At 38.8% G+C, this 72,089-nt stretch overlaps 1 protein-coding gene across 3 annotated transcripts; it reads left to right on the forward strand.

Moving 5' to 3' along the window:
• Positions 1–590: 590 nt before the first annotated feature.
• On the forward strand, positions 591–45,805 carry IL17REL (interleukin 17 receptor E like). 3 transcript variants are annotated; one of them, XM_071423823.1, is made up of 16 exons: positions 591–954; positions 18,837–18,864; positions 24,649–24,798; positions 25,546–25,655; positions 27,460–27,574; positions 29,167–29,211; positions 30,031–30,170; positions 30,445–30,516; positions 33,195–33,249; positions 33,928–34,091; positions 36,368–36,415; positions 37,072–37,129; positions 37,493–37,638; positions 40,131–40,190; positions 41,233–41,290; positions 44,859–45,805. In XM_071423823.1, the coding sequence occupies exons 1-16, from the start codon at positions 853–855 to the stop codon at positions 44,861–44,863; spliced, it is 1,356 nt and encodes a 451-aa protein (XP_071279924.1). In that variant the 5' UTR covers positions 591–852; the 3' UTR covers positions 44,864–45,805. The 3 variants fall into 3 exon arrangements, with proteins under 3 accessions (XP_071279924.1, XP_071279923.1, XP_071279925.1); XM_071423822.1 differs by lacking the exon at positions 44,859–45,805 and having other exon boundaries at positions 41,233–44,818; XM_071423824.1 differs by lacking the exon at positions 44,859–45,805 and having other exon boundaries at positions 36,371–36,415; positions 41,233–44,818.
• Positions 45,806–72,089: the final 26,284 nt, after the last annotated feature.

Genomic DNA, 72,089 nt, shown 5'->3' on the forward strand with positions numbered 1-72,089 from the left:
CTCAGTGGTGAGCAAGCCCTCTCTGTGGAGGAAAACTCCCTGTTCCCCTTAGGCATGTCACATGTAGTCTCCATACCAACCAGAGGGTGTGTTTTTGACATACTTGTTCCTTACAAAGGGTAGTGGGACTGTGTGAAACATTGCACCCAGAGAGGCATTCCTGGGCATTCTGTTATGCTAACAGGTATTGAGGTGTTGTGACTCACTCCTACCCTGCTCTCAGAGCTGGTGGTGTTGAGCTTTGAAAAAACATGCATATTTCCAGAGCTGGAGACAGGCTATAGGACAAGATGCTCCTATTGATACAATTAGATAATAGTGGAAAAAATTTAAAGGCTCAGATTTCTAGGATGAAAGAATCTGGTATTCCTGCTGATGAAAAAGAGGAAACTGGTCTTCCAAGACCACCCATCTTGGCAAAGCTGGTTTTCTTCTCATTGAAGGCACTAGAAAACCAGAAAAATAAGACTGCATTTGAATACCCATGAACTTGTCTGGTACATCTCTCTAGAAACAAAATTCCCATTTATATATGGAATTTACAGAAAAGAAATCTGTTGAAACTGATCTAATACTGATGTGATGAAATCCAGAAGGAAGAGGCTTTTACTGTGATTGTCAGAAAACACTGTTTCCTATTTTTCAGTTTGGAACATATGAAATGAGTTGAGCATGCTTTATATTTCCCAGAACTAGCAACTTTCTGTCTTTGGAAAGTGTTAGAGGGAGGAGCTCAGAGGTGCTGTGGGAGGGACTAAAATTCATATTAAAGTTTTGGCACGAGAGGGAGAATTGTCAGAGTTGAAGATTTCTTCTGAGGTTTTGCTTTTTGTATTTTTTTTTCAATTTAGGATGATAAGGACTTATGTTCAGATTCTTCTAATAATTCTATTTTGGAATGCTGATTGTCAGATTATTCCCAGGATTGAAGAATGTGGACTTTCATGTTCTCAGGTAATCTCTTACTTGTTCCAATTTGCTGTCTATTAATATAGTAGTTATATGCTACCAAAGTAATTGTAGGAAAAGCAAGAAAGCAAAAAGGGAAAAATGTTTCAGCTGTTCTGAACATTCACTTTATATTCCTGTCATTCTGAATTAAGTGTCCAAAGTGGCAAAAATTACTCTGAAAAGGGTAGGAAAATGCATCTTTATGCTGTTTGCAACTGCTGCTGTTAGTTTCAAATCTGTCTTTTGTATTTGAAAAATAGATTTTGTTAATATTCATTACTTTTCCAGAGTCAGTTTTTACAACAGCAGTGGTGCCAAAGAGATGTGAGAGGGAGGAATGAGAGGTTTCAGAAACTGCTAATTATGTTAGGAACATATGAAACACTGAATTTGCTGTGAATAAATGAATTAAGCATGAGAAAGAGTAAAACATGTTCTTCATTTTGTGGTTTGAATGTAACCAGTATTAAATTTAATGACTTCTGTATGTGCATGAAAGGGGTGTGAACCATACCGTCTTTAGTAGCTTTGGGTTCGTACGATTCCAAATATCCCCGCAAAGGGGCAGTATGGAGATAGTCTGCTCTTGGCATTCTGAATTTGTGAACATAGATAGAGCACATTGAAAGATAAATTAAAAAAAAGGGGGGATTAAATAATAGGCAATCTCACTTTCAGTCTTAGTGGAGGATGATAACTGTGTACTACCTACAGAGAAGTGAAGTTAATTAATATTATGAAAGAATTTGGCTGTCTGTATAAACTGCTTGAAGATTTCAGTACTTAGGACAACCAGTGAGACATTCTAACTATTGTTTAAATGTGGTGGTACTCCCAGATATTCAGTTAGTTCATGTTAAAGTAATTTATTTTGTATTTAATATATGTATCCTAGAAAAACAGTAGGAATAAAGATCCTTATAAAATACTAGATTGAGCAAAAAAAGCCCTCTCTATATTTAAATATTCATGTACTATAGTTTATGTTCCTGTATTCAAGTTCTGTAGTCTCTATCTACTTAGATGTTTTTAGAATAATAAAATATAGCCATAAGAGATTAATCTCTAGATGTACCCAAATGCTTTTCAAGAATTTTTATGAACTTATATTCATGAATGCAAATACACATGTATTTTAAATAATTTATGCTCCTTGGTCTGCTGCAATGAGAGTTTAAAATAGAAATGATTTGTCATTCTAATTTATTCCTCCAAAGAGTGTAGGACTATCAGACTCAGCATGTAAAAATCAATATCAACCTTTTTTGATGGGTTTCAGTCTAGGGGACAGGATTTACCTCTGGGGCCCCTAAAGGGTACCTTTGTCAAACCTTAGGTATGTGTGTTATGAAGACTGATTCACTAATTGCCTCTAGACATAGCCCTAAGGTTTGGCAAACTGGATCCCTTTCTCTACCTTCAAGAGTGTGTCTTACACTTTTCCAATACTGAAGATTGATTAACTGAGAAAGGTGTGTTTTATTTTTCTTATTTACAGGGGAAATACATTGTTTCCAGTATAGCAGAATCAATCAATCAATCATTTGTGATATTAGGGACAGGATTCAGTTCATGTTCTATGTGTGATGTTTCTTGCTAGTTGTATTCAGTAGAATCTTGAATGCATTAATGACTTTTTAAGACAAAAATGTTTTCTCTGAGGGAACAACAATGATCTCATCAGGATAAATTACTGCCAGCATAGCATTTTCAATCTAGTGCAAAGCACTTTAGCTACATGAACTTTAGAATCTCATGACTAACTTATTAGAGGAAGCTTCTTTCTCCTTATCCTTTGAAATTAATTTCAATTTCTCTGCATCATTGACCATGACTTGTGGGCTCAATCCATCTCATGAGTTATTCTAAAAGGGAGCAGTCAGTCTTCTCCATGATGTGTTCTTCCTAGGGACACTAGTCAGGAGTTACAGTTTGCCTTTGTCTGTGTGAAATATGTGTGTGCTCCCTTCTGCTATAGTATATCAGATCAAAAAGTAGAGAATCAATGACTTCTTTCTAGCAATTTCCCTAATGTGATAATGAGATATTGTCATTTTAAAACTATCAGAGATTTCTGCAGCTGCTGTTGTTACAAGTGAATATTATAAATTTTTTTTTCTTATGAAGTTTTCCCAGAAGTTTTTACAGTAAATTCCCCTTTTGCATACAGTAAATTTCTCTTTTGCATTCAAACTTGAAGCTGTGTGGTTCTTTATAAGGCAAGGGATATGAAAAGCAATAATTTGCATTTTTCTGCGTTTTTCAAACTATGGGTATTGTCAGCAGTTTTTAGCAGGTTTAATAACTGAAACTATTGAGTCTGACCAGTAGACTAGATTTTAGTATGGCTGTGTCCACTAGATATTTGTGAGCAGTTTTGACCTCCATGGGTACTTCTTATCAGAGTAAAGCACTGGTTGCTACTTAGGAGGCAAATAGTGACATAACTATTTTGAGGCATATGACTTGCAAAACATCTGCACTGAACTGTTATCTCAACTTCATGAATAATTCTTAGTTTACCATGGGTATCCAGCAAGATATCCTTACATTACCTTGTGTAAGGCAATATTTGGTTTTCATTACTGTAACACAAACTGTGCATCTGTTCAGTACAGGAAAAGAAAAAAAAAGAACACTGGATGTTTATGCCAGTATTACGTAAAATTTTAAACCGTATGAAAACCATACAGCTGTGGGTTGAATGATGGCAAATGAACAACTAAGCTTTTATTAGTGTGATGATTTATTTCTTCTTCTTTATTTTAATAGCTTGGCTTTAGAGCTCACGTGATATTCTAGTATTCAAAGATTAAGTGCTATGGGCATGGTCTCCACGCCCCACCCAATAGGAAACACAGTTATCAACCAAGTTTCCCTGTAAAAGCATAGGGGAATCCCAGCCTGCAATTGAAATTGGGTTTGTGCCCTACTCATTTTACAATCCACATTGTTTGCAGGCTGTACACAAAGAAATAGGCTTATGCCAAAGTTGATTCAACAACTGGTAAAGATCAAGAGCACTACATTTAAAAAACACTCCCCAGAACACTATGAAATGTTATTTGTATTGTCTGCCATTTAATGCAGTAATGTTTCCAAAGGCTATGGATAAAGAAGGAAACACTAAACTGAATCTGGGATTTCCCTCTAATTCTAAAGGTTATTGGCAGCAAATCCTTGTTGTTCCTGCTATTCATAATCAAATACGTGGTGTTTCTTTACTGGATATGGATCAGTCCATTTTTGCTCAATACTACACACTGCAAAATCAGTGATATAGTATAGCCCTTAGTTCACAAAGTTAGCTGACATAAATTGCTATTCTTTGTTCATTGTTAAGCAATTCATATTTTAAAAGTGATCCCAAGACTCTAGAAACTGGACATGACAATGTGAGTGACATAATTCAGTTGTCCTCTAAAATCTGATTGAAAACATAATTTTAGACATGGCAAATGTCTAAAGAGACTGATCAGAGACCTGACTTCCTCAGGGTGAGTGAGAGAGATACATGAAATCTCATCATAGGAGTACAATTCAACACAGACTTTTTTGTAAATGCATTGATATATCTGATGACTGAAGGAGATGCATAAAATTATAAACATATCCTTTGCTAATATTTGCTGAGGTGCAGTACAAGCCATGAGAGCATGCCCTAGACAGAAAGCCTGGAGTCTACTTCACTGCCTGTCATCGAATCACTTGTGTGGCTCTCTTCAAGTTATTTCATTTCTCTGGTTTTCACAAGTATAAAAGAGTTCTGACCTTCCTGTGTGGTGTGTCTTAATTATATGTTTTCATTAACTGCTTTGAATATTATAATTATGAGTTAAGTACTCATTAGTTAAAACTTCAGGGGCTCAATCACATTGAGTCATTGTATTAGTGTGATATTAACCCATTTGCTTAGGTACCTTTGCTTGTCTTCTCTGCTGGTGCTAAGAAGAGCTGCAATTTAGCACATTTGGGTGGCTTTTCTCTTAGACTGTGCTTCACATTTGCTCTTTGGGTCAAAAATATCTTTGCAATGATATAGGACAGTTTCATGTTGTGTCCTTTCCCACTGGTTTGGTGCTGTCACATTTCCTCTCCCCCTGAGAAGGAAACACCCAGTGACAGGTACAAACAGGGACTTACTGCAGTGTTCCTCAGTGTTACAGCATGTACCTCCAGCTCCTATAAGAGAGGTGGAGATGGAGAAAGCTCTGCAATTCAGAACTGGCAAAAAAATGCAATGGTAGCTTTTGGACTTTTTCCCTTCTCTCTTCCTCAGGAACTCCAGAAGAAGGTTGCAAGGTCTGTAAAGAGAATAGGCACTGGAATAGCAAGCACAGAATACAAGAAGTCATGAAGCTGAGGGCATAGACTTAAAAGGTGTTGGAAAAAGTGGACAAAGTGTCTTGGAACTGAAACACAAGGCAGTGCTAGAAGCTTCACCATGAGACATCAGCATCACTTATGTGCAATCAGTATATTATCTCTTGCAAATAGCAGGAGACACATATTTGATAAATCCAAAAAGGGATATGTAAGCAAGCTAAGCAGAAGATGGGAGCAGCTGGCCTTTATTATTGGCAGTGAATTTTAGCTCACAAATTTTCTCATCCCTAATCTTAGGGATCTCATCTGTCCTTCAGCTCCATTTGGACACAAAACTAAGTAGTGGGTATTGAGATTTGGAAGTAGGTGCTTTCCACAGCCATCTGACTGCTTTGCAGTTGGAAAACTACCTGTAATTTGATCAAATCTGGGTGGGACAGGTTTTCTAGGAGTGGTAATAACTTTAATGAGACCATGTGGTGTGACTTAGCTGGAATTCTTGCAGTAAGGTCTAGGAATAGTTTAATTTGCACTTTTGTGGAGCTGGCAGTGCTGTACCTATTACATTGTCATGTCTATTTATACTACTCCATTCTTCCTCTCCTGCCAGGATACCTGCACATAGGAGAGAACCAGGGATGATCAAAAATGAGAAGGACCAAAAGAGGTTTAAAAGACTTCTTTCTAAGGACAGGTTTGGATGCTCTCCAGGCTTTTTGGCTCAGCATTGAAATGCTAGGCTTTGCGGATGGATGGATGGATGGATGGATGGATGGATGGATGGATGGATGGATAAATTTGGACCTAAGAAAGGAGTTTCCTTCTATCTCTGCCTAAAGATAATTTGATTTCCGAGAGCCACAAGTTTCCCTGTGCTGTGTTTTTGGCTTGGTGGTTATTCAAACCAGGATCCCACATTTGAAGTTCTATGAGTTTTGTTACCATTATTCCCAAGAAAGATCCCTAGGTTTTATATACCAACCTGTTACAGATGTTTTCGTAGTATTCATACTGTCAGAAAAATATATTTCCTTATAATTTTTTCCTGATTTTGTTAACATTTATTGGCTAATTTTTAAAAACCAGGAAATTATTTGTCATCTTAAAAATACAAACCAGAAAGTATGCCCCAAACTGCCGTGTCTTGCTGAGGAAATTTCAGACCAACTCTGAAATACTTGTCTGGGAATGATCACAGAACCAATAAATTAATGTATACTCAGTAGTGATACAGATAATCACAGCATTCACAACCATAGGAATTCAGTGGGTCAAAATTTTCTAAGGTCATGAACAGACTGGAAAATCACAGTAACCAGTGATGCTGAGCACTGGGATGGATAGCCTGTGGAGCTTATGGAGATTTCCACGCACACACTAAGAAAATATAGCTGAGATATGTCTAATGTAGCTCACATATGTCTCAGATAAAGGTCTCTCTTCCTAAGGCAGAAATGTAGAGTAGATGACATATTGAGATTTTTCTAAGACAAGTATCTCTGCTTTCATTCATTCATCCTCTTTTGTGGGATCTACAGATGGTCCTTCAAATAATATTTGACTTAATCCTTTGGAACAGCAGAGCCAAAGACCTGTTTTGCTCTATGGCATGTCTTGTTCTTCCGGCATGCAAAATATAGGACTCACCATGAAAACTGTATGGGATATGCAATCTCATTCAGGAAGTGTCTAAGCAAAAATGAAGAGAGCTTAAGTTTTAATTTGCAAATTACCTGTGGGTCTTCCTCCTGCAAGGAAATGTTTCAACATAGTTGCTTTGAATAAGTGTGGTAAATTTCAATAATTTCTGGAAAACTCTTTGTCTTGCTATTGCCTCTACTTGTCTGCATATTTTCAGAGAGTATGAATCACATAAACAGCACTGTACAGTACTAGATGTACATTCATTGTCTTTTCTTGGAAAAACTTTGAGGAATTAGAATTTATTGCAGTTAAGATTTTTCACTGTACCCAGTTTTATTTTTCCCTTTTATCCCAACATATGCAAACTTCTTTCATCTTTTTCCCACTTCCTCATCTCCCTGACATGCTGTTCTTTTTTCTATGACTGTAGTGATTTTTCTCCATTGCTTTTTGTATTTTGATGTCTTTGTGACAATTTTTCATAATTGCAGTTACCATTATAGTGTGATGCTTCATGCTCAGTTTTGATAAGTAATATCTGTTCTTTGGGGTTTCCCCCCTAATTTTCAACATATTATATTTATATGTGATACAATAGAATAATTTTTAGAGCATGGTCAGATCTGTGTTACCATTCAGTCTGCCTACCATTTTCTTTTCCACTTAGAGGTTAAAAATCACATACAATTTTCAAGCAAATGTATGGCATAGGTGGTTTTCAGTAAGTGCTATCATTAAAAATGAGGCAGAGTGTAAAGCAGCATATGAAAGTAGTGAACACTGATGGGTTTATTTAGCTTTTGTAAAATTAGTAGGATTCTGCTTCTTTAGAAGCCCTCATCTTGGACCTCTGCCTCCTTTAATTGCCCTGTGTTAAGTTTAGCAACTACAGAACAAGGAGGATTATTTACACATTATAAAAAGGTAAACTATGTGATAATTACAGAGTTTTTTCCCCCTTCCCCATACCCCCGCAAAATTATGATTAACCCCAGTAAATTATGATTAGTAAAAATTTTGAGAAATAGACATATGTAATGACATTTCAAATAATTAATTTGTGTTGGATATGATTTATTTTTCTTTAAATTTTCCAAAATTATATATTACTAGCTTCTCTATCAATTATCTCAAACCGCAAATGTTTCAGCTACAATACACATTAGATATTTTCAGTAGAGTTTCTCTACACAGTAAATCTTGAATGTTTTAAATTTCTCATGTACTCACACAGCTAATTCTTTCAGGGAAAGGTGTTTTTGGCTTTTCTTGCTTTTGATAGGAGAGCAGAGGCATGCATTTAGGGATGCTGGTATAGGGTTTCTGATGCAGGATTCAGACTTTCAGACAACATAATAATACAAATATGAATAACTAGGAAAAAGTTTTCTCTCAAAAATTTTAAAGAATACAGCTGAAAAAAATTTCATGTACTAAGATTTCCCTCATTTTGTTGTGGCTAGAATGTTTCTGTAACTAAAGCAAGCACTTTTAGAGCCAATCAGGCTTGTTTAGCAGTGTCTTTAATAGTGGAAGTTCCTTAACTGATGCTGTGGCACAGGCAGGAATGCAGAAGCCTCCCAGGACAGTCATCAGAGACTACCATGGCTTCTACCATGTCCTGTGGGATCATTTGTATGGCCTTACATCCTTACACAACATAACAAGCTAAGGCTAGAATAAAACCAAAGTCAGCATTAAAAATGACTTCTCATCTGGAAGAGATATGATCAGGGATAGTTCCATGATTATTTAAATTTCAAATTTTCTTTTGTTTAAGGAGAAGAGGGAGAAACATCATTTTAATCAGAGCTGCAAAACCCAGAAACATGTGCTCCTGCTTTGAAGGGAGTTTCAACCCTGAAATGTGGCCTCCAAAATCTTGGAATTGTTATAGGAAATTTTTGTCAAGTGTGCTATGTTATTCTAAATTATACTATGAGTTTGTGATCCATGATGGCAGGGCTAGAAAATTCTTTTTTGTTTCCAAGTTCCTGCACATTTCAGGGTAGTGCCTACAACATTCACCCATTTTGTGATGCTGCTGTGTTCCTGTGGTTTTAGGTTATTAAATACAGATGCAGTGGAGATGATGAGAAAGCATTAGAGTCTTGGAAAAGCAAGGGAAAGAGCTAAGCACCCAGTTAGTCTGATCTCTACTCTGTAGAACCCACAAACCTGAGTTATGAGTGAAATTTTCTTCGTGGAAACTCTCTTCCACAAAGATGTTCTCTTGTGGAGCAGCTGCTGAGAGCTACTCTTTCAAAGTTTCAGTTTCTGGTTTGTTTTCTGGTCACTGCTTAGGATAAAATGTAAGTAGGAAACAGATCTCCTATGTGAATGTTGAAAGCACTCAAAAAACTCAGCTTAAAATTTTCACTGTGTCTTCCCTGTCCTCTCAGACCAGCATTCTTCTGTTTCCCCTCTGTACACTCTGACTGCTTTGACAGGAGGCCTGGGAAACCCTCTCATTTACCAGGCTGTGTGGCAAACAGGCAGCTCAGAACTGCTTCAGTTTAAGGAGGATGTTGAACCTGGTGGTCCCTTGAGATAAGAACTTGAAAGCTGGAGTATAAAAGGTGGAAAATGCCCATATTCTGCTTTCCTCTTCTAATATTTACAGTTTGAAGGAAACTTGAGCTGTGCTAGTTTTACCCTGTTACTATTAAATCTCCAGCCACGTGCTATGCTGGGTGATGTGGATGTATCTCACTATGAGTGTCTGCTATCCCTGACATGAGCTAGAGGTCATTGCAGTGTTGTTCTGGTCACAAACTAAACACCAAATTGCATGCATTCAGGGCTACTTCAGATCAGAAAAGGAGGTTAAGTGCCCCAGTGTTGTGTGGCAATTCATTGGGTATTATAGATCATGGTTCTGAGCTGAGGTTACCACAGTTTGCTTAAATTATATTTCAGGTACCTAAGACCTCCTCTAGATTTAGCTGACTTAATCCTTTTGAAAGTGGCTGAAAACTTTTGCTTTATTTCACTACCCACAGAGAAATTGCCTTACTTCGGACTTATGTGACCCTTTTCTCATTGGCAAAGCTGATGTTTGCATAGGTGTGTTGGCTTTGTGAAGTTTTGGTAGCTGGGCTGGGGTGGCTTCTGTAAGAAGCTGCCAACCAGCTCCAAGACAGACCCACCACTGGTCTCGACCCCCAGTGATGATGGTATCCTCTGGGATATCAGCCTTCTTTATCCCCTGATGGAGCAGGTGGATGCCTTAAGGAGATTGGGACCCTGTGGGAAGCTGATACTGGAGCAGGCTCCTGGCAGGACCAGTGGCCTGTGGATAGAGGAGCCACACTGCAGCAGGTTTGCTGGCAGGACTTGTCACCCTGTGTGGGACCTGCACTGGAGCAGTCTGTTCCTGAAGGACTGGATCTTGTGGAAGGGATCCACTCTGGAAAAGTTCATGAAGAACAGAAGCCCATGGGAAGGATAAATTTTGGAGAAGTTTGTGAAGGTCTGTCTCCCATGGGAGGGACCCCTTGCTGGAGCAGGGGAAGGAGGAATAGCATAAGGAGTCTTCTCCCTGAGAAGGAAGGAGTGGCAGAGACAATGATGTGGTGTGTGATGAACTGACGGCAGCCCCCCTTCCTTGTTCCCCTGAACTGCTGAGGGGGAGGAGGTGGACAAATCAGGAGTGAAGTTGAGAAGAAGGGAGGGGTGGGAGGAAGGTGCTTTAAGGTTTGTTCCTTATTTTCTCATTAAATTACTCTGATTTTAATTTGGAATAAATTAAACTACTTTCCCCAAGCTGAATGTATTTTGCCTGTGATGGCAACTGCTGGATGATCTCTCCTTATCTTTATCTCAAACCAGTAGCCTTTTGTTGCAGTCTTTATTCCCTGTCCAGTTGTGGAAGGGAGTGACAAAGGCACTGTCACTATGGTGGGCACCTGGCATCCAGCGAGGGGCAACCCACCACAGTAGGCAAATAATGCATCCCCATTTGCATCAGATTCAAAGTTCATTCAAATCAGTGGAATGTGTCTCACCCAACCAAAGTCTGCCACAATTTCTGGATGTGAGCAGTGTGGCATTTTTTATGTATAAATTTCACAATGTACAGCTGAGCACTGAGTGCTGCTCTTGGGACTGACTCTAGGCATATATTAAAAGAATAGTTGCCTAGAGCAAAACAGTGAGGGCTTTGCTGTGTATGCCAGAACACTGGAAAACAAGGCCTGCAGTATGTCTCCTCTTTTTGCTGAGCAATAGTGTCAGGATAGATGAGAAGACAGTAACTGGAATAGAAAAGTATCTTCAGGCAAAAATAAAAATACTTATTTCCAAATGAAAGAATTATTACTGTCTCCAGCAGCAGGAGGAGCAATTCTATACTGGAGAGTATCTTCTCATAATCTTCACTTGAATTCTTGCTATCTTTTTTCTTCCTTCTCTGTTCTTTTCTATGGCAATCTTACAGCCCACTCAATCTAGTCACCTCTGAGACTGCTAGTCTCAGCTCTGTCAGTGTTGCTGAGGGAGCTTTTTTCTTGTAGCCTGTTTTGTGCTGCAAAGATCATTATAACATCCTAACCTCAAAGCAACCCTCAAGGTTGTCTGGAGGGCATGTGGAATCTGTGTCCTCTAGTTTTTCAAGAAATGACCAAAATAATTGCTGACTTGATCTGGTGGTGGTGACAGTACTGCTTCTAGCAGGAGGCCGGACTTGGTGACCTTCACAAACCCCTTCCACCCTACATTTCTTTGATTCGATTGATCTCATCCCTGTATGAGATCTCCAGAAAGTAATTGAAATAATTAATGCTGTGTCAGAGTGTCCCTGTCTCATTGTTATACTAGAAGTGCTGATTTGGTAGATTAGTTCTCCTTTCATGTAGCTGAGTGGTCTGAAATTTTTGACAGTCTGTGTATGGGATGGTGCTGATTTATACCAGCTGACGGTATGGCAGTCAGAGAACATTTTAATTTTACTGTGTCTATTGTACGCTATTCTGTTTTGTTAACAACTTGTGCTAACAGTGTAGGAAACGTGACATCAAAATGCTTGACAAATTTTTGTTTGTTTGTTTGTTTGGTTCTTTTAATTTCTAAAAGAAAGAAGTTAACGCATACTGTTGCTTCAAGCAAATTCTGCTTCTAGTCCTGGAGCTGAAGCATACAATAGAACAGGCAGCTTTTATTTCAGACAGTCATAGCTCCCTTTGGTCCAATAAATTTAAAAGCCAGTGGTTTATATATAGGTCCTTTTTTGTATCTCAACATTACTTTTAAATAAAATTAATTTTAAAAAAATTAGAAGCAAGGAATATTTTTCCCAGTTGAGAGACCTCAAAGCAATATTGTTTTGTCTGGCTATTCACTTATAGGATAAATGCATGTCACTGCCAAGAGTTCTAACTGCTTCTAAGTCTTCCAGTTGTTCTGCTCTGTGAAAAGGGTTCAGCCATGTGGCCCCTGCTAGGGCCAGAAGATATTATATGTCACAATGCAGTACTGATAACATACAGAACAGTGCAGTTAAAATGTAGGAACAAGATTCCTCTGCATGAGCCAGTGCAGGAGGAAATGCATACTGCCTGGAAAACAGGAATCTCTGTTATACCTGACTAATGGCAGGTAAACAGAAGGATGAAAATCTAAGAGGGCTGAAGGTCTAAGTCATGTGCTCCTGCACTCCTGAAGTGCTGCTGAGGTGTTGCCTTGTGACAAGGAGCAGGTTGTGGAAGACAGGCTCTGTACCTTTGCATTTACAGGTGAAATGGAAGATGGTACAATGACAATTGGTAACAGTCTCTGCTAGAGATCCCTGTGAAGTCTTACTGGAGAGTGTCCAATAATCTTCAGTAAACACAATCATGTCTTCCCTGTTTGTTCATGGCTGTTTCACTGAGGAGCTCAGAGCCCATCAACAGAGCGGTAACAGCCCGATGTTACCTTGCTCTGCCAGACTCAGGCCAGCTCTCATCCAAAAAGTGCATGACCTTGTTAGCACTGTACTGAGCCTGAGCTTGATATCCCACTTCTCAGTAGCAATTATTCTTTCAGATTCAGCACTGCACTAATGTGATGGGATGTTTTCCATTCCACTTGGAACACACAGAGAAAAGACCTGGAGCTGGATAATGTGTAGACGTGACTCAGATGTTTTGTTTAAAGCATTCTGTAAAACAATCCAGCAGCATCCAGGTGTTTTTGTAGTTTAAAATAGTCCAAAATAATGCTTTGCCATAAGTTTGGGTGCCTATTTCTTTTCTGCATGGATAACAGTCCAAATGTTTCCCTCTATGCCTGCTTTGCTAATCCCCCTGCACGCTGCTCACACGTATCAGATCACCACATTGTCAGTAAAAGCTGAAGAACAACCTCGTGGTTTGCCAAAAATTGAAAACTGTCTTTAGTAACATAGTTTTACCTTGGCAATGAGAATAATTACACTTGATGTCAAAACAAATACAAATGCTCCTTTAGAGAAAAGGTCTTTTGAGGGAACTGTATCAGCAGTACTAACTATGAATTTTTAATAGTTCTAAATTTTCATATTAAGACTATTAATCATTGCAGTTTCTCTGGTTCTTGGTAAATGTGACCACAATTTAATTCACTTGCCAAGTGTGTTTTGGAGGTCTATTATTTTTCCTTTTCACCCACTTCCAATTTTTGACCATGATATAGTTAAGTCTTCTTTCAGTAGGACAGGAATCATTATGTTATCACTGTGCTTTCTTTTACTGTCAAGAATTCTGTTTCCATACATTTTGAAAGATACATTTGGTATTCCATACATTTGGTAAGATAAATACAGCAGTGAGCTTTCTAAGAACATAATGAGAAAAATTCTGTGCAGTTCCAGTCCCCATCAGCATCAATGATGTGTAAATTGCAAAGGCATTATGGCCTTTATCTATGAAAATAGCTCTGGAAAAAGCTGAAGCATACTCTGTTATTTCTCTCCATTAAGTAATCCTTAGATAATTTCTGGGGCTGAATGTCTCTGAAAGGAATTTCAGTGATTTGTTGATGGTCTATGGAGCTTTTGATACAGCTAGAGCTCTGAATCTTCTCTGTTTCCATCCAATGTTCTAGAATGGTGGAGATGCATGTAACTTTGACTGTGGCTGTCCTCTGCTCAATGAACTTTTCCTTATGGAGATGATTGAGATCACAGTGGCATGCCAGGTTTTTTACTAGGGGCCATGAGAAATCATTGAGGACTCTCATGGGCCAGCCTCTGCGGGCTCCTCCCTGTGTGAACTGAATGGGTGAGCAGCTGAAGAAAGGAAAGCTTCTGCTGGATTGTTTACACAGCAGGGGTAAGCAGCTTCCCCTCTATGGTGGAGGATATGACATGGTTGTGGTGTTCCCAACTGAGATAAAGATCAATAAGACTTTACAAGGCACAACATGAACCCCAATGTTTTCACAGCTGTGGATGGTTCTGGTCACTCCATTTGGACAGATGCATTAAAGTAGAAAAAGCTGCTGAGAAGGGTGATGGTAAGAAGGAAAATCTAGTTTATTAGAGAGGAGTAAAAGAGCTTGGCTTTTACAGTCTCACAAAAAAGCTGAGAAAAGGTATATTACTGGTTGCAGTAATACAGTAAATTCCAGGGTGGAAAAGTAAATTCTGGGGTGGAAAGTGTTTATTTAAGTGAAAAGATAGTGAGTGCAATCAGAAGTCAGTAGAAGCCAACCACTATTGTGGTTATGTAAGAAATTAAAAGCTTTGGTGCTAGCAGACAACAGGTCTTCTGGAATAGCCTTGGCTCTCACAGCAGTGCACATGAAAGCCTGACTGATTTTAAAATGATGCTTTGCCAGTTTTTGAAAGGGATTAGATTATATGGTACTTGTGGTTATCAGAGGACTATACCCAGTGATCTGGGACATACTTTATATTTGTGTGCAGAATAAGATGGATTTTTGCAGAGCATCTCCTCTCAATTGGAAATCAAAAATTAGCATGTTCAGATTAGTCATCTTTACTGGCCTTTTGGCTACACTATGAACATCAATTATTGCAAACCCACCCTTTCCCTGTGTTGTAAAAGTATGTAGAATCCCATGCTTGCTTTTAATGGTGGTTAAAGAATATAGATTGTTGGGAAACAACAATAGATAGAGGGAAATATCAGAATATGGTCATGTTCCTTTGTCTCTGCCTTCTCTGACAACAGAACCTGAAGAAGAAATGTAGCTAATAGCTTTGCCAGTGAGCATCGCTCAAAAGGGAGGATCCTACATTCACTGACTAATGTAGGTGTCTTAATGAATGAATGCTAAATGTCTGTCAACCTGGTCTCAAGCAAAGAATACATTTTAAGGAATTTTCAGGCTTCTTACTATTCCTTATAGAGTTGTGGAAGAGCTGCCACCAGCTCTTCTATGAATGAGTACAACAGAACTAACAGGTAGACTGTGAACCCAAATTTTCCTCAGACTCTTTCCTGCATGATAAAACATCCAGGGAAGAATTTCCACAATTCTGCACTTGATTTAGTGCCTGAAGATATGAGAGGAAATGGGAAGCAGATTTAATCTTTGTTTCTTTTTCTTGGCAATTTTAATTCATGCAAACACTCTCTGTGCCCCTAATCCAAGTCTTCCTCTGCTGATCTCACTCTCTTCTCTGCAGTTGTTAGAACAATGGGATATTACAATTGTCTTAGACTGAGGAGAAGTTGCTGTGCTAGCTAAAAAGTTGGCACCACATCTTCTATTCAGAATGCTGCATGCTGGTGGTGTCTGTTCAGATAACCTCTAGCTACAGTTGAGTAATACCACAAATGGGGAAAACCCCAGAGAAATAGGAAAATCCCTAACTGTTTGTGCATTGTGTAAGTATATTTTACTTAGGCTCTTTGCCAAAGAAGATATGAATCAAAGATTCTCCCTGTATAGGAGTAAAATGTACTATCATGTTCAGGATCTTATTTTTGCATAAAAGATGCCCTAGGCATTTGAAAAAGGGGAAGAAAATTTCCATTCCTGTTTTAGTATGTTATGTTTTTTTATTGCACTCATCACTGAAAATTCCTGAAAACAAAAGATATAGAAAGTGGGAGAGGAACTTGGTTAATTCATTTGAGTTATTCTTTCAGACAAATTGTCTCTTTGGACTGTTTTGCAAAGTGATTGTAAAAGAAAATATCACCCCCACCCACTTGGTATTGTACAATAAAAAGAAACACTTCTTAAAAAACATAAGAAATTGGGCTGTGAACAAATATTGCTGTAACTGGCAAGTGTTCATGCAAATATTTGATTATTTATGTAAATCTTCCCAACGACTCCTCACCCAGAACACAACTAAGTGCCCAAGAATGTCAAAACAGCTCCCTACCAGGTCAAAAGTCACAGAAGGATATTTCTTTCTTTCCCGTGGAAAGGACAAGAAAATAAATGTAAGAGTTCAGATAATAGGATTCCTCTATGCAATAGTGAAAACCAATAATTAATTAGGACAGACTAAAAGACAATAAGGTATAAGATAATTTCTTTATCATGCCATAGCCCACAGAAGTGGGTGTTTTGGTTTTTCCCCTGCAATTTATGTAATTTAATTATTTTACATTCAGTTTTCAATTTTCAAGTGTCATAACAGGGGGATGACCTCCACTAATCAAAAGGCTGAATCCTTTGATATTTGTGAGTTTTTTGTTCTTTAATTCAGTGTGATCTTGATTTTTTTAAATACAATTTTTGCACTAAGGCTGTAACCAGAAAGAATGGTTAGAGAAGTTAAAGATGCTGTTCTAAGAAATTTTGACTGGCAATTGGGAACTCTGTCAAGCCACCTAACCAAAATATTTTCAACAGTCTGGCTGCAAAATGGGAAGTAAAGAATATGGAAGTAATTTGCTGAATGATCAGCCTCACGAAAGATTAATTTCTTCCAGTAAATGCTGAAAAATTAGTTGATCCAACAGTTCCTTTCTGAAATAATTAATAAATAACTAGTATTTTTTTTCAGCAGAAATTAGGTCTTATCAGTTACCATTTTCAGTTTTCATGGGGATTTGAGGAAATTATAAAACCTTTGAAACAGAAGTATCCCAGTTTTAGAACAGTTATATGAAGAAGTTTGGTATACTTTATAGAATCATAAAATGTTTTGGGCTGGAAGGGAACTTAAAAGTCATCAAGTCCCCTGTGGTGAGCAGGGATAGCTCCGACTGGATCAGGGTGCTCAGAGCCCCATCCAACCCGGCCTTGAATGTTTCCACCACCCTCACTGTAAAACATTTTCTTACTTACATCTGATCTAAATCTACTCTCTTTTAATTTAAAACCATTACCCCTTGTCTGTTGCAACAGGTCCTAATTTGAGTGTCAATGTATTATGCTGTAGAAGCAGCCAAACCAATATCTTTAACGATGTCACAAATAATTTTTCTAATCTTTAGTCTATGACAGTATATGAGACTACATCTGTCTTATTATAAAATGTGGTTTAAAATACCACCTTTTATGCATTTGCACTTTTTTGAGTCATAGTACCAAATTGCCAGTAGTAAAAGATGACAACTTATGTCCAAAAGTGATTGTTAAAAAATAGAACTGCCAAAATGACAGAAGAATGGGAACTGATACAGGTTAGACAATGGTCACTGGTTTTCTAAAGGCCTCCTTTAAGAAGGAGCTTATTTAGCTCAAATAAAAAGCTGTCATGAAGTACAGGACACATTTCTCAGGTACCCCAGGCAGCTGGGAGTGAATATGCTGCCATTTCTCACCTGCTGCAATAACATGGTTTTGCTCCACAGCTTTATTTCTGAGGAGCACACGATTCCCTGTGGATGAAAGCCCCCTGGAAAACCAAGCAATAGTTATTTTATGATGTGCTAATGCTTGCCCAGGCTGTAGCCTCTGTGTTTCAGTTAAAGAACTTCTAAATGTCCACCAGAAGACTTTTCTGGCTCTGAAGCTCACAGATTGTTGGTTTGTTGACAAGATCCTAAAATGTTTTTAAAGGACTGAGAGCTGCCATCCCGTTTGAGAGCAGAGGAGACAAGGCGCTGCCTGCTACTTTTGTGGGTGTGATAAAAGTATCTCTGTCAACAGGACACTGCTTTTAAAGGGAAGAACATGGGAATATATATTCTGTATGCAAAAGAATACTGGTATAAGGGCTATGCCAGAACAGCAGCAACCAGTGTTTGCTGGCTAAGGAATAGCCTTTCTTTAGAATGTCATGCATAGCAGTCAATGTAAGATTTGTTATTTTTGTACTCTACAAAATTTTAGTGTGTGGTTAAATGTTTATTTTACTGGGAAAATGGATGTAGTCTGTCTGAAAGATAGCTGGAAGCTTGTTAAAATCTCAATGCCAGGTTCACTTTGCCTCTTACAAAGACACTTTCCCTTGAACACAATAAGTACTGTGGTTGAGTAATTTAATTTTCAGTCTTCTAAGCCAGATGTTTGAAATAAAAAGTCTTATTTCTAGACTTCATTTTCAATTGCCATAATTCTTCCTTTCTAGTAGGATCTTCTAAAAATAATATATATTCAGTAATGTTCTAGATATCGTCCATTATAAAATCGTTTGGTTTCTTTGCCCTGGTGAACAAATCCATTGTAGAGTTTAATGAAATAATGCATGAACTCTTGGTCAGTAGGAATGGTAGTACCTGATAAATAATGTCTTTATTTGATGGAACTCATACTTGTTAAAGCAATTAAACACCTCAGTAGAAATACATGAAAATGAGGATAATGCTGATCTTGTATCCCCATATATATCAGGCTGTCATATGCAGCACTGATGTGCTTTTTCACTGTATTAGAAAATAATTTGTTTAACTTTGAAAATTATTTCTGTTGTGGACTATGAATATGTTTATCTGTTTAAGGTATGTTTACTTGTGTACAATGATTGAGCGATATTTATTTTTATTATTACTTCAGATTTTAAAATATTTTTTTTCTGTTTGCAGGGGATTCACTGTAAAAGCAAACCTTCTGGTGAGTATACATAATTTACATTTTTACTATGTTTATTTTTAAAGAAAATTTATTAAAGATATTAAATCCATTATCCTAGTGACATCAGATCACTGTCATGAAAGAGTATTTGCTACCAGTTCTTTCATAAAAAACATTGGAAATTGGTAGGTTTTGATAAATATTGGGTTAATAATGACAATAGCTTAATAGTTTTCCTTACCATAGTGAAGGAAAGAGAGTTTGCTAAGTCATTTTGCATGGTTTTATTGCTTATACTCATTATAGATATTGCCTACAGTAATAACACAGGGCTTTGAGTTACCTGACCTCTGAAGCCTCCATCAGTCACTCCTCCAGTGCACACACTCATTTGCAGGGAAGCATGAGGCAGCTGCCTCGCAAACAGTCCCCCCTGAGAGGACAGTCACAGTCCTGCCTGAGAGGGCAGTCATTGTCCCCACTGAAAGGACAGTCCTAGTCCCCATTCAGAGGACAGTCTCCCCTGAGAGGACTGTCCTAGCTGGAGGCTCAGCTCTGAGCACTGCTGGTGTCCACAGTGCCTTTCCTGAATCCACATGGCAGTGAGGGCATAGACAGGGGGAAGATCCAATGCTGAGCTCCAGCATGTGAGATGCTGAATGCCAGCTGGCACAAATCCTTACTCAGAATGGATGGCATTTATGGGATTGTGTTGAGATGGAGAGAAAGAATATGTGTGTGTCTTTGCCGGTCAGCAGAGTGAGCCTTTGGTGGCTGGTTCAGGGGTTGTAAATGAATCTTGTTAGGATTGGGCAGCTGAGCTGGTAGTTGCACAAACTATGTGGAAGGTAGAAGAAAAAACAGGGGTGTTGACCCTAGCTGAAGCATGCCTTTACATCCTTGAGCAGTACAGGCTGAGAGAATCAAGCCCTTCAGCCTGTTCTCAAAGGGAAGAACACCCGTAATTCTGTTGGTTATGAGTTAAAATCTCTGCTGGGTGTTACACAACTGCAGATCTAGATAGTGGAGACTCACAGGTACCACGAGGTGGTGATTCATTCCAACCATTTCAGGACAAGGGAATTTCTATGCAGGGAGAGAGGCAAGAGGGGTTGTCACTCTCTGTTGACTGCCAGAATTGCTCAGAGCTGAGGTCAGAAGGGGCTTCTGGGAGTCATCTGGTCCAAGCCCTGATGCAGGGACATGCAGTTGATGCACATCAGATAAGCTAGATGTTTCATTTAACTGAAGGGTTGAATGAACTGAAGGGTTTGTAAACTAAAGATCCATATCTTTGAGGATGATATACATGAAGTTGGTTGTAGGTTTTTCAGTGCTATCTGAAAAAAACTTATCAGCTATCTTCAACACAAGTAACATGTAGAATGACTCAGCCTTAGAGGGGTGATGAAAAAGCATTTTTTGTCTTCATCCTAATTTACTTGTGCAACAGTGGGTGTATACTCCTTTGCATACTTCCTTTTCTATATTATTTTTTAAAATTACTTGTTATTTGAGTTAAAATTACCTTAAAAGACCTTAACTAGGACTAGTAGAGGACTTTTGCAGTAGTAATTTCTTTTAGCAGCAACAAAAAGATATTTCCTAAAATTTGCAACCACCCCCTCAGTAGTATTTGGAGTGTGACTTTGATTCTGCCTTCTTCCTCCTGCTCTTCTAGACATAAGAACTACTGTAGTATTTGAAATTCACTGTAATATATCCATACATGGATATCAAAGTATCAATGATTTAAAAAAAATTACATTTTGAGAAAATGTATTTGGCACAGTATATCAGAGTGTTGTTCAATATCTCTAAAAGTTTTAAATGTTTTCTGAACACATAACCATGAAACCCTTTTAATTTACTGTGCATTGCAATCTCTTGTGAAAGAGAGGCTGTCAGTCTAAAATTTAATCAATTTCATAATTGCTCTAAGTACTTACAAGTAGTGAATTTTGGTATTTATTAACTGAAGAGCACCATGTGGTTTTTGTAGGATTGTATATCTACTTTGCTGACGAATTTTGTTGAATCATCCTAATGAACAGATGCAGCAGATATTGTGGTAAATCATATGCAAATAGGTTTGAAATACTACTGTAATTTATAGTCATGGATTGATGTGCCAGTGAAGCAATTCTAGAGATGCTCCCAGATTTAGCACTGCCAGTATCCTTAAGTAGCTCAGATTCTTACAATACTTTAGGGAAGATATATCAGATAAAAACCAGTTAGGATTTTCTATTGGGTGTTTTCTCAGTCTTGTTATTAATTGGTCTTCTCTGCCTTTTTTTCATGCTCTTCTCCTATTTCATCTTCTTACCTGAGGCTTCAAATTATCCATCTATTCATTTCTTTTGCATATCCATTCCTCAGCTCTGGCTTCTATTATCCAACTGTACATAAGGTGTGATTTGCTGTTGTGACAGTTCTGGGTTGATTGCTGCATCATCAGATTAAAAAAATTATCTGCTGTGGTTGAGCTGATGGCAAAAGTACAAGGAAATGTCTACATGCTGAATAATAAGCCTTGGTTTCTTTATGCCTGGGCTTATATGTGCCCATAACTAAGGAACCTTTTATTAAAGCAACAATCTCCCTCTCATGTAGGGCTAATTACAGCTATTATTCATAAACAGAAAATTTAGGTAAGATTTACCCAGCAGATGGTTTGTGTAGCAAGATGTATCTTTATGTCTTCTGTGGTATAGATAAAACTACATGTGTGAAAAGGAAAATGGGGTGTGTTCCAGAAGAAAATATCTTAAGGGGGGATTAAAAGATGATAAAGTAGGAGTTTACTGAAGAATTAGTCAGAAATGAGTCTCATACTGTGATGATTTATACAATGAAAATTATTTTCTGTCAGGTCATCCTTGTATCATGTATTTACTGTAATCCAATGCTAGTATCCTCATGCATGATATGATCCATTTAAATTATTACTAAAGAGTTTTGCAGCATGTTTTGCAATTCTCAAAATCTATCATAAAATTAATGGAAAAAAATCCAAAGTGGAAGCATAATTTCATGTTATTCAGTGCATAACATATTTGTTCTCAGTTTGAAAGTAGAAACTGTGATCAAGGAGAACAGTGTCTCTGCTGATGGGACAGCAGAGTGTTTGTGCATCTGTCTGATGCTGATCCAATGTCAGGAATGTACCCAGGTTGACTTCGAATTTTCATGTGATAATTCCAACCCTGGGACATCTGATGATATCACACCTCAGGCTGTAACGGCTAAGGAGAAAATTCAGCTAAGTCATGACACTTTCCTCCCCCCACCCCCTAAAAAATAAGGTCAAATACGCCCAAACAGAATGCTTTGTAAAGACCTGTCCATTTTGAATATGTATTTATCTATCTATCTATCTATCCTGTCTATCTACATATGTCTACAAACAATGCCCTGTCCTTTAATAATTTCTATGCAGACATGGCAATGGGTGAGGTTATAAGCCTGGATCAAGAAATTTACACCAATAACCAAACCTTAAGCAGAAACAATTACTCCCAGATACCATTGGGTATCTACAACTCCATCTCATATGATGCAGTCAGGAAAATATATTTTTGAGCAAAGAGATAGAGCTCAAACTAATCATCACTTATCACATTATTAGTAAAAATTACCAAGTAATACTGCAATATGATAAACTTCCAGTTTGTTGTGGGTGGATTAATTGAGTGTTGTGCAATAACTTTCCATCCTGAGATACCTTCAGGATTATTACCCCACCCATTCTTGGAACATGGAATACAGTGTTCATATCCAGCTGCTGTGCACTGTACTTCTGAGGGCTGTCTCATCTCTGTGGAAATGTTTATAAATTCTTCAAGAGTCAAGGTATTCCAACTGCTCTTAAAGCCTTATGTATGTATTTTGAGTGATCTGTGTTTTTTCATTGGTTTGCACAAATTGTCTTTGCTAGTTGTCAGTATATCTTTGGATAATTCACAGTTGACCAACTGCCAGTTGAGATAAAGTGTCCTTGTTTTCCCATGCTTTTCCACTTGGTTCTTATCAGCGTGTCCTGTTGCCTCCAAAATATGGTCAATGACACAAAACCAGGCTAACAGCATGGAGATTTGGGTGTGAAGGGTTTGTCTCTTCTGACTGTGTGTATGTGATATGTATCACACAGGACTTATTTCTCCTGATATCAGGTGTGAGGGCATTTAAGGCCTAACAGATTTAACAGATTTAAGGGAAGGTGCCACATTTATGTCAGCCTGTGTTCACATCCTGCAGTATCAGTTCCTGATCTTTGACAATGGCCTTCAGCTGCAACTGGACACTGGGAAAATGAGGATCTCATAAGACAGGAAGAAGTCCTGTTCAGGTTAATACACTCTCAGTCTTTGAATTTAGAGCACTTTCCTTCACTGGAAGGGTTGGAGGGATAAGTAAGGATAAGCTTTGTATTTCCTCCTTCACCATACCTTTCCTCTGTGAGAACTGTGGATGTCAATCCATGTGGGTCAATGAGCATCCACACTTGACAAGAGTTCTTGGCTTGACATTGAGGGATGTGCCCTTTCCTGATGATTCTATTAAGAGTGCTATCCTGAATTTTATGGCAAGCACAGTATTGTGGCACTGCTGTTTCATACTTCCATACCTTTTGTCATACTTGTTGAACTCCTTCTAGGAGCATTTTGAACAGCTGAATTATATGAATCATTTTTTTTGTTTGGTTTATTTTGTTTTTGTTCTTCTAGCCTCTCACCAGAGGAAGGAGAATGGTCAATAAAATACTTTTTTTTTTAACTTGTGTGGTTTTTAACTTTCATGCTGTGTATGAAAAGGAGAAATCTAGGATATATTTCAAAGAAATAGTAGCTACATAGTTACAGCTAAAAAGACCTGTGCTGCATTGCATACAACAAAGCCAAGGGACAAAACCCAATTCCCTGGTTATTTGTTCTGATAGTTTCTTGAATTACTAGGTTTTGGGACTACAAACAATGGATGTGAAGTAGAGAAGTCCAAGGAATACACTGGGGATTAAATCCACTGTACCAATATAAATTCATAAATAAATAACTGATTTCTGTGTAGGGCAGACTGAGAAGTAGAAAGAGATGAAATATGCTAACTGATGAGGTTTGGAGCCATAAGACTATTTTTTCCTTTTATACAAGGCTACAGTTTTATCTCAGCAAACCCATTTCCTAAGGCTTTGGAATGAATAAATTACACAGGGAAATAGAAGAAGACATAGTAGCTGTGTTCTGTGCCTATTGATTACTGTGTTCTGTGCCTTGAAGAAGACCTGGATAATATTTATTCTACTCTTGTTGTTCTGGTCTAAAGCAGAAGGAAATCCTGTAGGTTCCCTGTAGGTTAAGAAATCCCACTCTTCCATGACTAGGAATGCAATGGTGCCCTCTTGTGTGAAAGAGAAATTTTAATAGCAATGGAGACCGTCAGAAAGTCCTAAAATTAAAGTACTATTATGAGAGTGCTCACAATATACAGGCAATGGTTTTGAAAAAAGTTTATATAAACTATAAGTTTAGCCATGATCTAGCAGATCTAATTAATTAGAACCAGTATAAGTCAAGGTGTGTTCTGCTAACCTTAGTTTTTAGAAGTGTGATTGCTTCCTCTTGTGGGTTAACATTTCCCTAAGCCTACAAATTTATTCCAAGCCCCTACATAGCCATGTTTGCTGTGTGAAAGTCTTAGGTGAAGTACTGGCTTTGCTGGTCACTTTCTTACTGATTTTAGGAACTTCCCCTGTAGTGCTTGCTCTCCCCCAGACATCCTGTGCGCAATGAGTTTTCTCTGCCCTTGTGTTTGCGTTTGCAGGTGGCATTTTTAACAGCTTCTGCCATGATGCTCCTGCATCTTTATCTTCTATGGTTCTGAAAAGCATGAAGATCTCAACAGTGATGAAATGTGTCCAAGGAAGCCCATGCTCTCTTCATTTAAACATTAAAGGAACACTGAGTCTGGACGGTAGGAATCAGCTTTGCTACTGAGCCCTTTCTGTTCACCTTCTGTTTATGGCTGTTCAGCCAAAACTTGTTCCATATTGTAATGATTGGGACCAAGCTGTTTTCATGTAATGTTCTCAGAAAAATATTTTTGTGAAAGCATTTTACTACAAAACAGGATGAAGTTGTGACCCTTCTCAAGTGAATGAGAACTGAGATAATGAATTCTGGCTTCCAATATAACACATGTAACTTGTTCTCTGCCAGTGCCCCAAGCACACAGCTGCCCTTTTCTTTCTTGCTCTGGCATCCATGCAGGCACACACACTAATTCTCTTTGCTCTGAAAATATGAACATGAGTGACTGCCCCTACAGAAGGAGAAACAGTTTATTCATCTGAAGTAACTGTTCTGCACTGCAAGAAAATAAAAGTACATGAAGTTCCTGTGCATAGTCTATTTTTACTAACACCTTGCCATTCATGTGCTTCATATGTTATACATTTAGATATTTCCTAGTTGCTTCTCTCAGAGTTTATAGGTTTATTTTTAAACTTGCATAATTAAAGCTTCATTTATAGCAATCTGTATTAAATCCTTGTTCCTACTCCTATGTGTGAGTTACATATAATGCCTCTTTTTTAACAGAGATACATGTGCCTTTCACTTAGAAGGAAAGCTTATGATATGGTTTATTTTAATTTATGTTTTTGATGGTCTTAAAGATGCTTAAATTATACTTTTGCAATCTGTTCCTAACTCATTTCAGAGAATGTTCGTGGGCTGGAAATATGTTCTTTTTCACTGGACACACAGCAATCTCAATGCATAAATGTGAGATTCACTAGGAAAAAAAGCAAGATGCTTAATGGAAAGAAGGTAAACTCCTTTTTTGAGGGGGAGTAATTTTTCATTTAAACACTTACAAGCCTTTGGAAAAAATATTTTGCATCTCTTTTTTTTTCTTATTGACTTTGTGGAAAACTACAATGAAATATATGCTTCAGTATACCCAAATGAAAATCCACAACAAAATTCTCTTTTACAACATATAAATTCAATTTTCCACCATCTTTGTACTTCTTCCGCTTACCTTTTGACAAGGGAACCCTTCTCTGCAGAGCTCAATTTTCATACCAGTCCTGCTAGCTTTCTTTTTGTGCCCTCCAAATTGTGTGGAAGCTTTTCTGACTCCAGTGTCTAGGAAGAGCAATGCTACAGAGATTTTAAGTGCATATTACTTCAGTCAAACCATATCACTGGAGTTTACACATCTAGAAGACAGACAGGTGCCTAAGCACTTGTGCTCATCTGTCCTAAGCCCTTGGAAGGGGCAGTATCTGTTAAGGGGAAGTATTGCTAAAATTTGCAACTGAGGCAAAAAAGAACCACCCTTGACCAACTGTTTGAAAGGCATGAATTTTTGCAGTTACTGGTGGACAATGGTTACTAATCCTGTACACAATATGTTGCTTCATGTGCTTTGTACAATGTTACACTGATTGCACATGTGGAACAAAGTTCTCCCAAACTGCAGCTGCAGTGTCTCTTGATGATGGAACATCCATCCCTATGGGCAATGCAGGGCCACCAGTCAGCAACCAGTAGCTTTTAGAGTAAAGCAAGTTTATAGGCAAGAATCAACAAACACATTTAATGAAATTTTCCTAGTTTCAGTTCAGTGACTAAAATGGTAACATAAGCCATCTTTTACCCTCAAATGCCTTTGACCAGATAGGAGACTATCCAACATGAAAACCTACAAGGAATTTAATAGTTAACTGATAGCAGTGAGGGAATGACCTGCTATAACTGGACCTCAACTTTTGTTTCTTAAATTACTTTCTGTTTCATAAACTGTTATTGTAATTAATACATTTTCTGCAGTTGCCATTAAATATTTAAACACTTTTTTTAAGACTTAAAATACTTAAGACTTTTTTTCCATTCTGCAAATGTTTGTGCTTGTAAAATGCATATAGACTGGGGCTTTTGATATTTCTATGGTTTTAGGATTATTTGATAGCTTGTAGATATTTGGATTTCTAAAGGTGAAGGTGATAGCAATAAGAAATAATGATACTCCTTGAAATCCTTTTATCAAGTTGTATCTGCATCTTTTACTTTCCTACTGCTACCTTATTCAGTGCTTGTCATGGTTTGACACTGGCACAATGCCAGTGCCTCCATGAGAATACTCTCTCCCTGGTTTCTGCTGTGAGTTGTGACCAGGAATAAGCAAAGCAGGCTCCCACTTAGGAAAAAAAGATATTTATTAACTAAACTACAAGGAAAAGGAAAAAAAAAAAGAAACACACAAGGAAAATGAAAACTTCACAAATACATCTCCTCCTCCTCCCCACCAAATTCCCAATACAATCCATCCCCCAAATCATCGACTCTCAGTCTGGCATCACCCTTCTGAATACTCCTGCTTTAACCCTGTGCTCTCAGAGGCGGATCCAATGTACCAATTAGGTGCCAATATTAAAATCTGAGCATCCATTGGCCTGACCACAGCATCCCAGAAAACATATTTCCTGTCAAACCACCACACTGCTTAATGCTGCTTTTAAATATAAATATATCTGAACAAAGAATATTTTTCTTGACTATCTTAACCAAAGGTTTTGCTGTATCTGGAAGTCATATGTGAACTCAATTTTATCAATGTTTTAAACAGGTACAGGTACAATTCAATTGCATTGAAGTCAATGTAGCACAACACATCTATGTGACCATGAAAACTGTACCACATTACTGTGAAGTCAAGCTGAGTCAGCAATACTATGTTGAAGGTAGGAAACATCTTAAATCAGATGCTTTTCAAGAAATATCTTTAAAATAAAAAAACCCAAACCAACCAACCAAAAAAAAAAAACCTCAAAGGCAAAAGCACATCCAAATCACATTCTGCAATATGACCTGACTCACTGACCTAACTGATGGTAGCTCATGGATGCCAGGACCAGTCTTAGTTTATGTGTCAGTGATTTTTTTTGTTAGCAAGTGAAGGCCTCAGCTTGGTATAAAACCCAGAGTTTATGTCTAAAGGTATGTGGAAAACTGAGCTTACACTATGCATTTGTCCATGTTGCCCTTCTGATTGGCACGTCCTCCTTCTCTGCCTGCAGGTTCAGCCCTGCCTGCTCTCTGTGCCTCAGATGGAGCTTCTGCTTCTCTGCAGGGGTGGCCCAAGGGTGGCTTCAGAAGCTGAGGAAAGCTTAATAAGAAAGTCTATAGAAATCTATTTTTACTTTCATTAACTACCTGTTCTATAGCCTGTTACATGTAACTGGAAAAGATTAGGTAGCATTTGTCCGTGTTTTGGCGTGAAGTCCCCATGAATTTTTTACAAATTATGCCATGTGCACACAAAAATAGATTCAGCACCGTGGTCCAACCAAGATACAGTGTGGCCAGAGAAGGAAAAAGCAAAAATGACATGAGACCCCTTGTTCAATCTGTGCCTGGGATTGTCCTGCCTTCCCACCTCCAGAGCCCATGGGTGGATGATTCTTGCCCTTGCCCCCCTTGGTACAGTGTCATCCCTGCTGTAGGGTTTGACACTTGGGTACAAGTAAGGCCTTTTAGTGCTTAAAAAGCCTTTAATTTTCTTATCAGTCCTGATTCACTATTGAAGTATATAAGTACTTTGTGAACAAAGAGGGGAGGAAACAAGGTTTTACAAAGCCCAGTTTTAAGACACATTACAAGGGTGAGTGAAAAAATGAAAATAGGAAATATTTCTTGGTGGAAAAGGATTCTGTGAGGAAATTAGAGTAAAGTACTGCTCCAATACTGTGCTATGCAAGGAGGGGTGAAAGCAACACATGAAAAGCTGTTTTAATGTTCTTAAGAGTTAAGTTTTGGAGATAAAAATACCAGATATTCTGAAAGTGTTGCCTGGCTTCTAATTCTGGTAAGCTCCCTGGGAGCAAGATAGGGTGTTTCTTTCTAAGGCTGGAGTCAGAATAGCAAAAATACAGAATTATTGATAACAGAGAACTGAGCCTGGTAAACAACGGGAGTTGTTTTTCGAGGAAAAAGTAACCAAAATTAATATTATTGCTCAAATTATTGTTAGGTTCTAGGTAAAGAAGTGTGGTGCTAAATCCTCAACTGCAGCCTTTACTGCTGATGAGGTTTCTCAGTATCTCCCCAGATAGGGAGCTAGGTCCTTACCTTAAGGCATATTGTGATATAATCTCTGTGTGTGGGAAGAGTACTTATCTTTTTTGCAGTTTATCTAAAAGTGTATACAAGTCTGCCCTTAAAAAGAGGTATGAGAGAGGTTTCCTGTTGGGAATCTACTGGATAATTTGGCAGTTTTTTTACACAGTTATGTGAATAAGCAGCACTGCAACAGACTCTGCCTTCTACCTTGCAGATTGCAGAAACAGTGATGTGGGAAAATACATTCCAGCTTGTTCAGGTGAGCTGATCTCCTGTGCAACTTTGAGCTGTGAGATATTTCTGGTGACCTACACAATGACATATTTTCATACTTAAATGAGCAGGGAGAAAAAATTATGATTTCCAACTACCACTACTTATAATTACCATGTAGTTGATAGGTAATGTTCTGGAAATGTATTTCTATGTATTTCTATTGAAAATGCTACATGGGAGGTAAAGGTTTTGATATTCTATTTGATTTATAAGCTTTTGGAAATAGATTTGTCTTCTTTTAATGCACTTTGGATTGCTGGTTTTATGTTTTATCTATTGACAGACCTCATAAATAGATTGACATTGATTTTCCAAACTGCTATACTGCTTTTGGCATACCTGTGAATATATGTATTAAAAAATATTCCTTCCACATATTACACTTGTCTGTCATAATTCCACATATTTTCTATGTAAGAAAATTACTATCTTGGGATAATCAGCCCTTATAGTAGTATTATTGTGTATATTTCAAATATTTGTACATAAACTACATAAAATTCCAAGTACTAAGGTTGAGGTAAAATTGGTAGGTGTCTTGGCCTCTCAGTATTAGAAGTGCTAAGCTAAATAATGTTGAATGAAAATTATGTCTCATTAAAGAAATAAAAAGAGGACTATTAGGGTATAAAGTAATAATAATTTCAAATATTCTAGGTAAGATTCTATAGATGTTGATTTTCATCTCCATCAAGTTATGAAATGTATTCTGTCCCTTTTATAAATAGATAAAATAGAAATAATAAAGTTATAAAGAAACAGATATAATAATTTCATGCTTGATTTTATTTTTTTTTTTCAGCTGGAAAGTTAGATTATAATTTAGACAGGGCAAGGAAAATTGTAACAGTGAATGTATCCAACTTTCCCCGAGATCAAGATTATTACCTTCGCCTGTGCCACAAATGGTTCACCTGTGAAGATGCTGGGGCATTTGCTGTGGTGAGATAAACTCCTGGTGTTTTGGGGAACTGTGGGAGGTGCTTTGCAGGTGGCAATGCTCATTAAGGTCATAGTCACAGGAAATGCAATCTATGTCTATATCTAAGGCTATATCATCTTTATCACCTACATAATCTATATCTGTAACTATCTATATCTATATAATCTCTGTCTATATTTATCTATATCTATATCATCTATATCTATTTCTATCCTTTAGCTTTATTAAAAGAAATTTACTGTCCTGGACTTATGACCATCTTTTTCATTTCAGATAGAAGGAAAAGAATCTTTTAAATCCGTTTCTCTGAAATATTCTCAGCTACTTCCTTGTCTTTGCATTGAGGTAATACAGTCTGGAATTTGGTATATATTTGTGTTTCTTATTGAAGAAATTTTATCAGGCATTTGTGCTAAGAAATGAGGAAAAACCTGAAGAAAAAAGCTCTAGACCCAAGTTTTTGACTAAGGTTTTTTTTGACCTTGGAATTACATGAATGTAAGGAAGAGATTTTTTTAGGAAATGCTAATTAAAACATGGCAATCAGAAGAAAATGGGATAAAATTTATAATAATTTATGAAATATGATGTGTAATATTATTTTGGCTGATTTCTTATAAACAATGAAAAGACAGAAGACTTAATCTGACTGAATGTCAGCAGCATTTGAAATAGTATTGCATGAGAAACTAGAACAGGAATTGAGGAAACTGAGAGTGATAGCAAGATTTGAGTGGTAGATAATACCTGTGGAGAGCTTTGTGGACAGTTGGCTAGCTGAGAAAGGTCACGTCGACATGATACCATTGGTTAACTTAGAAGGAGACAAGTCTAGGATTCAGCAGTCAGTGTCCAACCTCTGAGAAGGACATTGTGCCCTTGGTGCAACAACAGGATAGAGGAGAGATCTTTTGCCAAAAATATGAGGATAGTTTCAGCAGAATAACCACAAGAATGTGGAAGTAGTAACAGAATAACCATAAGAATATAGAAGTAGGCATGGTTGGCTGATAAGTAGTTAACCAATGATGAGCTCAGCTTTGCAATATGTATGAGCTTCATTAACACCAATATAAATATGTGTGAACTATCAATAAAGTTTGAGATCACTCAAATGACACTCAATAAAGTTTGCTGATCACTCATATTGAGTGCCGCATTTCTCCTGCCGATTTCCCACAAATACCTGGCTGCAGGGCTAACTCAGCAACTCCTGTTGGATGAGCCTGTACTGGTAGGGAGGTTATTTAAGGATGACACTTAGAGTCATTCTCATATTTCATCAATGACATGGGGACAAAATGCAGGAATGTGTAATAGGATTTGCTGGAACACAGTTGGGATGTATAATCAAAATGGAAGGGGGTCAGGGTGATTGAAGGAGACTAGAGATCTTCATATGTGACATAAATGAAGGATGATGAAGTGTAAAGGATGAAGTGCAAGTTCATGCATTTGCTCTGATAAAAAGAATTCTTGCTGTAAGATGTGAGTCCTCATTTAGAAATAACAGTGGAAGAAAAAAGATCTGGGTGAAATAGGTGATCACGGGGTGATTAACTAGCTTGCTTCAATGATGTCAACATGTAAACATGAACAAAAGTCTACTCAGTTAGATTATTCCAAGCTAACAGGAAAGTATGGGCAAGGCCTTTGAAAAACTGTAAGGAATTCTTGTATCCATATTCAACAAAGATCAATTCAAAAGGAAGATGCACATAAAAAATCTGCAGTGGTTGGGGAATGAAGAGACTGTTTTACAAAGGAGATTCAAATACCATGTTTCCATTAGCCTGGTAAAACACATGCAAAGAGAAATTATGTTTGCTGTGCAAATACAGACCAGAAGGGTCACTTATAAGGAAAAATGAGATATGTTTTAAACTAAAGCCATTCTTGCAATGAGAATGAAGGGGGATAAACTTCATTCCATGCATATATTCAGGATAGTTACAGATTTTTATGTTAACCTGAGAAGTGAGATTTTGGAATGTCTTTAATACAAGGAATAAAACACCCAAACAAATTTAAAATTATCCTGATAACGTAGAAAGATGCTATGTGAAGTTAGTTTTCTCACTGAATTTTGGGGTTGGATTTACCTTGCAGATTAAGATACCTAAATGTAGATATCCAAATATAGATATCTACATTTGAATTAAGTGAGTAAAGTCTTAGAGTCAATGGAGATCTAGTTAATACAGTCAGTTGCTCAACTGACCAAAGGTAGATGGCCTATCCTTTTGGGATGTGCTGGACTGCGCTGTAGATTCCACTGGCTGCACTGGCTAGGTCTAAATAAGGCTACTGTGACAGTAATTTGGGCACTTTAGTGACACTTAGATGTCTACATTGTGGGACCTAAAATCACATACCTAAATAGGCAAGCTGAACCACAAAGTCTTGTTGAAGCCTAGGGAATTTTTTCATTCCACTCTGAAAATATGAGATCACTAGAAAAATTTTATTTCTCTCAGTGTATATGCAGAAAGTTCTGCAATACGATTGCTAAGCAAACAGAAACATTTGCAGATGAATCTAAATAAATAGGGCATGGCAGCAGCCATGCACATATACTTGAAGATTGGGTTAAGTGTTAGTCTTCAGATTTTAAGGATGCATCCTTTGCCATTGCCCAGGTCAGGAGATCTTATATTATGATTATTGAATGTTTTGATTTCCCTAGAAAGTAATGACAATATAAGAAACTTAATGAAAATCAAACTGGACGATTTTCTAAATGAAATTGGACCAAATATACAGCTTAGAAATAGGAATATAGTGTTAGAAGGGATCACCTTAGTTCAATGCCCCAATGATGAACAACAAAATAAAAAATGGTTCAAAACTTTAAAAAAATAATTTCCAAAGCTTTCTAACAAACATCCTTATCTTTGGCAGGAAGAATTTCTGTCACAATCTACCTGAAATGTTAAAAACATTTATGTTAAAAATGTTTTAAAAATTTTAAAATGTTAAAAAACATTGACAACCTCTAACTGAGGTCCACTGTTTGGTTGTAGGGTTGGCTGGCACTTCCAGATGCAAGGAGGATACAACTTTGCCCCTTTGAAAATGGCAAGTACTGCATACTTACTCTTTATAGGAATGACTTTCAGCTGCTCCATTAGTATGCCACAGTTTAAATTAATCTACACTGAAAATCATGTATTGCAAAACTTCAAGGAAGTAATCATATTGGTTTGTTTTACTGTGGGTAAATGAAACAACTTACTGTCAGACCAAATAATTCACCAAGTTTATGCCAACAAAAACACTAAGTAACTTTCTGGTCATTTCCCACATTTGCTTAAGTGACACACAAACTGGGCAGAAGGAATAAAAGGTCAGCTTAGAAATGGTGTGAGAAGAGGGCTTCAAGGAGCCATTTGAGGGTGTCCAATACCCAACTTAAAGGAGGGAGCAAGGAGTTGAAAAAGGAGACAGTTAACTATATATGAGTTCTATGCTTAACAGGAAATTATTCACACAAATATTCCAGCAATATCAGAAATTTGTCTGAGATGACAGCTCAGACAGAAACAGAAAAACAGAAAAAGAAATTGTCTTATTTGCACACATATGAAAGTAATTTTTTTACCAGGCAAATAGAAAAAAGTGTGGCCTAAAAAGTGTTTTATTGTGTTAAGTCCAAGATTTTGGTTTAAAGCACATGTAGAGGTACCAGACTTATTAGCTGTGTTGATTCCTTTCTGGACATTTTGAGTAATGTTTTCTCTCTCTCTTTGTGCACAGATACACAGGTGCTATGGGACAATATTGTTTATAACCCCTCAACACAAACCCTTGCCTGGGAGCCAGCCTGTCCTGTCCTTGTCATGGTTAACCTATGCAGGTTCACCAAGTCAAATGACCACTGTGAAGATATAGAAAAATCTTTCAAAAATTCTTCTGAGAAAGTAAGAGCTGTGTGGATTAATTCAAACTGTGAGATTGAAAAACATCACCAAAGGCAAAATGTGAAGAGCTAGGTTTTGGAATAAGAGCAGTTGCAATTCCTCTCTTCTCTGCTACTTAAAACGATTCATAATCACAGTCTGTTCTTGCACACTAATCACATGATTTATTCAAAATAGTCACTGACTCATTATAAAGAAATAACAAGTGGAGATGACTGGGCAGCTAGTAATGTTTGCTAAATTCTTTGGGGCAAATAGGATCTGCTTTTTATTTATATTTCACGTCAGGTTCCCTTTAAAGTAAGAAACAGACACACTGCGAGGACAGCTCTTCTCATCTCGAGATAGGCATTGTAGGTTGGAGGGATTTCTCTCTGATGGTACCACCTTCTTTTTACTGTCACAAGAGTCTATTGTGATTAGGTTAGATGTAGGTATTTAACATTTAGACCAGAAATATAAATTAAATGAAGCTAAATCTCTTTACATATTTCTGGAGACATAACAGTACTTTAGTAGGGCACAATTGTTTTGTAATTAAGATCTTCCTGAAGTGTCTTCCTCAACCTGGTCCAGTGTCTTGAAATTGTGGGTGCTGAAATATTGTGTCCCTTAATTCTTCCAGCACTTATTTTCTCAAGTTGAGAAGGGTTTTCAAATGCATATGTCTTGAATGGCTTAACACTTCAATCTGAAATCTGATGATACTGAATGCTCTGGTTTTTTGAAGTTCATTAGAATTTGTTTTATTGTGAAAAGTAAGTTTCAGGCTTGTCTGATTGTGGAGAGAAGGCAGAAAACTTAAAGTAACAACAAAAAAGGCAAAAAAAAATCAAACACAAGAGATTAATTCTGAAACTTTTGGATTAATATTGTTATTCTGATGACATGATTGGGGAAGGGGTGGGGCTGACTCCAGACTGTTGAATGCTTTTGTGATTAGGAACTCCTGGCCAAGCCTTTAGTGATTGTTCAGATTCTTCATTTATGAGTTCCAACAAAGCTTTGATCCTGAAAAAACAGATTAATTTAATTCTAGATGTGAGTGATCCCTCTGGGATCATTTATCTGCTGGCAACAAGTACAATTCATTGCTTGCAGGAGAGAAAAAGGGAGAAAAAGAAAATAAGACTAAAATGGGGTCTGGCTGATTATGGTTGTATCTATCACCAGAACAGAAACCAAACTTATTACAGAGTATGAGTGTTTTTCTGTATTTACTGATTGCATTTAATGACTGAACATTAATATTAATCATAGAACCATAGAATATCCTGAGCTGGAAGGGACCCACAAGGATCATTAACATTCATGGATAGAATGGATTCTCTTTTTTTTCCTCATTAATTCTAACAAGTTTGATATTGAATTTGGTCCATTTATTGTACTGTAACCCTGAAAACCATCCCTGTACTATGCTGGAAACTACTGCAGATTGCTCAGATAGGGCCAGCTGCCCTGTAAATCCAGACAAGGCCACACACTCTAATACTATGCACATGTACTGACTTAGGCACAAAAGCTGCATCACTTCTCTTTACTGAGGCTGGGGCTTTCTCTGTCAATGACAAAGCTGTCTCCAGGTCTGAGCAGACTCCTACAGAACTATCTCCTGGGACACTGTTGTTATGCTCTCAAAAGAAGTTACAGGAAGGAAGTGTTTGGCTGTGTAGGGTGTTCAGTCACTTTAGCAGCAGGGTTTATTTAAGTAGGATTGATCATGTAGCAATATGTGTAGCTATTGTTTATACAAGAAAAGGCTCTTTGTGGTGAAGCCCTTGGTGGGTAAACAATTGTTAATCAAGAAACACAACATTTTTTGGATTGCTTAAGTGTATTTCCAAAATTCAGCCTATGTTTCCCTGTTTTGAAATATGGGTATGGAAAATTCAAAGATTTCCCAACTGATGGTGGAATACTTTTGGATGTATGCTTAGGTGTTCTGATGAGTTGTTCATGAGTGGAAAATACGGGGTTGAAACAATTTGACTTTGTAATCAGAATTTTGCTCAAGCCACCATAGAATCAATTAATTTAGCTCTAATGGGTCAGTCTGACCGTAAAAAATGCTACATATTGCAGATAAAAAGAAGCAAACTATTCAGTAATCCAAAGCAGCAGTTGTTTCTAACCATTTTATGTGATTAACTTCCTGGGATATTTATGAATTAAACAAATCAGTTGCCTTTGCAGTAATCAAGCCATGAAAATTTCAGAAGTTGATTTTGTGAAACTAGTTAATAAAACTAGATAATGCTGAGTGCTCTGTCTTTCAGCAGGTTAAATATTCTCGTGTGGACACTCACCCAAGACTTTGCATGAAGGTAAAGGAATTTCTTTGTAAAACACAGATTAACTGCCCTTCTGTCTCTAAAATAAATGAGCTGCTGATGTTCTTTATGATCAATATTTTGTTTCATAGCTCTGATAAATGGGAACTGAGAATGAAGGAAAAGTGAAGGATTAGATTAGAAGGTGATAGTTTTAAAGTGCAACAGCAATGATAGATAGGACATGGGTCAGATTGTTCCCTTCCTTTTTGTCTGTTTAAGAAAAGCAGGAAAAAATATTTTTGGTCAATGCAAACTCTGAAGAATATGCTAAATTTAACATATAAAGTTTTTCATAGTAAATATTTGAAAATAAAATTATCAAAACAGTACATTTAATGGAGAATCTTTTACTATTCTATTTGAGAGAAAAAAAATCCAAATAAGGCCAATACAGGCATATTATTGTTTTCTTTTAAATTACTTTCAAGTCAGTGGGACCGGATATTTCTATAAAATATGCATGATTATAAATACTTGAAGAATTAAGGGATCTAATTTAAGTCAAGGTTTGGAAGATACAATAAAGGAGGAAAGCTGTGAATTGATCTTCTGCAACTTTCTGGAATGCCCTGATCATCACTAGTTGAAAATTTGCCACAGATTGAAATGGAAAATCCAGTTTTCATAACAGATTTCTCTGCTTTCAGTTTACCACCAAACGAGGATCTTGGATTAAATGTCCATTTGCTCATGGAGAATTTCCAGGTAAATATATATTTTTAAAATTGTAAATAAACATTAAGTTGTAAATAACATTATATTGTGGAAATTGTAAATAACATTATATTGTGGAAAATATTTAAATCACTGGATATGAGAAGTGAGAAATGTTCAACAACACTGTACATTGTAAACTAAGTCAAAGAGACTTGACAGCTTTTTACTTCTATGTATCCTCAGTAGATCTAGTGTTCATCAGTATAAAAAGTAACTTGTAGAAAAAATACTTACTTGCATATCATTTAATAACACATAAAAATACAAAAAGCTTTTATTTTAGGCATAAATTTTAGAATATACTGTATGGTCCTTGTACATCTAAAAGTAAGTATTTTCCCCTAATATCAGCCTGGAAAATGAGGACTGCTGCAGTTGCAGAACAAATACAAGTTTTCTTCACATCCCAAACCAAGGCACAGTTCTCAGTGCTTGTGTGTAACAGGACGCAGATGGCTTCATGTGAATCTCTTGGGATGCACCATTCAGTCTCTGTGGTTTGTATATATTATTTCTTAAATATTTTAAGGCTTTTAAACATACCTAACTTCATTCATTTATTATTCCATATATTGTTCTGCAGCCTGAATCCATTAATGAACCATGTACATATTGCAACAATTACTGGAACATTTTAAAAGCATGTAGTTCTAAATCTGATCTCACACTGAAACAAGAAATAAATAAAGATCCTGAAGTCAAATGAGTCACATCAAATGATGTGACTATTGAGGGGAACTTTAATATTCTTTTAATGTCATTTTTGCAGTGTGGTATTTGTATTATGTATATAGCAAGTGTTACTGTTAATATTTCATGTATGGGTCACTGATACAGCTGACCTGGCAAATCACACATCATGAAATGTAAGACTTGAGGCATCAATCCATTATGAACTCTAAATATCACAGCTGGCAATACAAACTCAACACGCAAAAAGGGTTCATTTTCAGCCAAATTATCTATTTGAGCCAGCTGATGGTGTGGCTACACAACTGCTTCATCCAACAAAATGGGGACAGAGTGGGGAAGGATTATGGGAGGGTCAGATTTCAGTGTCAGGCAGCAGCTAGTCATGAGAGCCTCATTCCTCTCTTGCAACTTAGTCTCTGTCCCATACATTTTCAGTGCAGCACTGTGGTTTGCCCTTTAACCCTGCCTATCAGTTACCTTGTTGGCCCAAACTGTGATCTGCTGAGAGACACATCTAGAAAGTGAGGTCAAAGAGCTAAAGAGAGGCCATAGTATTATTTTTTAAACAGGACAATATTAGCAGGATAGATCCTAGTAGCTACTGGGACCACCATGCTGAAATACATCTGTCTGGGTCAGCAGCCAGCTCCTCAGTACCCTCAGATCCACTGCTAAATATGTGCTCCTGCTGTCTGCTTCACTGACCAGGCACATGAGCTGGCACATGATGAATTTTGAGAAATTTGAGAAATCTAGATATTGTGATTTGAATTGTTACTCCTGGCTATGCCTGTTGACTTCACTCTGCTATTAGGGGGATGTGTTTTAGGACACACAAGCACAGCTCCTACATCTGTCCTCTCTGTAAGGTATATTCCTGCTGTACTTATTTGTCACTATGCAGGGACACAGTGCAACTCTGCCTTTTTCAGGTACTTGTCATTCTTCTAGTGAGAAGAGTGCACATACCAGGCAGTTATGAACAAGCATTTCTCAACATGATGGGCTGGACACTGAATGCTGAATTTGTTTTCTAATGAATCAGTTTAGATTAGCACCTCTGGTGCTGAATGTAACAGAACACCTGATAAAAAAGCTGATACAAAGAGTTTTCCAACTCAGGACAGTCTGAGGACATGCAAAAATGGAAGACAAAATCTTGCTCCTCTAGGAGTTCCCAGAGCTGAATAATCATGGCAAAAGGCTTAGGAAAAAACATCTATCCTAATTAACACAGACCACAGAGGGCATTGGTGGTAATATCAAGAGTCTGTCCTAAAGGGAAAAGCTGTCTGGAAAATTCTGTATTACTGGCAGAGATGGAGGTCTTGTAGAAGAGTTGTCAACACTCTGGGAAGGTTCCCTTCAGCTGGTCTATTTCACATGAAATCTGTGGAGTTTATATTTTTTTAGTTTTAAAGGTTCCCTGTGTGAATAGCTTAGTGAAAGGGGTAATGGTGGAGCACCAATAAATCACAGATAGATATTGAAGTGTGTGTTTCATGAAGGCACTGATGCATTTAGAAATGCTGTTTTCTTCCCTTTGGTACAGAGCTGTTATGTCCTCTGCTACTGTGACAGAATGGGACCCCATATAAATTACATACAGTTCCTGTCTCAACACCATGAGCATTATACACAAAGTTTTCATCAAGACCTCACTCTGTGTTCTCAGAAACCAATGCTGATCCTCTAACTATGAATTCCTCTTCAGTCATGCTTGAATTTATTCACCTAATTTCCCCCAAACTACTTTAGGAGTTTGCCACCCTGAAGAGAGCAGTGTAGCGTGCATAGCTATTGGTGCAGTAACAGACATTATTTGGAGGACAAACCATAATCAATCAAATATTAAATGTCAAGCCAGTCATTTAGGACAATTTTGCCCTAAGGCTCAGCTTGTTCTCTGCATACAATGGGATGGGAAGTCCAGAAGAACTGTAAAGACAGGGTCATTCCTTCAGCTCATACACCAGGGAAAAGAAGTGAAGATGATGGGAGGAACCAAAAAGTGGGGGGAGAGTGTCCTCCTTGTGATGCTCCATAAAATGCAGTAACATTTGCCCTCTTCCTGTGCTGTCACACTGTGCTTGGCAAAACTACACCAGCTGCTTATGGTCTTTGAGATCTGTGGTTAGCTTTCAAAAGAAATAACCTTCCATTGATTTTCTAACACAGTAGAACTCTAATAGCATTATTGGAAACCAAAGCAAAGAACTGGAAGAGACACAGTATGTTTTCATTGTTTCCAGGTATGGAAAATAGTGATTTTCAACTTCTTTTTTTTATTCATTAGGGAGATCCTGTTTCAATCACTATGTCACAGGAAATGTGTGGGTCAACAATTTGCATTCAGGTATGTGTCTTGCTTTTTGCCAGGTACCCTGTACAAAATAAACTAATAAACAAGTCATTAAAACACCAAGCAAAGCAGCATGTACTCTCACTGCTCTCTCTTCCCAGCTAAATCTGATTACTGTGCAAATCAAGTTGGCAAAGAGCATTATTTAAAGCTTGGTATGCTGCCACCACTTTTCTTTGAGATGACATTAATTAACTGAGAAGTTGCTCTCCATGATCTTGCTCCTTTGTCAGTGGCAGATAAAAGGATATCATCAAGATATTGCTAATCCTGTCTTTATGTGTTCCTTCATTAAAAAAAAAAAGTTCCAAGCTATCAAAAGATTCAAGTAAATAATAGATGAATTTTCAAAAATTGACATTGACTAGAAAAGGTGAGGCATATAGTAAACAGCAGAGCAAGTGCATGGTGTCCTAGAATTAGCACTCAGGAAAGTAGAACTGAGCAAATTATTTCTGACATTTTTGCACACTATTTCTGTAGCTGAACTTCATTAAGAAATTTTGTTCATAGAAAATGAGCATGAAGCTGATAGGTTTATGCCTCTCTGGAGTTAATGTTCTCAGCAGACACTGAAAGAAATGAAATTGAGAGTGGAGCTCTGAGGCTCCAGTAGCTGCCCTGGAAGGCCCTTCTCACCTTCACTTTCTGCTGCTGGGAAGAAAGAGGGAAGATGAAAGTGAGATTGGCAAAAACCTTCTGAGTAATGAGAGTAGTAGTTCTTTCCTTAAGGAGAAATGAAATTTGGTGGGGAGACTGATAATTTCCTGCATAAATTATTTATTTTGTAAGTAAGACATTATCTGTCAGACAACAATAACAACAAAAATTATGATTAGCTCTATCATTTAGAGACCTAAAAGTGATTGCAACTCAATATATACTAGACCAGCAATCTCCATATGTGTATATTTAGAAACAGATTTAAAATGCAGTCCCTTGAGTAAACTAATAAAGCAATCTCGTTTTGTCAACACAAGTGCTTAGTAACAGCTCTGCTGAAAGGGGAATAAGCCTCAATTCTTTCTTTTGAAAGGGCTGGAGAACAGATGTAGATTATTCAGTTCCACTGCAGATCTGTGATACCTTCTGTGGTAAGTAGGCATGTTAACAAAAGAAGCTTGGGTCTTGATTTGAAACTGGGAAACTGAGGTGGGATTCACCTGACTGAATGTGGATGTGTGCCTGAGAGCTGAATATGCTCAGAGTCCTTTATAGACAGAGGACCCATATACCTCATGAGCTACTTTAATTAGCTCTGCAAGGGCAACTTGTGTGCCTGGCTGCTGCCTCTGCTTCCTGGGTGAATTTCCCACCCTGTGCCAGTTTGTGTGTGTCACACCTGTATTTACCTTGGTGTCAGTACATGAGGTAACTAGCTAAAAATACACCTTGGCAAGAGGCACACACTGCTGCCATTGCAGTGACTGCAGCACAGCCCTGCTGTCAGTTCTCCCCCCTGCAAATTTCCCTCTACTTCCCAGCAAACAGAAGTTTGCTTCTGGACATTATCATTATGATGATTTGAGGTACACTCAGATACATTATGGAGCCAGAATACTCTAGAACCTCCAAGCCCTGAAAGTAAGGTGTTGTAGAAATTAGTGAGTTCAGAGCAAATTAAGGCTGTGGGGTTTATGGTGAACAGTACAGCAGTGGATTGACTAATTTAGAACTAAAAAGTCTAAAAGGAATCATGCTGAGAGAAGCCTCAATCTGAGCGTTGCCAAAAACACTTCCCCAAACTCACACAACCAACCAACCAACCTACATCTCCTTCTAGTTCACTGCAAATACAGTAAGTCCTGTGACAGATTTTCCCTGTTGTCTAAAAACACCTGTCAGTTAACTAGAGCTTCAGATTTGGAAGCCTGATAATAAAAAGAAGGGAGCTTGAATTTGTGGTCTGAATGTAATTCCCTGTGTAATCGTTCATATAATGCCAGTTCAGGTTTCTTCTCCACTGAAAAGCTTGTGACAAGCCCACTCAAGATGAATAAATTAAATTATCAGTGTTGTGGTTCATGCAGTGTGGATGCATTTTCGTTTTTCATATTTTCTATTTAAAAATGCAGAGTATGACAAAAGCATGTAAAATAATTAAAAGCTCTAGAGATGGAGTCTTGGAATTTCCCTGCACCTCATAGTAGGAGCGAACATGTCTGTGCTGTAAATGAAAATAGCAGAACATCAAAAGCTGACTAAAGAACTTTTTGTGCACAATATTTGATTTAAATATTTAAATAGTGAACTTTTTCTCACAAGCTTGTTTGTTTGGTTTGGTTTTTTGTTTTGTTTGTATGTTTTTCTGTGGAGTTTTTGTTGGTTGTTGTTTTTTGGGTTTTTTCCTTCTGATTAGGAATTTGTGGCAATTCAGAAAAAAAGGAGAAAATGTGCACTTATCAAGAATGTCAGAACTGTAATATGTGATCACTGTGTTTGTTGTACATTAACCTCATGCTTCATGGATCCTGACATAATTTATGGTTTTGGGATGATGTGATCTACATTAGTTGGTAGATCAATCCATCTCTTTCTGTGGACCAGTGTTCCCAAAATCTCCCAGTAAGCAAGATGGTACAAGTCAGGGTCAGAGATGGGACACTGAACTGGGTTGGTCTGTCTCACTGCAATAATTCCAATGTTCTTAATGACTCACTGGAAGCCACCAGCTGCTTCTCAGGTGTAAAGTTTTTAATGTATCAGTGACAGCAAAACTACTAAGGGCTTTTGTATTCTTAAATGCATATTTTCTATTAAAAAGGTATTTCTTAAACACTAGCCTTTTAAAATCAGGATGTGATGAAGGTTTCTTAAAGCAGTCACCAAGGGTGATAATTGTTACACTGGGATGCTGTTGTGTTTCGGCCTAAGATATTAAGGAAAGCCATCCATGTAAAAGTGAAGGCAATATTAACCTTGAGATTTGTCTGTAATCTGTGACAATATGTTTTATACAAATGTCAGAGAAAATGACAAATAATCTTGTAATGGCACAGTAAAAATATATACTGTGTACATCTTTGTAAAATAGAAACGTGCATGTTAAGTGTTACTGTTAAAGATAACGAGCACTGTCAGTGTGTTCAGAAGACTCATGATGTTATTAAAAAACAAGACTCCAGTCATATTACAAAATAGACTCCATCTATTACAAAAAACTCATTGTGTCTAGCCATCAGGAAGGCTGCTCTTTAATCAAGCTTTTAGAAGAGCTTTCTGGCATGTATAATTTATTATTCTACAATGGATAGCATTTTTCTATAAAGCTGTACATATTTTTTCTATATTTTCTATAAAGCTGTACTTTGGGAATTACAATGGCTTGGTCTTGTTTGCTCTACAATGGATGGAAATAGGAAAATAATGTGGTGGTTTTTTTTAAATTTTGAATTTAATAGCATTGACTTGGAGGCAATACTTTGTGCTTCTTTCAAATTTTCTATTTCTTTTGACTACTTTTCTGGATTCTATTTAATAAAGCCAAGCATTTTGAGACATTATTTCCCCTATAAAATAAGAACTTTATGTATTTTGTATGAAACAATAACCCATATCAGTTACTCTGGGAATAAATATGTGAATCATAATTAAAACAAAATGGCAACCTATATTTGAACTTGTTCCCTCAGGTTTTCATGGTCAGTCATACAGCGATGGAAACCCACCAAAAGCCATGACACACAGTTATCCATCTAATTTACAGTTTGAAACATCTGTGGGAATGGATGGGGTTTTTAATCTTGAAACCATATCACTGGCCTTGTAACAGGCACAGAAGGAATATCTGAATGAATTTTGTATACAGCTAGAAGGAGTATCAGGTTCTTAACCCTCCCTTTCCCACTGAAGACATTCCCTGCCTCTGTGCTCTCTCTTCTCTTGCTTTCTCTCTTTGCAGTTTAGTCTGGAATCAGAGGTAGCTGCCTTGCTGCCAAAGTGAGGAGAAAGAGAGGCAAAGAACCAGTGGTAGTGAGAAATTTGTCAATTAACAACAGAACCTTTGGAGCCCTCGAACAAGCTCAGATGTGCTGTGCATGATATTCACATTATTAGCCCCTGTCCCCTGCTTTCTCACTGACATTTGCATGCAGGTCAGATCCCTCTGTGCTCTCACTGATTAGACACTGAACATGTCTGTTCAGCTGTTCCAGTGCTGCTTCTTATTGCTACAGTCCTTTACTAAACACCTCTCCTAGGCTATAGACAAATAATCAGTAAATAATGCAGCCCATGGAGGTGTAGTTTGGTCGACCCTGAGCCCTTAAAAATTCTCTTCCTTTAAGGATACCTTTCAGAGCCAACCTAGAAGAGTGGGAGCTACCTAGAACTCCAGAGAAAATAGAGATGAAAAAGTCTTGTTCAAAAACGGGGAAAAGATGCAGCCTTGCAAAAGCTTTGCAAATCGTGTGGTTGAGGAGGGGCTACCATCCTTGCCTTGAGGCAGTCTTTTCCCTTGTCAGAAGAAACCACTCAGAAAAAAGTATCTGATTTTGCTTATTTGTTCATATAAACACTGTTTGAACTGTGACAGTCAAGTACACAAGCTGTAGACAAATGGTCAGATTTGTTATTTTATACTAACTATAGCAATGAACTTTTTCACACTTTGGAGAAAATAACCTCACAACAATCTTCTTTCCTCTTCTGTTTTTCTCCTAGGATGAAGAGTGTGGAGTCCTTGCATTAAATTTAACAACATGTTTTCAAGGTCCTCAGTATCTTCTCAACATTGTATTTTGGTGCAACTTGCAAATCTGGTTTAACTGGTCATCTCTCATGACAGTACTTTCTAGTTACTGTGAGATTATTCTCATGAGTGAAGAATTTAGCAAGTTGAGCCTACTCTAATATGACAAATTCAGATTTGGATTCCTTATTTCCCAGTATTTTTAAAAAAGGGTCTTAGATCACCTAGAAAATCAGGTCCACATTTCCCATCTAAAGTAGTATTTTATAAAAAACATGCTGTAAGTGAATACTTTCATGGTACTTTGTGTACCTATAAAACAAGTATTTCAGATTTTCTTGTTGGTAGCTTTCATTTTTAAACCATAAGCAAAAGTTTTTGAGAAATGAATAATGGAGGAAGTTTTTTCAGCTTTGATACATTATTCTTCTTTGCAATTTCCTGTCTTGATTTTCTCATGCCATTCTGATGATCTCACCATGACAGACCATGTTCTTTAAGTATATCTAACAACTGCTTTCTGTGTTTGCATTTGTTTTTGCCTTGGAGATAATTATCCTATTTGTCTGAGGTGGTACATGTCTTTGGTTTGATAGCTATTTAAAACTGTCTTGTGGAAATCTGGTCTAGAAAGAAACAGTTTAATGGAAATATTTTTCCCCATTATATCAGTATTTATACTCAATTGTTCAGGATAATATTACACACTGTACTGATTAACAAATATTTGGCCTTTATTTCACTGAGTCGTCCTGTCAAACATGCTTCCTGTTGTGTAACATGGGAATAAAGTAAAATAAAAGATGATTAATAGCATATCCTGAAACCATGTGGAATTGATCATGGGAGATCAGGAATATGGGTGAGGAGTAAGGGAACAAGAAGTTAGTTGATCAATAAAAAATATTTTCCATCTGAATGTGTGGGGTTTAAGAATTGTTTGTTTTGTTTTGTTTCAAGGTATTTATGGACACTTTTACACAGTATGCTGTAAGAGACATATCCACTGCATTGAGACACAAGAATTTTTGAGGTGCCCTGGAGAGGTCAGGTTCTGCTTGACTCTTTTGATGAAAAAGTTTTATTCTTTAGAATGCACATCTATTAGATCTAGTCTCATTCCTGGCAGTGCTGCAGCTCCAAAAGCAGAGGTGGCAGGGCAGCATTCCTAGAGCGCTGGGTTACTTTGTGAACCTGAAGCTCTGACCTACCCTGCTTTTCCTCTTACACCTTTCAGGCTGCAGCCAGGAGCAAGACACAGCCATCCAGCTGAGAGAGCATCATAACCCTACTCTCTTCACTTTCTTCCAGTGGAAAAGTCTTTTCTGCAGGAAAAGTTGTTTTGTACAGAGTGATTTTTATTGCCATGATATCTTAAGATCAACTTTATGAATATGTTCTCAGGCTGAAAATTAATTAAAATGATACAGGTGTATCTAAGGCTAAAGCAAAACACCACCTCCAATGACAAGCTGAAGCAAAACATCTGTACTAAGCGCTGTGCTTTCAGTGAGAAAGTCCTGTTTCAGCTGCATAGAAGCTGACTCTCTTGCACTACATCATCTCTTGTTGGCTGCAGTGCTGAAAATACCAAAGAAAATAGCCATACCAAGGCCCTGTTTTACAGAAAAATTTAGACAAGGGACATAGCAGATGTCATTTAACCTGAGAGTCAAGTGCTTAGCCAAAGATAGTAGTCTAGGCTCCCATGATGGCCACTGGGGAGAGACAGGTACTTTCCAGGCATATTTCATTTTGCTTGGACACTTGTTTTAAAGGGAGCCAAGGCAGCTCCACCTAAATGCTTACAACACTCCTGCTGGTGGCAAATGTTTGCAATAATCCTTAATAGTATCTCTGTACTTTGGGTCAGGTCTGTCTGTTTGCATTTGTGTAGTGAGAAAATGCTGGTAGCTTTTCTGACTGACTCCAGAGCAGATCTGTAAGAGTCCTTTTCTAATACTTTGGCTTCAGCCAAACATTGTCTCTTCTAATTACAAAATTCCTGCTCCCTCTGGGAGCAGCTTTCCTGCTCTCCAACACATTTGAAAGAAGTTCCACTCAGGTACAGTATTTTCTCAGGTACAGTATTTTCTAGAGAAGTTACAGCCTCTTGTGTTCTTGTGACTTCATAGCTGCAAAAGTAAAGGTGTTTTAATTTTTTCACAAGACATTTAAACACTGGTAGGTCAGTCCTGAAAGAAGGTAGTAATAAAATCTTTCCTAACCTTGTAAGTATTCATTACACTCTGCTGACCACTGAAATGTTTTCTTTCTCTCACCCAAAAAGATGCAATAATTTTGCAATATTGACCAATGTACAAGTAAACGTGTTGTAGCAATAGTCAAATGCAAAAATCCCCTATGTGTTGCTTATAGACTTGGCTAATTGTCTAGAACCTCCATTCCTTTGTTGAAGGAAATTCCCTTCTTGCTATTGTAGGCCCAGTCCACAATAAGCTTATTGTGGACCCTCTTTTGAGATAACCTGCATGTATTTGTTTTTCATTTAATATCTACATTCTCAGTATTATCACAGAGCATTAATATCCCAGTTCTTCTGAGATCTTAGTGTGTATCAGAGTATCATTGAGCTATAGCAAAAAGACTGATAAGATGCTTTTTAGTTATGCTTTAAGACTTTCCATTATTTTCTAGTGCATTGCACAAACCTGAAACTAACATTTAAAGTTAAGACATAAATTAAAACAATTTTGTTCTGCTTACTTAGGGACTTATTTTCTTGGTATGCTGATGTGGTCTGGTGTGGGAAACCAGCCTGGTGCTGCTGCAGTATTCTTTATTTGCAGTAATACTTACACTTCCTTGGTATCAGCAAGTTACAGTTAAGTGCCGTGCTTGAATTGCCACATCCCTCGTTAGAGTAGCTGTGCATACACCAAGCTGTAACAACAGCCACAGCAGAACTAGTCCTGCTCTGCTCCTGACCTGTCCCTTTTGGACTTCTGATAAACTACTTCAAGAAAATAAATGGGAAGAGAAATTATGACTACTTTTGTACTTTACTGCTGATTTCACTTCCTGGACTACACAATCAGGCCTGTGTGAGGCAGCAGAAGGAGCCCAGCTCTAGGGGAGTGCAAACAGTTGTGCTCATTAGGTCCTTAGATGGCAGACTGACTGAATTGTCATAACTGACAATAGACTTCAACCTGAAGTCTAACACACCTGTGCTTAACAAACAGAAGAAAATGCACTTGCTTCAATTTAGTGTGAAAAGTTCCCCTTACTCATATCCTGTAACAACTGGCCTAAAAAAATGGTGACTTTATCTTACATCTCATATCCCCTGCAAGTTTCTTTATTGTACACAGAAATATCTTTCTTGGACTGAGAAAACAATTTCTCTTTCTTATTCAGAAAGCCCTTTTGTGTAAACATGTAAAGCTGTTACAAGTCCAGTAACAATGATTGGAGTTATTCCTCCCATCCCCCGGCTGCTTTTCCACCACTTCAAGCTGTAGGCCCACAGTTTGTGGTGATTGGGATGGGGCTGTGGCTGAGCCTCATCCCCAGTGGGCACAGCTGTGAGCAGCAGGTGAGCAGCACTGACAGCAATGAGCCATGGAGTGCCCAGGGGCACTGACCAACACCAAAGGGAACAGAGCGCACACAGGGGCAGTGCATGAACATGAGGGGGATAAAAGGTTGGGCTGAGAACAAGAAGGGCAGGTGCTTGAAGTCTTCTGATGAGGTCTGGTGTTGCTCTGTATGGGGATGTTTAAAGCCTTCTGAAATGGAATGGTGGTCCTCTGTGTATTGTGGCCATCTCGACTGTGCCATGTGCTGTGATAAGCATATCAAGCCACTGCCAGTATTGCTCACTCATATTTTGCAGGAATAGGCCCTTTCACGTGGCACTAGGTGCCACTTTTGAAAACCTTTATCTAAACGAACAAGGGTTAGTTCTGGTATTGGATTCACAAGCACTCTAGAAATTATTATTTTCTAGGAACCATCAAACAGATTAATACTCCATCTAGTATAGATCTAAATAACTTCTTAATATATAGCTGATACAGTAAAACCAGGACATCTTATCTACTGAGAAACAGATCCTAATTCCTAGACTACTTTTTTAATAGGTGAAATTTGTCAGATATATTTTCTGTCATTGACTGCATTCTAAAGAATGAAGCCTAAATCATCCTCTTCTAAAGGTATATAAGTACCTATCTAACCTCTAGAAGTCAGTTTTCAAAATGTGTGGATGGGATTGTGTTCTCTATTGCTCTCTCCACGTGAGTAGTCTAAGGTTTTGTACCTTTTCATATCACAGCCAATAGAATAAACCAACTCTTGCCTTTGAGTTGACAGCCACTATTCTCATATATTTCACAGGTTCTAGTGTCTGATCTCATACCGCAGAGATTTCCAAGCTTTGCTTACATTGCTTATATGCACTCTGAATCTGGATTTGTGCTTGATGGACAGTTTTGTCATGAGAGATTCCCTCTCTCGTGATGTGTTGTGATGATGTGTTTAGAAGTGGAAAGGATGAAAAGCAAAAAGAATTCCCAGAGATAGGATGAGATAAAAGATGGGGGGAATGTACTTTTTTTATCCCAGAGATAAAAGGTGGGGAGAGGGTACTTTGAGTCATCTATGGGCACAGGCAGGGAGATGCACTCAGAAGGAAATGCTGTACATGGAGCCTGCAGAAGGAAGCCCATAAAGGATGAAGAATGATGCAGACATGCAGAAATCAGGGTGGGGAGACTGGAGGTGAGGCAGGGGAGATGGGCTGGAGGGGACAAAGACTGTGAGGTGGGAGAGGGAAGGGGGCAGTGAAGTTGGGCAGCCCTGGTGTCATTCATGTTCCTGACTCACAGCTACTCCTCACTCAGAACCTCCAGGTAAAATGGGAAAAGGAGTGGAGAATAACCACAGATGTGCTGCTCTGCACTCAATATATACATTTTGCCTACCTAGTTGCTTCTCACCTTCATGCCTGTTATACATTATCTTGTTGCCTTCTTCATGGGGCACAATGCCAGGATGAGTGGGAGGCAAACTGACCCAGAACCTCTCTGTATAACAGGGAGTCCTCTTCAGTGACTCTATGGGCTTCTTACCTATGGGACTTCACAGTCTGTTGGATCTGTGGAAGCAGCCTGTCATTTTTATTTCTTTCTTCAATTATAACTGTCTATCAGTGGTGAGAGAAAGCAAAGGTAGTTCAAACAAGTGGAGAAACACCAAGATGCACAGTGGCCACACACCCTTGATAGTTCTTGCATGACCATTTTCCCCCTTAAAACAAGTGACAATTTACAGAGCTTTTGCTTTTTCTTTCTTTTGCATTACATCAGTTTCCCTTAACTTTTTAGAAGCAAATTTTCACTTTAGTTATGTAATATTATGATGAATCTTACAGGACTGGACTTCTGTGGTAGTTCAGCTTCCTTTCAGGCGGCTCTTCCTCTTTTGGTCTCTGTTCACATTCCTTGTAAAATCCAGAATGTCTTTCTACACCTGTAGTTTTCACTCACTGACATTTTTCTGCAAGACCCTGGCCAGCTGAGAGGCTGAGAGGCTTCGCATTGGACTGTTGCCAGCTCATTCTGGAAAGGCATGGTTCTCTGTCTGTCTGCAAATACCAATATCATGATAACCCTTGAATGTTCTTTTGTCTACCCAGTTCCTTACCTGTGCCCTACCCTATTTACACTAATGAACTATGAGTGTCTGAAAATGTCAGAGTATTTCTAGAATGTACAAGCATTTTCTGTCTTTGATCTAAGATGGCTGAGTGTGTAGCTGAGTAGGAAGTAATTTAACTGTATTTCTGTGTGAATATGACTAATCTGAAAAGGTTTACTGGAAGTCAGGATAGATTAATTGATCAGCACTAATGTGGTTTCCAGATTGAGGATAACTTGCTCTGCAAGAGCAGACAGCAATCTGGTATCTGTCCTCACTTCTTTATATAAAAAATGCCAGCCTTTTTTCTGGATATATGTTATGTAGTGTTATTTGAGATGTGTTTCCCAAATTCACCCTTTTTGTCTTGACTTACTTAAGGTATGAGACTGAACTGTGCCAAATGAGCTACTTCAGTCACAGTCCCCTCCTTCAGAAACTCAAGCTGAGGCTGTGAGTGAATGATGACCAGAAAACTGTCATAAATATCAAACCTGACTCAAATCCTTTGTCACATTTCCAGGCTGCTCACTTCTAGCGTGTTTTGTGACCATGAGGCGTCTTTCAAGAGGCCCATTTCTAGGTCTTCAAGGCTATGCTACAGATGACATTGTTTTGTAAGAACCAAGGTGACCAGACTTCTATCTGCTTCTATGGTCAGGGGAATATTCACCAAATAACCAGTTGTTGCTGTGCTGCAGCATATATACAACCTAGGCTGCACAAGCAGACCAAGATTTATTCAATGAAAAGGACCACAAAGATAATATAAATGTACTTTTGAGGGCGGTTTGTTACTGCTTGGTGCAGAGACATTGGATATCACAGGAAATAATTGTACAAAAATTGCTGCTGTTGTGCTACTGCCTCAGATGAAAGAGAATTCTATGATTCCTGAATGGATGCTCAGCTGTACTCCAGCTTACCAATGCTCTGTTTCCAGTACAAGAGAAGAGACTGTGTTTCAAGAATGCACCATGTGTGTTTCCAGTATTTTAAAAGGCCCAAACTCTACAAGTTAATTAATTTCGGATTCTCATAAGGTTCCATTCTCTTTCTCCAGAAAATACTCCAATATATTCTTTCTAGCTCACAGAAATGAAGAACCATCCAATCAAGTTTTTAATGAAGATAATTTTTGTATGACTCAGCATACAGGGTAGCAGCATTCTACCTATCTATCTATCTATTTCTTAAGGTCTGTAAAGAAATGGCTTTTAAGCATAATAAGCAACTTTATGGAATTCTGAAAAACTACAGCAAAGCGTGAGTGTCACTACAAGAATGTTCATTGTAATATAATTCATAACCACAACTCCCTATGTCTAATCTGATAGCTGTGAATTTTTGTGAAGGGTGTGTGCTGCTCATCTGTGTGAAGCTTGAGACAAAGGGAGACAAAAAAAGAACACTGCAAGAAACTTTCTCTTGTGTATCATCTGCCCTGTGAACCACTGCCTGACAGCAACAATTTCCATGCCTGCCAGAAACTATATTGTTCCCTGCTCACTTAGTATTGTCATGAAGAAAACAGACATTGTCCTGCTCTAGGAAAGTATGCCTCGGATCTGTGAGCCATCTGTAGTAATTAGTAGCAGATTCCAGTCATATATGGATTCCATTTTTCTTTTGTATTACTTTTTGCTTGGCAATATGTGCACACTACTGAGTTTCATTTCCCAGAAGCACAAAACCTCTGCATTCTTCTGTGAAGTCCAGTGATTCATTTCCAGGTAAATGGAAACTAAGTTTTTACACTATGAGGCATAGGGAACAGCTTTTGAAATGTAGGTAATTATAGGTTTATTTCAGAGAGAACAAATCATATGCATGAGGAATCAAATCTATTTCTCACTAGGCAAATTTTAATCGGCTTTGGATCAGAACATTATAAGCCTCTGTGCTTTTGCTGACATCCTTGCTAGTTCCTCTAAAGGTTAAATTTTATGTCCCTGTTGATACTAGTCAGGGCAGGATGATGTTGGGATATTTTGTGGGGTTTCATTGTGTCCTGTGGGAAAGATGGTCCTCCTTCAACCATGTTGCATCTCATGACAAAACAAGCTGCTTCCTTTTATGCCATCTCCAGATCAAGTCCACCCTGAAGGAGGGCTGTGAGGCTGAAGCTAGAGGCACACATTCCCATTTTGCCACACAGCAATATATTTTCTCTCCTGTTTGTGGAGTCCAGATGGTTGACATCTGGGAAAACTGATGGTAAGGAGCTGGAAGAAGCAAAAACCACTGTCTGGGGAAAGTAGGAAATCACAGACAGTTAAATATTTTCCTCTGTAAATCCCATCCTTCCCTATCTGTTGCAGAGTGCTCCTAGCCAGGAGCAGAGCTTCTCCGAACCATTCATTACCTTTTCCACATATCTATCCAGGCACCTTGGGCTTCCCTAACTTTGTGTAAGGTGATATGAGAGTTTGTACTGCATCAAATCAAATGATTGTCTAGTTTGTACTCTGTCTTCAACAGGTTCATCTGCATTTCTTAAGAACTTAATGAATGAATTATTTTTATGTGAATGAACGAATTATTTTTATGTGTTTAGTATATCTGAAAGGGTTTTTCTAATAGAAATTTACCTAAGTGTTTTTTTGGACTCATGTAAATCTTGCATTTTCTATTACTCATTCCATTAAACTCCACAGTCCAAGCAGGTGATATGTGAAATATCTGTCCTTGCTTTGAACCTGTCTCCAGCCACTATGACATTCACTGAGCTCTAATGTTTATGCCAAAAAGAACAAAGAACTGTTTCTTGGTACTTATTTTCCCACATTCTTTATTCTTTATTGACTGCTATGTTATCTTCTCTTGATCTTTTTGTCATTTTGAAGAATTTAGGTCTATTTAGTCATTCTTTATATGGCAACCACTTGAACTGTATACAGTATTCAAAATATGATAAGGTATGATTTTATACAGCAGCACAGAGATGTTCTGTCCAGTTCTCTCTTCTCCATCTAATAATGCTGACAACTACCTGCCTGTTTTGAACAAGTAACTCTAAGTACTGAACAGTTGACAACATAGAACTCTTAGAAATCCAAGATCTCAATCCTTGGTGGTTATGGCTAAAACACAATAACACGCTATATTACAAAAAAAATGCAGCTTTATGCTTTCTTCAGGCCCTGCTTCTTGTAGACTTGACAGAAGAGACAGATGCTTCATTAATATCCCTTCCACTAAGCAATTTCATAAGGAAAAATAGACAACTGCATTAGATAGTTCCCTTGCATTAGACAGTTTCTGGCAACACTTCCATGAATGTTAATATGCCCTAAGCCAATCTGCAGGGAAGACCCAGGCACAGGATGTTCACTCTTTACTGGGATGTTTGTATAGTAAGTAAGTTGCTAAATATGGTATATATGGTGTGGCCATGCTGTTTCTACAGGGCTGGATTTGAAGGGAAAAGAGTTCTGATCCTCTAGTCCAAATCCCTTCTGTCTAGAGCAGCAGGCTATCTGACAGTATCAGATATGGACTATAATCTTTTTGTGCAAGACAGGCAGCTTTAGAAAGTTTTGCAACTTATTCATTATGGTAGGTTTGTTTTCATGAGTCTACCAAGGCCCTGTGAGCCAGCACAGGACACATTCTGCATTAGTTAAGGTTCATGGTAGGAGTGGTGATGGTCATGGTGGTGTCAGCGGTGTTTTCTGTAGCTGCAGAGATAGGATGGATTCTTTCCCCACACACATCACTTTTTTTTTTATCAGCCTTGAGAATCACCTACCATTTTATCATCAGCTGCTCACTGTGGCAAAACCCATTTGTAATTTTTCATGTTCAGCTTGAATACTGTAGGCTCGTTGGCAAATGTTTTATACTATTAGCTGAATATTTTACAAGCATGTTAAACAGTTGAGAAATCAACACGTACTTCCTCTTTAGCAGTAAAAATGTACATCAGTATCTCTTCTTTAATTGCCAGATACCTTTTCCACACCCTTTATCTTGTCCTCATATTCTTCTCACTAGAGATATCAGTGTCTTCAGACAGATTGTTAGCAGCACAGCTGGGGACAAAAGGGAAAACTGTGGAACAGCATTGCACTGAGTGGCAATTAGCCATGGAGTGCTCCAAAGGGAAGTGGTCCAAAGGGAAGTGTGCTGCAGTGAATGATACATCTCTCTATATTAATCTCTTAATTTATGCAAAGCAGTGGTTGCTTTGGATTAGTCTTTCTTCTTCACCTTCTCAGCTGTGATTTTTATCAAGTGTTTCTCAACAGCTGCGTAGGTTCAGCATTTATTTGATTAATTGTGAAAAACTGAAGGCAGTTTTTAAGCCATAATGACTGGTAAGGAAAGAACAGACTACCCATTGGGCCTCAGCTCAAGTCTTGCTGCATTTGGGAGTCTGATGGGGAAATTTCAACCTGTGTTGAAAAGTACTTCCCCAATTGCATAGTTCCTCTGAAACTGCATCACAAAATTGTCCACACAAGACCCAGGACACTTAGTTAACTGCTTTGTTTTTCCTTTAATTTCTTCATTCTTTAATTTAATATTCTTTATTCATTCCTTGGCATTCTTGACAAATCTCTGATTTTTTAGTCAGTCCATTTGGAAAACTTTCTGGATGCCATTGCTCTGTGTGTTTTCAAAGCCCAACAAGACTCCTCAGCAGCAATTCAGCTTCTCTTTGTCTCAAAAGTGGTGAAGCAAGGAGGAAACGGAGGCCTTCCCTCTCTTGGTGCACTGGATTACTGAAGGCTACGATGTGATGGCTTAGAAGTTACCAGAAGCTTAGTCAGTAGGAGGTGAAGCCAGGTGATTGCCAATGCCAATGTGTCTCTTAGCTCTGGTACTGACTTTTTATACTGCCCTGTCTCCACAATTTGGGAAGTATGCAAATTACCTATTGGATCTGAGAGGAGAAAGGAGAGGGAAGATGGACTGCCATCCAACTGCGCAATAATAAATGCAAAGCGGGGTCTTGAGGTACAGTGAGGAGAACAAACAAAGTTGGAATCTTCCTCTGGGGACTGGTGAGACTAAATTTTAGTGCAAACTTGTGATGATCAACATCCCGACACTGATGTGTCTTTGAGCTGCCTTTGCCTGGTGTGTGAGTAACTCACGGGAAGGAGCAGGAATCCTTGGTCAGAGCCCAAGGAATCTGGCCCTGGAGCACAAGGCTGTGCTGGGGTATTTGCATAGGCAGCACTGCAGCTCTGTGGCAGTGACTCTGGGGCAAGCAGGGAATGCAATGTTGTGGCTCAGTGGAAATAGACTTAAAAACCTGGTGTCTGAGCCAGACTGTAGATTGAGAAAACCAACTGTGTGCCAGGAAAACATCTCTGAAGCATTTATTTGGGAAAGAGTATATATAATAGGTAGATGAAATGCTCTGCCCTCCTGTTCTAACATGCATTTCATGAAACAAACACATGCACATGCAATGCTGGTTAACAGATGAGGTACAGGGGGCAGGCCCAGGTGTGGCTCTGTTTTGACTCCTGCTCATTCCAGAGGAGAGTTGCTCATTCTGAGGTGGAAGGATTACTCTGGGGGTGACTTCCCTGCTGCTTCACAGGAAAAGAAATCTGGGTTCATAAAAGAAAATGAAAGCCAATTACAGATTAATATGTTATATTCTATTGTTTCATGGTATTTGTTCCTGAGGATGATTTTCCTTATGAAAAGCACTGGTGGCATTGCCATGATGGCTGAGGGGCTTTGTAGGATCTCCCATAGATTTGGCTCTTTTGATTTCCCTAGTGTTATTCCAAGTACAGCTTTCAGAGGAAAAATGGGCACAAGGCTGTGAACTGTCACAGAAGTTTTTGCAAAGCTTGAAATCCACAGTTCCCTATTTTTTTTTTTTTTTGACAAGGCAGCTAAGCAACTTTTTCACATCTCTTTTGTTTCTCACATATCTTCAGACACCCATTTCCCACCCACCTCTATCTATCCTCAGCAGTTTCCTTTTCATGATGTTTGTTTCATCTTCAGGGCTCCAAGAACATTTTTTCAAACTGAACACTTAACCGCAGTCAAAACAGCAAGCCATTATTTTTTACTTCACAGATCTTACTCTTGATTTCTGATTAACTTTATTTATTAATTTAGCAACATCAGACCTTGCAGGAGGTCCTTCCACTTTGAAAGGGCAAGCATGGGAAGCAAATGGCAATTTGCAAACATTTTTTCCTATAAAAATCTGAATTCCAGTTAGATGAAAAGGGAAAAAAGAAGAAGGTTGAAAGGATATACATGAGAGGAATGCACGAGAGGAATGTGCAGGGTACGACTAATGTAGCACCTTTTGAAACAATATATAAAGGATAAATCTGCTGTCAAATTATCCCTTGTTATGAGGTTATGAGTGAGGAATGAATTGCAGGTCCAAGTCATCAGGGACCACACAAGCACACAATAGGGCATAGTTTCTAAGGAGAGGAAATTGCTTGATTGTGAAGCCTGGCTTCTTATGTTACAGAGGTATTACTTATTAGTTTATATTAATGTGTCTCCCATTATTGCATAAAGAATTATCTCTGTTTGCTTATAGCATTCTTGTATCCAGCCTTGCACATCCAAGATTCGCTTCCAGGTCTGCATTCTCACTAGCCCTTCTTTCCTCTTAGTTTTCATTTAGTAAAAAAAAAAAAAAAAAAACCCAACAAAAAAGCCCATCGAGATAATATTGTTTTATTGCATTGTGATTATACGCTCTCTTTCCTACTCTGTTTTCCCAGAGATATTAAAATATTTATTTTGCCCCTACGTGTTCCTTGTGCTGAAAAACTGGCTTCAGATGTAGGTTTTGTGTTTTCTTCTCATCTCAACTATTTTAATTTAGTAATTTGTTATCTGCTTTACTATAGTAATTTGCATCCTCCAACTGTTTATGTGGGAAGACATAATCTGTCATTGGGGAGGAAAAGGTATATAGTATCAGTATTTGTCTTTCATGTGAATTTTAATTTATTGACTTGTTGCTAGAATTGCTTCCCTTTTAGGTAAGAACCTGAAAACTGTAATCAATCATCTTTTCTTTTATCTTTTAAATTATCTCTTTCCTCATTTATTTTTTTCTAGACCCCCGTGAAACTTGTTCGAGTTCTTAAACTTTTCTGTCTTCAGGCTGAACTCATGGACTGATTTTTAACTGGATCTTCACCATCAATGGCAACCATTTCAATGTTAGTTCTCATTCCAGAATTTTTTTTAGCTTTAGCTGATTGCAGATGAGAAAGATTTCAGGTGAATTCCAGGTACTCTTTTAAGCAGATAATATGAACTAGAGAATTATGCCAGAGAATCCAGAGGGAAAATTTGTGGAATCAATGCCTGTGCCATGGTGGCTGTGCCATTGCAGGGAACAGCTGATTGCAGCATTCAGGTAATTATGTGACTTTCCTGGCTCTGATGGCTGCCTGCAATGTTGGGAGCTAAGCCTCAGTACAGAAAGGGCAATAACCAAGGTTAACAGTGGACATACAACCCATAAAAAGGATAACCATAAAACTGGTTATCCTTTCCAGTTGCAACACAGCTTCTTTTCATTTTCAGGGGATGGTAACTCAGGGAAAGTAAACCAGGTAATTCTAAAAGCACAACCTGTTCCCAGTTTCCTATAAGGGAACTAGGCAAATGTAATATAGACCGTAATCTGTGTAAATTTGTTCAAAGTTGGGAATTTCCGCTTGACAAGCACTTCTTGGTGCAATAAAAAAAAAAAAGAAGATGAATTCTGCGAAGAATAACAGTGGGAACAACAGTTTCCAGTAAGGCTGTCATGATAAGACCAAGCCAGCCAGTGCTGGGAACCACTGACAGAACTACAGAGCAGCACAGAGTGACAAAGGGAGAAACTACCACAATGCAGCAAATGCCATCACTGTCAATCATTTTTCATGTGGTGCTGTGAGGAAGTGTGACTTCCTCTTCTTTGTTGGTTATGGGCTATTTCATTTGGGAAAACCCCTTGAAATTTGCATAGGTAACACCAAATTCTGGCCTTTGCAGGATGGGATCTTTCTGGGCTCCCCAGGGGACTCCACTGCCCAGGGTATGCTCATCTGAATGATCTTTATTAGTTTGTTGTAGAACTGAACAAAAGTCACTTGTCCAGTGAAGGGCAAAGGTGAGTCTGGAAGGTGTGAGTCATGGGATTTTTTTGCCATGCTAACTAATCATGTTCTGAGCCAGTTACCAGCTACTCAAATTGCAAGATTAATGACATTAAATTAAAAAACACCCAAACATTAAAGACCTCTACAGATTTTATTTTCTCTTAATGATGTCCCATGAAGGGAGCAAGATATGTAACCTTCAGAGGAGGAAAAGCAATATGGTATGCCAACTCCCTGGGTATTTGGAACATCTTTAAGAAGAAGAGGAGGCTTTAAGTGTAGCATCATCTAGCCTGTACTGTGCTGCTGGAAACTACTCCTTCCAGTTAGGTACTTTCTGCAGAAGATAGGTGGAAGGCTTTGCAGTGGTTCAGCTGATGGTTACCCACTCACATTTAACGCTGCTCAGAATTTGAAATTGGTATTTGGGGTTTGCTAGAAGATCACACATGGAGTTCCTGCTTTTAGGCTGCAGCAGTCAGAAGATGCTGTAATAGTTCCATCTTCCAGAGAGCTCCAGCTGTCTGGGATCTGGGCATCTGAGGACACTCATGAGGAGCACACTCCAAGCTGTGTGGTTTATAATCGCTCCTCTCCACAGGGTGTTGTGGGAATGAAGCACCATTTTCACTCTTAGAGAGGCACATCAAGTATGCAGGTTGAGAGAGCGATTGATTACAGGCAGATCTGCTCCATTTGCTGTAGATCCTTGCCCTTTTGCAGGCCAGCTCCTGCCAGATTTTTGGATGATGACACATCAATCTAAATTATGGAAATATTTAGCAGGAATTTATTGCTGATATGCAGTAAGCCACAGGAATGTAAGCAAGTCAAGGGTGATAAGAAATGTCTACTTCCTCTTTTGGGTGAACTTGTCAGGTTTCATGTGTAGGCTGAATTAATTATGCAGTGCCAGGTATTAAAATGCTGTTCCTTGGCTAATGTACTGTGTAATGACTTTTTGGAAAAATAATTACCTCTGAACACATCATTCTGATTAGATCTATCTGAAATATCAATGACAAATTTATGCTAAACCGGAAATGACAGTAAATTTTTCCAGCTTTTGAATCATGATAGTGTTGATCACAGTTATAACATGCAATTCAAATCCAGTATAGAATGGGAAAATTGGATTTTTGCTCTCTGTAGAAACTCATTTGGGGTGTATTTTTGATAAGTTGTTCTGGTCAAGAGTTCTCTGAGACAAAAAGATTGCTAATAGGTACTTTCATAAAGGACCATGTCCCTTAATGTAATTTCTTACACAGAGTTAAACAGGAAAGAGTAAATTTATTATGAGCTTCTTTTTTTCAAGCAGGAGCAAATACAGCTAAGCAGCAGAAGAAAAATAACAATTTCAGTGCAGATGCAGGCAGTTAAAAGTCCTCAGGGGACTGTGAAATAAAAACAGAGGATAAGGCAAATTCATAGAAATTACCAGGATTTTTAACACCTAAGTACAACCTGCTGGTTTTGTACAGATAGAAGTGACAGTGAAGCACGTGGAGTTTTACTTCAGGAACAGGTCTGGGAATTGGAGTGTAGGTATCACCAGTCTGCCACCCTATGAACATTCCCTTCTGGCAACACCAGACACATGCTGTCCAAAAGCTTTTTAAGGGGTATCCTCAGGCAGCTGCTTGCTTTTTTGGCATGCTGAATGTGTGCTGTGTTCCTCTCTCTCTGTAGCTAATTCCAGCAAGGAGCTGCCTCCTGCAGCTGGAATCTTCTCACCAAATGACACGGTTATTTATAGAAATTCTTCCTTCTCCCTCAGAAGGCTAATATCTCCACTTGTTTTCTTCTACTCTCTTCCTTCCCATGGACATGGTTTAGTGGTAATATGGCAGCGCTGGGTTAACTGCTGGATGTGGTGATTTTACAGGTTTTTTCCAATCCTAATGATTCTATGGAAGATGGTAAGTTTTTCCATCTGGCAATACCAACAAAAAATGTTTAGATGCAATTCCTTTTCAGTCAAGTACATGATTTGACTAACAAGCTCATTTGGACGACACCTCATTTTACCTTAATCACAATATTTTTGCAGTTCTTCCTAAAAAACGAAAGTACTTCTGTGTTACCTGCTTCCTAGCATTAACTTTCCCAAGCTGGTTTTTGGTCATATTATCAGGTCCTTGCACCCCTTTGAAGCTTCTTTTGGTTTATTTCTGGTGCTCGCTCTCTTCGCCAAACCAACCAACCTTTCCTGAAAAGGAAACCTCAGCCTACAGAGTGTAGTGACCATGGCCAATGCATGGACAGGGGATCTCCTGGGGTGGCCTTGCTGCACAACAACTCTTGGCTCTGAAGCCCTGTGGCTCTGTAGCTAGCAATCACATGGCTTTGCAGATGAGCACCACAGATCTGTCAGCAGATAATGGATTTGCAATGAGGAACTACACATGGAACTGGGCATTGAGACACCTGATGACAGGTGGGAGGCCTGAGGTTCTGAGGGGAGCGGGAGTTAGGAGGGCTAAGGATTAGATAAGGTTTTTGGGAGATGCATAAGAGAAGGCAATGAATTGGTACACTGGCAATTTTGGAGGTAGGCTGCTGGTGCAGCCATTGGGTCTGGGGACAGAGTCTGAGGAAACAGAGACTGCTCCTGGATGTCAGTACCTGCTTGTGCCTGGCCTGGCACGTAGGGCCCTGCCCTACCACCTCCCAGCCCAGAAAAGTGGGCTAGGTACTGCTGTGCATGAAAAAAAGAACTCTTCATAGAATCATAAAATGGCATGAGTTGATGAGCCTAAGGGTCATCTATTTTTGGCACTACTGCCATGGACAGGACACATTTCACTAGACCAGGTTGTTTACAGCTCCATCCAATCTGGTCTTGAACACTTTCAGGGATGGGGTATCCACAACTTCTCTGCACTCACACTGTTCCAGTGCCTCACCACCATCACAGTACAGAATTTCTTCCCAGTATCTAATCTCACCTTACTGTCTTTCAGTTTGAGTCCATTCCCCCTGGTCCTGTCACTACATGCTCTTGTAAAAAGTCCCTCTCCAGCTTTTTTATGGGCTCCCTTCACTTACCTGAAGGACACAATTAGGTCACTCTGAAGCCTTCTCTTTTCCAGGCTGAACAACCCCAAATTCTCCCAGGCTTTCCTCACAGGAGAGGTGCCCCAGCTGTGTAACCATTGTGGTGGCCTCCTCTGGACTTGCTCCAACAGGTCAATGTCCAGAGCTGGATGCAGCACTGCACATGGGATCTCACCAGAGTGGACCAGAGGGGTAGAATCCCCTCCCTCATCCTGCTGGCCACACTGCTTTTGATGTAGCCCAGGATACAGTTGGCTTTCTAGACATAGCGTTGGCTTAATTGACATAAGATGCTATCACACAAATCTGAGGTGATTTCACATTTATTACATTGTTTATTGCTATTGCTCTGAACCATAGTTCTCTGTGAGGAGTCCCCAGTCAGTCTTTAAACATAAAAATGTAAAAAAACCCCACTATGATTCCTCAGGATGTCTTCCAGTATGACAAAACTTGTATCTACAAGTTTTTGTAGAGAATCTTAGTTTTAGTAATTAATATTTTTACAAAGACAATAAAAATGATGTGCTTTCACAGTGCTGGAATTTGGCTGTGAAAAACCACTCCTTCTCACAGATTTAATGGTCCATAAAAATTACAGGCATAAAACCAGCCTTTGGATTTTTATGAAATCTGTTAAAAAATCTAACAATATAAAAATGGGTTATGATTTGTGGCATCCCTTAAGTTACCAAAAAGGACTGAATCAGGGCAAACTAATTCAAATTCAAACATACTGTCTACAGTGCTGCCAAAAGATAAAATCATGCTTGAGTGCTACAGCCTTATTTTATAGCTTATGCCTGAATATAAATTTTATGGTTCAGATAAGGCCTTTTGAAATTAGGCATTTACGACTCTTTTATTAAAGAGGACTCTTCACTAGGCACCACTGTAATAAAATTGTATCTCTGCAAAACAGACGGTTGTGTCACTTTGACTTTTACCATGCAACAGAGTGCTGCTTCAAAGCCTAGCCACAAACCATACACAAAAATGCTCCAGCTTGGATGGGCAAATATTTGTGTTATTCTTTCTGTGGAAACTGTACATTCTCTTTAAGGCCAGTTGTCCTAAAATTAAAAGTGAAATTTTGATGTTGGAAGGTTTTGGTGCTACAGAACTTATGAGCTATGCATGGTTTGACTAGATTCCAGTTCTCCAATCCATGAGGAGTTCCCAAAGCCAATGATGGACACATTTTATTACAATCTGCAGGTACTGCTCCTACTAAATGCACAGGGACAAGGGAGAGAGACTTTGATCATTCAGTCTGTTTAGCTGTAGCTTCACTGCATGGCTCTGGTTTGTCTCTCTCCCATCTACTTTAGCAAGGACACAGCCCAGGCATGGCTCTGGGGAGTTCACTCCAGGCTCTTTTCCCCAAAATATATGGAACTATCCTGTCTCCCTTCCCCTCTATAGTCATTCCATAATACATTTTGCCTTCCATTCACTGCTGCAGTACATCCCTGGGCATGCAATACACACACTACATGTCACTATCAGAATGCCCTGATGGACTGCAAAATGCAGTATTTTGAACACTTCCAGCTGAAAGCAGCAGATCATGTAGTAGCTGCATTTTACAGGCACCAAGGTATGACTGAGGTATAAGGATACCTGCTCTGATGGGAGCTAACCTTTACTGTGTGGCCACAAGCCAGTCTACACTGCTTAGAGGCTTCCACTCATCTGTAGTGAACAAAAGCAAACTGCAAACAAGCTAAACAGTGCCAAGGCATTGGCTTGAGAAGTGACATCTATCAGTTCTACTGTCTGGTGTTTACTAGCCCCCTACCCGGCCTGCTTTTGCCACATGAACTTTTAACCAGCACTGCTTCACAAGGTGGCCAGGAGTGGTTTGAAGGATAACACTGTTGCAGACATCTTTTTATGAAAAATCCTTTCCTTAGGATCTTTCCTCCTGAGAAGCTGAGAGGCCTCAGGAACAAAATGTAAACAATGATTATCTGCTGCTGTGGAATGCAACAGGTGGATCTGTGATTGGTCTCATGTGCTTGTTTGTAATTAATGGCCAATCACAGCACAGCTGGCTCGGACAGAGAGCCGAGACACAAACCTTTGTTATCATTCTTTTCTTTCTATTCTTAGCTTAGCCTTCTGATGAAACCTTTTCTTCTATTCTTTAGTATAGTTTTAATGTAATATATATCATCAAATAATAAATCAAGCCTTCTGAACCATGGAGTCAGATCTCTGTCTCTTCCATCGACATAAGACCCCCGTGAACACCGTCACATAACACGAGGTCAGAGACTGGCTGCAGTACAAGGTGTAGTGAAGACCATGCTGTGGAAAGGATCCAGCTGTGCTGCTGTGAGCAAGCCAGGCCATCCCATTCGTTTGCATAGTCAGAAAACATAACCCGGTCATCCAGCTGTAGCCAGTATTTCATTGTAATCAACATCATGGTTTGCTACACAAATGGGAAAGGAAAACACAACAAAGATGTTTAATTATGGTAGGGTCTCCTTTGCTGTAATGTCCTTTTGTAACTTTGTGACCTAATTGGCTGAATTCAGTATGATTTTAGAGCTGTTAAACAGAGCCCAGTTTCAGTCCCGAGAAAAGAGTTCCAACATTTCAATATTGTTTTTATTACACATGAAGAAAAAACGTGAGCATGTAGCTCTCCAGAAAACAAGATGTTCCCACAAATTTTAATTAAAAATCTCAACGTTTTCCTGCTGTTTTTAAAATCTAAATGAAATGTTATCATAGGCCACAATCAAAAAAATCCACTTTGGTTTACTGAAGTGAGCCCAAATGATTCATTTTAAGGTCTTCACCTCCCATCATACACCCAGCATAATGAAGTAGTGTGACTATGCTGAGTTCTCAAAAGAAAACATGGATTCACAATGAAAAATGTAGGGATTGAGAAGCCTCTAATCTAGCACTGGGGCAACAATTTTGATGATGATGGGTTCCATCTGATCAGGTGTAGACATCTACTGCTGAGCTGGTTGTCTGCTCTCTTATTAGAGTTACTGGAAGGAAACAGGCACTGTTTGGAAAGTGAACAAGGTTCAGTTTCTGAATGTAACTTAACCACACAGACTGAGCTAATGATATAATTCTAGGTAATTTTAATGAGTAGAAACAGGCCTTTTGGAGTGAAATCCTTTGCCAATATTAACTTCAGATTGAGACAGAAAAGGGCCCAGAGGCAGGCACAAAACATATTTGATTTGAATTTCATATTTTTCCACACTTGGGTAAATTTCTGTCAGGTATTTTACTGCCTATATTGCCCAAGACACAGACATTGTTTGCAAACTCCTCCAGCACCAGAGTCTGAAGCAGCCCAGAAAGCCTGTGAATGATGTCTGTAGCATCTCTGCAGTTAATCAGTGTCAGTAATGATAGACAATGACAGACAATGACAGACAATGACAATGAAGTAAAAGGCAGAAAGAGCTTTTCTGACTGCCAGGAGGTAATGAAGCTTTTGAACTCATGCGTATGGCATCATATCACTTTGTGCTGCAGTTATTAGAACAGTCTGGTGGATAACTTAATCAGGCATATCTTAAACACCACAAGTGAGCAGTCATAGATTCTGAATAACAAGGATTTTCTTTGTACTTGCTGTAGGTTTGACTTATTTGCAGGACTCACCAAGAAGAAATGCAATTATTGTTTTAATTTCTGAAGACCTCAGAGTTAAGAATGCCTTGCCAGTGTCTCCTGGACAATGGAGGAATCTCTGTAAGCTAGCTCTCAGCTTCTGATCTACAGCTTTTTAGAAAATCAGAGGGTAAGGTAAGCCCATCACTCCCAAACTTTCTGTACCCTATTCTGTTGTCCCAGAATGGAAGTGGGAGGAAGAGTACCCCATCAGCCTAAAGCTAGATGGTTGCTGTGATAAATGAAAATCCCTTCTCTACTAATCTTTCCTACCTTAAATATCATCAGCAAAATCTTGACAGGCGGAACTACGCAGCTTTATAGAGAGCGTTTTATGTCTGAAAGACATTATCTAACATTGTATATTGCAACTCCTTGACTACTGCCTGGAGATGTAAGAAGCACTGAAGCAGCCTGTTCCTAAATTGCATCATGCTACGATAGCAGATCCTGACTTACTGGACAAGATATTTCTTAAAAATCCACTCTGTAGAAAGAGAATGGAGAATCTTGGATAACCTAAAAAACCGGTTATGTTTTTCTGCAGAACTATTTTCCCCATACTTCCCATATAGGAATAGTGGCATCAAATTTATGTATCCCATGTTTTGAATTTTGGATTCTATGTTTTGGCTTTCTCTGTGAGTGTTGTTATTGGCCATGATGGAGGCAGAGGGTATGCCAAGCTCCAATGCTAATCTCCAACTATTTAGAGACTCTCCAAAAGGACCTTAGGTTGCATAAAAAGCTCTTACAAGATGGCCAAGATGGACTTGGTTGTGAATCTAAGAGTATTTTTTTCATTTTAATGGACCATTTTCTGTTGATGTTACCATATTTACACTTATTTTCGTATGCAACAAAATGAAGCATAAGAGATGTCGCAGCAGTGTCAGTGACAAAAAGACATTTGAAAAAGAAAATATAAATCTCTGATGACACTTTAATTACAGAAGCCTCTGAATTTAATAATTAGCAAAGCACTCCCATACTTACTGTTCTCCTTCACCTCTGCATATTATGAGTTTGGTGTTGCCCACAACAGAAAACCCCTCAAAGGGCTTCCCTTTTGATATGTTCTCTTAAGGTAACTTCTGTTACAGTAGCTGGAGTTTTTCAGACTGTGCTGCCTACCATTATAAGCCTTGTTTTCCTCTGCAAGGGAACTGAGATATTACAGGCACAGGGTGTCCTTTGTGCCCCCATAATGCAGCGTGAGCCCCCACAGAGTGCATGACTTCTGTGAGTTGATATAGGCAGGCACACACAGTTACAAAGTCACACTGCTGTCTCTTGAGTATACACAGCAAAGAGGCCAGGTATGGGTGCCATGCATATGCCAGGAGTTCTTGCACGGTTCCACACACAGTTAAATTTCTCACTTCTAAAGCTGCTTTCCTCCTACAATCTCGTTGCTGTCTTACAGCCCAGTGTGATGGCAGCTCTGGTATCATCACTGATGTAACTTTTCTGCCAGGGACTGCCTGGCAGCAAGGCAGGACTCAGTCACTGGTCCAGGCTCAGACCCTGGGGTCCCTCACTAATAAGCACAGGTACACACTGTTTGGCACTTCCATGCAGAACAGTCAGAAAATTAAATTAAATTGAATACAATAAACCAAAGTCTCCAGGCTTTGAAGAAAAGGTTTTTACTCAGTCATAAGCAATGCACAGTACAAATGGGTGTAAAAAAAGGGAACATGGGAGGAGAGAAACAAAATACGTCATGAATATACCCAAAGGCAAATTACCACCCCAGAACATACCACTGCCAGGATAAATCCAAGTTTCTGTCCTGTCAGTGTGGAAGCAGAACAGTGACTCACCTCAGACAACCACAGCAGCCACCACCTTGTTTGCCTGTTGTACTCTTGAAGCATACTTTGCAGCTCATGTCTGAAAATGAAGATCTATGTTTTCTTGAATAACTCTTTGAAATTATTTTTCTCTAAGCCACTTCCCAGTGGATGAGTAAAGCCATTCTCACCTGTGATACAACACCTGAATGGAGGGCAAGTCACTTTACCAAATTGTTGGTATTTTATACAAGAAAGAGTTTGAAAGAAAATAATGCAACAAGAAGAGCAAAAAGATACATTTGATGCATGAAACAGCTTCTCAATTCAACTTTTTCCACTGCAAATGACAAAAGACAATTCCCTTCATAGGAGCTATTGACCAGTAATTTTTCCATGGTAAAGGCTTTGTAGTGTTGCTCTGTTGTCAGTCCAATATAGAATAGGCTGTCTTCACTGGGATCCCAGGAACTGAGGATTAACTTCAACTATGACAGTTTTATCCCATGTACAGGAATTTAAGTAGCAGTGGAACTGCCTTTTAAAATTTTTAGTTTACATAGTGACTAGAAATTACCTGGCCAACTTCATAACCAACTTAGAAAGAATGTAAACTTGTGAGTTCCTCCTTTGCAATTCAGTGTCAACTTCTTTCTGTACCTTCCTACACAGGGGAGGTTTTGAAATGTCTTAGGCACCACAAGGTGCTCATATGATTTGGAAATCCCTGATCAGGAGCCAGTCTGAACTGTCTCTCCCACTTCTCCCAGCCTCTCACACATATTCCAAGGCTCTACTCAGAACAGCTATTTTTGGCTGTTTCAGAAAGCTGTGTTGTTTATTCCAAGAACCCATCTGAAGACTTTACACATTGGAGCCCACGTTGCCAAGAATATGGAAATTATAACTGCAATACAGAGGACAGTTAATAAAACCAAGACATGATCCTAATGAAATAAATGCTTATTTGTGTCCCATCTAGGAAGCAGGAAATCTTTATGTATGCAAAGGTATAAGAAAAAAAATTCTTGTTGCTCAAAATGGTGGCATAATTATTTTAATAGGATAATAACTAGGTGAAGACACATTCAGATGATGTCAGTGAGATTATCTTTTATAAGGGGAAGTTCAGAAACTGCACCTGTGAATGGGAAGAGTGTTCTTGTGACTTGTCCATAAACTGAGGACATGGTCCTGCACAGCTGAAATGGTGGGAATTGGCTTTAATGGAACCTTGGTTCTAGCTGTGTTTGTGGAAATTTGTTGTGATTACACACAAGAATTAGTATCCCAAGCTGATAATAGTTCTTTTCCCCCAATGCAAGGCACATTTCAGGATTGATATGTTGCCAGACTTGCTATGAATTTAAAGTTGTGGTGAAGTAGCACAATGAGAAGCATTAAACAGTGATGTGAACAGTGACTCACTGCTGAAGTACGGTACTAGTGTTTGGTGCTGGACAGGAAGGTGGGCTAGATTCAGAATTCTGGCCCTTATTTAGTTTATGACCTAGAATGGGACACTCGATTCTTTTGCTTGTTACTGCGTGTATAAATGACACCAAATTGTTATTCACTTCTTGCCTATTCCTTCTCACACCAAGGAATAAAAAAAAAAAAAAAAAAAGTCAACCCCTTACGCAAATAATGATTAGCACAGTTCTGGGATCCAGGACGCTCATGGAGATCATCAGCCCTGGGTGGAATTCCCTTTTCCTGAGCCAGCCGCTTCCCAGAGCCACCCCCGCGCCTCCAAACATAGAAACTCCCTGCGCCGAAACGCACAAATTCGCGGGGAGTTTCGTCCCTGAGACGACCCTCGACCCCTGCAACCCGTTACGACTCGCTCAGTGCCATCTGGGAATGGTCCGAAATGGCATTGCCGGGATCTCAGCTGTTCTTAGGTCCCGGTACCGGGGAGGCTGGCTGCCCTGCCCGCCTCACCGCACCAGCCGCCGCTGTCTGTAGAAAGAATGTGGCTGTGGCTCAGCAGATGGACTCCTTTCCGCAGTGAGTCCCGCTGTGGAGCCCGATGCAGCCGGGAAAGGCCCTGCTCGCAGTGAGCGCGGCCCGGAGCGCCTCTGCCCCGGCCCCGCCGAGCCGCGGCCTGCGCGCTCCCCCTGCCGGCGGCGCCGCCCCGAGCCCGCCCTGCCGCCTGAGGCGAACCGGGGCTGGGCTGAGCGTGCTCCTGCTCTCCAGCCTCCCGGTGCTCATCATGGAGCGAGGTTGTTGAATAAAGCTGAGCTGTGTAACAGTAGCAGAGTTCCCTCGGCATTCTGAGCGTTCTGACATTACAGGGCAGGCCGGCAGTATCCAGGGGATCCTGGAAAAAACAGAAGTAGTTTCCATGCTGGGTTTTCCAATGTCGGCGGCTACACTGGTCTGCCTCAGTGGTGACAGTGGAGGGCAGTGTGAACACTAGCGAGGCCTTGCACTGCTTGTGGAATTATTGTCTGTGCTGTGGGCCAGGAATTATTGTCTGTGCTGAGGGACCTGGGCAGCAGGGGACTGACTGGCTGGGAGACAGCACTGCCAACAGGACCTGGGACACAATAAAAGTTATTATCCAGACATGCATCCTTTTGCAACGGTGTCCTGCAGCATCCCAGCCTCCACTGGCAGGGTCCTGCCACAGATGGAGGGAGATGTTACTTCTGCCAGCTTGGCTCAGCCCCAGCAAGACTGCAGTTGGAGTGCTCTGTCCAGGACAAGAAGGACATTGACATACTGGAGTGAGCCCTGAAAAGGATCACTGAGATGATTAGGGGATTAGATCCAATCCTGATGTGTAAGGATAAGCTGAGGGAGATGGGACTGTTTAGACTACTGAGGAGAAAATTCAAGGGGTTATTATCAATGTGTGCAAATATCTGAGCAGGGACACTAAATGGGACAGAGCCTGCTAAGTGGATCCAGTGAAAGAACAAGAGGGAATTGGCACAAACTGAAATGTGAGAAATCCTGCTTGAATGTAAAGAAAACTTTTAAACTATGAGGGTGCCAAAACCACAGGCACATGTTGCTGATAGACCCTGCGAAGTTTCTGCCCTTGTAGATGCTTGAAACGTGGCTGAACATCATGTGCATGAAGCTGCTGTAGGTGACTGTGCTTTGAGCAGAGAGATTGGACCACATAATCTCCAAAGGTCCCTGCCAACCTCAGACATGTTGTCTTCCTTTTAAAAGAAATGTAAAGAAGAAAAAGGCAGTAGGTGAGGAGAATATTTCCCTTGCTCTCTGTATGCTAAAGACTGAAACAGATAAGAGGCTTTTTTTTCTCTTTTGTTGTTGAATTGAGTTAGGTAAAAACATGAATAAGGACAGGAGGGGCACTGGTAAACAAAATACTTCTATTATTACTCAGTTAAAAGGATTGCAAGCCTGAGAGGGGGACTTTTTTTTTCCAGGCCTGTAAATCCATTTGGAAAAACCTTGTGTTTTGGCTGGCTGCCTTTTTCAGCAGGGAGATTACCAATAAGTTTATTTGTCATCTTCAGGCAGGTATAAACTATCTTTACCATTGAAATGGTATGTGTGGACTTGTTCACTGTAAACTTTTAAAAATTAATTTTAACTATATGTTTTGAGTGTCATAGAAATGAAAATGAAGTTTTAAACTGTAGCTCTGAACGGATTTAGAACATCTAGCAATACAGGGTGCAGTCATTTGCTTCTGCAGTCCAGGGTCCAATTGGATGCTCCCTGAGGTTAACTGGAACATAGCAATCAGCCTCTCTTTGTTAAACTACACAGTGTAAGATCCTTACTCAAGGCAAATATCAGCTTCAGGCTTTGTGTAACTATTAATCCTCTTTGTAGCTTTTCTGTAAATGCTGTGTAGCTAGGAAATACAGAGGCCTGACTTTTGATCATGTTTGTCTTTCAGGCAATATCTTGAAACGTGTATATATGATCTATTTATAATATGATCAAATTAGGAAATGCATTGGACACATCCTGGTGTTAATCCCCATTCCTTAGTCAAAATGTCAGTGAAAGAAAGTGTCATGCTCAGTAATCTGTCTTTGTGTCTCAGAGCTTGCTGTGGACTAATACTGTGTGGTTATGAAACCATACTTTGTGTACTCTTGCAGCCTGTAAAAGGGGGGTCCAGATGAGGCAGCAGAAGTTGCAGAGTTCCCGTGTCAAAGCAACAGGAAGCATATGCTTCTTTTCTGGGTTGTGCACACTTGCGTTTCATAAGGTCAGCCTGCCAAAGGTTTTGATTTCTTCTTGTACATGAAAATGAACTTTGCATGATAAGCCAGCTGATTGCTTTAGAGCTGGGGTTAGTGGGCAACCAACATGTGTGCTAGAGTGGGTGTCTGCTACAGACAGGAAGAAGTACATGACATCTCCTAACTAAAAAAGTAATAAAGGAACATAGAACAAGTAGAAGGAGGGTCAGTTTATTCCTCCAAACCTTGAAGGAACAAAGACACTGTCTAGGTTTGTGGGGAATCAATGAGAAAAATGGAAACCCACCTGAAGTTGTCCCATTTCATATTAATTAAAACAAACCATAGAATGAAATAACTTTTAAATTTGAAAAGCTGAAAATGTTACTGAAAATCACTGTTTGGGGGATTTTTCTGTATTTTCATCTATAGAGAACTATAGAGGGAAAACTGAAAAGAGAAAAGCTGAGACTTAGCTTTTCCCTTGGATGAAAAGAAGATGGAAATGGCTTTTGCCTGATTCTCCCTAAGTTGATTCTTAGACTAAAGCACCTCAAGAGTTTGTTTAAGCATAAAGTTGATTGCCCATGCCTGAAACAAAGTTGAAAACATTTGCAGGTCAAGAAGTTCAAATTAAAATTTGTGGGAATTACAAAACTAATTAAGGATATTCCTAAACATACAGATTTTAGGCTGGTGTGCTGCTTTGGAATGCATCTGTTGGACTCAGGCTCTAGAAATGTTTACAC

The sequence above is a fragment of the Agelaius tricolor genome, unplaced genomic scaffold, assembly GCF_023055355.1.
Source record: "Agelaius tricolor isolate 1412-34295 unplaced genomic scaffold, bAgeTri1.0.p SCAF_3, whole genome shotgun sequence".
Lineage (NCBI taxonomy): Eukaryota > Metazoa > Chordata > Aves > Passeriformes > Icteridae > Agelaius > Agelaius tricolor.

Excerpts from the sequence above, each read along its gene's own strand:
- IL17REL (XM_071423822.1), top strand. The coding sequence starts at position 853 with ATGATAAGGACTTATGTTCAGATTCTTCTAATAATTCTATTTTGGAAT. Across the intron at positions 30,171-30,444 it reads ATGCTGGGGCATTTGCTGTG|ATAGAAGGAAAAGAATCTTT; the intron begins GTGAGATAAACT and ends TTTTCATTTCAG. Across the intron at positions 30,517-33,194 it reads TTCCTTGTCTTTGCATTGAG|GGTTGGCTGGCACTTCCAGA; the intron begins GTAATACAGTCT and ends GTTTGGTTGTAG.